At 39.2% G+C, this 51,549-nt stretch overlaps 2 protein-coding genes and 1 pseudogene across 2 annotated transcripts; all 3 read left to right on the top strand.

Moving 5' to 3' along the window:
• LOC106148729 lies at positions 1–674 on the top strand (the record flags this gene model as incomplete). The annotated part of the gene is given in 1 exon segment (XM_013515168.1): positions 1–674. A coding segment is annotated over 1 exon segment (614 nt), but the record flags the coding sequence as incomplete, so codon positions are not given.
• Positions 675–13,073: 12,399 nt separating this feature from the next.
• LOC102028370 lies at positions 13,074–27,268 on the top strand (annotated as a pseudogene).
• Positions 27,269–27,478: 210 nt separating this feature from the next.
• On the top strand, positions 27,479–46,251 carry Dusp19 (dual specificity phosphatase 19). Its single transcript, XM_005373344.2, has 4 exons — positions 27,479–27,897; positions 32,555–32,601; positions 37,714–37,866; positions 45,145–46,251. The coding sequence occupies exons 1-4, from the start codon at positions 27,672–27,674 to the stop codon at positions 45,409–45,411; spliced, it is 693 nt and encodes a 230-aa protein (XP_005373401.1). The 5' UTR covers positions 27,479–27,671; the 3' UTR covers positions 45,412–46,251.
• Positions 46,252–51,549: the final 5,298 nt, after the last annotated feature.

The following is a 51,549-nucleotide window of genomic DNA, read 5'->3' as shown; positions in this document are numbered from 1 at the left end:
CCCCGCCCCCCTCGCCCGCCTGCGGCTGCGGGTGCGCGTCCTACGACGGCCGCCGCGGCGCCGCGGTCAGCCAGTCCTCTTGGCCCCAAGTTTCCAAAAGTTGCGTCTCGGCCCCACCCCTAAAGGAGCCGGCAGAAACTCCGGCCGGGTCGGGATGTGTTTCAGGGAGTTCCGCCCGGGAGGGGCGACAGCGACACGCGGCGGGGGAGGGCGGGCGGAAGAGGGCAGCGCGCTCCGAGTCCGCGCGCCGGGCCGCGTCCAGGGCGCCGGGCCGCTGCGGAGCAGACGCTGGTCGCCGCGCGCGGGAGGCGGCAAGAGCTAAACGCCGGGCCGCGAGTGCGGGACGCTCCGGTTTGTTCAACCTCCACCCTAGTCGCACTGCTTTCCTTGGGCGCTTTCTACGCTTCAGCTGCTCTCGCTCCCCCGATGAGTCCTCGCGGCCACTCCCAGCCCGCGCGCTGTGGGCGCAGACCTCGGACGAGGCCCCCCGAGAGCACGTTCACCGAGTTCACCAGGGCGAAAACATTCCTGCGCAGAGCGCGCAGACCCACTTGGTATTTGGGGCTTTGCCGTCTTTTTTCCTGCGTGTGCATCTTTTATATTATGAGCACTAAACTGTAAGGCAGTAAAGACAGTGTTCTGCCACCTTCAATAAAAGTCTAAGAGTAAATAAACTATCATTGAATGGATCAGAGCGTTTTCTTAAAAGGAAAACTTAATAATAGCTTTTTGAACCTTTTTTAAGCTATTGTGGGGTGTGGGGCTGGGGATTTAGCTCAGCGGCACAGAGCCTGCCTGGCAAGCGCGAGGTCGATTATCTCATTTTCTGCTTTTTTAAAAAGTGCTATGTAGACGGAATAACAACAAAAACATCATTTACTAAATTTGAACACAACTCTGAGTCCATATGAAAAGCTACTATCATATTTCCATCCTGAGTTCACAGTATCCAATAGAAGGAAAACCCTATAGACACTAACCTTATTTAATTTTATTATAACTATTTTTAGACATCTAGCTTTACACTGTAATAGACTATATCAACTTGATGATGGTCTACATTCTGAATTTTTACGTTTATCTACATTTTTGTTGTGGTGGTACCGGTACTGAGGATTGAGCTCAAATCCCAGGGTCTCACACATGCTAGGCAAGGACTGCACTGCTGAGCTACATCTCCGGCTCTTTTTTTTATTTTTGAGACAGGGTTGCCCAGGCTGGCTTTGAACTTGTCATTTCCTGCCTCACCCTTCTGAGTGGTAGTGATTACACACATATATCCCCCACTTCCCCGGTGCATTTCTCTATATTTTACATCAAAAAGAATTTTGTTATTAAGATCGTGTGTGTGTGTGTGTGTGTGTGTGTGTGTGTGTGTGTGTGTGTGTATTTTCTTTCTTCCTTAAAAATAAAGACTACATCTCCCAACCTCCCTTGTAAGTTGGTACGTCCTCTGACTAACATTCTGGCCAATAGAATATAAGCTTACAAAACCTTCCATAAGAGACGGCCCCTTCCTTTCGCCAGTTCTTTCCCATTTCCTTTATTCTGCGTCTTGTAGCAAGGATGTAGCAAACAGTATTTTGGACTGTAAGAAAACAGCCACTCACTTAGGATAGCAGAACAGAGAGGTAAAAAGTATATGTGGACTTCTTAGATCAGAGCTGCTAAATCGAACCTGGCCCGTGTGGATCTGGGTTTTATGTGAAAAAGAAATAAACTTTGATTTCAGCTCCTTTTTCTTTGGGGAGGGGGTTATTCTATTACAGCGAAATTCCGTTCTAAGTGCAAACAGTTTCCGTGGCCAACATTTTAGTAAATATAAGGGATAGTTATTAATAGTTATTAAGTGCTTTACACTGTGTTGCGTGCTAATATAACAGTTATATTTTCTCACCTACCTTTCTCAAGAATTTTGTGAGATACTTTATCTTCCATTTTGTACATAGGGAAACCGAAGTACAGATCAGTTTGTTACACTGTTGAAGGTCACGCCCATACAAAGTGGTAAGGGTGGCATTGGATCTCTGGGCAGTCTGACTGCAAAGTTCGTGGATGCCCTTTCATCATGACAGCACTGAGGACCATTAGGATGACACTACACTTTTCCTACATCCGGTGAACATGATTCTACAGTTTCCTCTAGAGTCCCTTATCTCTGCCCAAACCTTTAAATAGTGCTTTCAAGTAACTCTTCAATTCACAGCTAAAGTCTACTGTATTTTTCCCTGACTGGTATAGCAGCTCTTTGAGGTAGCTTTCTTTAGCTTTGCTTTCTCCATTCTAAATTATTGTTGTAATGCTTTTTGCTAACCATGAAGAACGTTTTAGTTTGCTTTTTACAATTCTCTCAGCTGCCCCACCCCTCTCTCACTTACCTATGTAAGACAAAGAAAAGAAAATTGAAGAGAAGTTCCATGGCTTCTTAGGCTAAAGCCCTTATCGTTCCCCTCAGTTTAAAGACATGAAACGTTTTCCCCCATCAGACTTCAAAGCAGGTATTGCTGTCTTGCTATGAATAGAAATACACGAACAAATTTCTCTTCAAAACAGTGGAATGGGGTGGCAGACATATATTAGTTTCGTATGTCCTCCATCTCTTCCTGTGGCAAATTGCAGCATTCGGACAAAATTGAATGCAGAGAAGAAATAGAATGTCAATCTGTAGGAAAGCTCAGGCATAATATCAAATTAATGCAGGTTTTCAATTTTTTAAGACGTTGCAAATTTTTAATGTATTTATTTGTTTTGCTTTTGCATTTTTGTCTTTTTGAGTCAGGGTTTCACTATGCAATTTGGGCTGGTCTTGAATTCACCTTGTAGCCCAGGCTGGCCTCGAACTCACATCCATCCTCCTGCCTCAGCCTCCTGAGTGCTGGGATTAAATGGTTTTAAAGACTGTGTATAGTCAGACTATGGTGTAAATAGAGAAATTAACTCTGGATAAAGACCTGTGAAAAAGGACCATAGATCTCACTGTGGCTTAAAGGTCGTCATAGGGAGGATAAACGGAAAGACACATGCTAAGTCAGAATTTCGTTATGTTTTCCAACATGGCAGCGCCCATAAGGCGTCAAATTCACTCCACCACTAACAAATGCTGGCGAGGCTGTGGAGAAATAGGAAGTCTTCTCCACTGCTGGTGAGAACGCAGACTGGCGAAACCACTGTGGAAATCAGTCTGGAGATTCTTCAGCAAAATAGGTCTAGAGGTCCCATTCAACCCAGCTATTCCCCTTCTGGGTATTTTCCCAGAAGACCTGAAAACATTATATGACAGGGATATATGTGCACCCATGTTTACAGCAGTGCAATTTGTAATTGCTAAATTGTGGAAGCAACCCAAACGTCCATCCACTGAGGATTGGATAAAAAGATTGTGGTACTTTTATATAATGGAATATTACTCAGCTATAAAGAAAGATAAACTCGAGGCTTTTACAGGTAAATGGTCACAACTACAGACCATACTCATAAGTGAAATAAACCAGACCTCCATGTGTAAGCAACGTGTTGTCTCACTAGTGTAAGAACCTGAAAGAGTGAATAAAAATTAGGAGGTATGACAGACATTGTGAAATGAAAGTGTTCAAAAGTAAAGAGCAACCGGGGTGAGGGAAAAGAGAAAAGAAAGAAGGGGAAATTACGTATGTATGTATGTATATACAGGATAGCTAACAGTTGTACTACTGACTTCTATCGCTTTAGTGAAAGGAACAGTTACTGATTACTTATTTGATCGATCTTGCACGTCTCTATTTGTTTTCCTGAGAAACCACTTTGAAGATATCAATACATAACATTGTTAATTTCCTACCACTTTGTCTATAACTCTGTATTGCTTGTATTGTTCTTATGCTATTTTGTAAATGGATGTCTGTTAATATGTTTTCCTTCTTTTATTTTTAAAATAAAATAAAAATGATTGAGAAAGAGAAGGAGAAAAGATAGAGCAACAGTATCCCAGTATCTGTGGTAAATGGAGCAAGGGGTTAAGACTTAGCCACAGATTGCAACTTGGTATTGGCGGAAGTGTAACCAAGGCAGGGCTAAATGAAACACAAGATTCCTCCTGTATTCAGCAGAACAGATGGCAGAAATAGAACTGATTCGAAAAGTTCAAAAAGGAAACAAAGAAAAATTAATTACAGCCTTGATCTTGACCATTCACATCCAATTAGATTCATCTTGTAGCCTGCCTAATCTTTGGTAATACAGCTCAAACGTGTTTATTTGCTTCTGTTCTACAAAACTAACAATAGACTGAGCTTTCCTTCTAAAATTGTTCAAAGAACTTCAGTTTTCTGTATGGAAAAATTCTAATGTAATGAACAGTTTACATGAATACTTTTCATTTTTTCTCAGTTATTTTCACAGTGGAAAGAACTCATGAGTTTTTTTGTTTTATACATATGAAGTAGCATATAATGGAATCTAAGTACATACACTATGAGTTTTTTTTTTTTATATTAGAATTTGGAGCTGGAAATGTAGCTCAGTTGTTCAACACCTACCCAGCATGTGTGAGGCCCAGAGTTGGATCTGCAGCAGCATACACACACACACACACACACACACACACACACACACGAATGTGACATGGAATTTTGGCAGTATTAATGGCAAAATAAGATTCAAGTTAGACTATAGATTCAACTTACGATAATGCCAACTTCCACCTAAATACAAATGATCTATTAACATTTTTTACATTTGGGCTACTCCACATGTAACATTGAACATTTTATACATGTAAAAATGAATTTTTGTTTTTAATTGGGAAGGCAGGGCCAGGGACACAGCTCAGCGGCACAGTGCCTGCCTGGCAAGTGCAAGGTTCTGAGTTTGATTTCTGATACCAAAAAAAAAGTTTATATTAAAAATTGGGAAGGATATTGAGTATACTGAGTGTGTCCATCATGCAAGGAAAAGCCTAGATGAGAGATACAAATTTGGAACTGTCAGAATATGATTTAAACCATAGGAATAAAAGAGATCAGTTTTTTGAGAGTAGCTTTTTAAAAGTTTATTTACTTTTTTTGAGACAGGGCCTCCCTATCTAGTTCAGGCTGGCCTCGAACACACAGCACTCATCCTGCTTCAGCTTCCTAAATGCTGGAGTTACAGGCATGTGCCACCATGCCAGGCAACAATAGTTTTAAAAAGGAAAATAAGATCTTGTCCACAGACTTGAAGCGCTTCAACTTTTATGTATAAAACAGAGGAACTAGAGCCAGCAAAGGAAACTGAACAGAGGTGACCCATGAGATAGAACCAAATTGTAAGCAAGTGGAATTTGGGAGCCTGGAGAAGAGGGTATTTCAAAGAGATGTGGTCAGTCAACGGGACTACTGCTAAGAAGCTGGATAAAGCTGAGCAGAGAAGCTGAGAAAACTCATTGAACTTGGTAACCTGTAAGGGTTTTGTTTGTTTGTTTGTTTGTTTGTACCTTGAGAAGAGCAATTTCAGCAGTGTCAGAGATTAGTTAAAGTTAGAAGGAGAAATAAAGATGTGAAAATATCGTCTTTTGAGACTTTTGACTATGAAGGCATCCAGAGCAAGCGACAGTACCTACAGGATTAAGGCAGAGGCTTTATTTATTTTTTCTCAACAGAAGGTGCAAGATTATCCTGTAGAAAGAGAAAAGTTTATGATTCCATAGAGAAGTGAGGACCAATCAAAGGAACAGCAAGCGGCCATAGTAGAACATGAGGGAAAGAGAGGAAGAGGAAGCAGGTGATATAAGCCAGATTAATGTTTTCCTGGGGTTAGGGTTGCGGGGGTAGGCACACACATGATAATGGTATTAGCTCATTTTACTGAGCACTTATAACCTGCCACGCTGTGTCCCGACTGGCTTACATGTTTTAATGTGCCTCAACACTTTATCATTCCTGTAAAGCTGATGAGAAATTTGTACCTAAGGTCACAGCTGGGAAAGGACAGTGTCCCTCCCTTAACCACTAGCTGTGTGCAATGCTATGGGTCAGCACAATTGGCTTGGGGAAGGTGAACAAGTTTTCTCGCATCTTCTGACTTCTCAGTGAAGTAGAAATATTTCATCACCCTAAAAGTGATGACATGGGTATGAACATGTGTCTTGGTTGCTTTTCTCTCATTGCTGAGACAAAATACCTGATGCCCAAAAATTAAGGAAGGAAAGGTTTATTTCGCTTACAGTTTGTGGAGGTTTCAGTCCATACTTGACAGGTTACAAGGCAGAGTGGCACATGGCAGAAGGCTACAGCTCATGGGGGCAGAACACAGCAAAGCAACAAGCACACACACAAGGGAGAAAATGGCCAGAAGCAGCCTCTTCCTCTCTCTTACATATGCAAACTATTCACCCCAGGGGGGCTGTAGCTATCCTAATCAATCAAACTCTAAAAGCCTGCCCCATGGCCACATGAGGCTTTGGGGGGACACCCAGACACAAACCATAACAACATGTTAAATGTTCATTTCACCTTTGTGTCATATATTAAAATGGTTAGCAGAGGAAAAGTCTAAACACTGGAAGCTCTGGAGTTGAACACACAGAGCTGGAATCCTGGCTGTGCTTGTTTCTTTCTTTCTTTTTGTCCTTTTTTTTGTGGTGAAAGTTCTTCCTATGTAGTTCAGACTGGCCTTGAACTCTCTAAGTAGCCCAGGCTAGTCTCAAACTTGTGGTGATCCAACTGCCTCTGTGTGCTGGCACTGCAGATGTGAACCACCATGCCCAACTCAGGCTTCGCTTCTTACAACCTCGGACCTATGGATAAAGCCCTTTAGGTCTCAGTTTTTTTTTTTTTTACTGAATGGAGATAACATACCTATCTTACTAGATTGTTACAAGGAACATCTGAGATCATTTTTAGCCATTGTATCTTATACAGTTACATAAGCTTGTTTTTACTATTCTTACAGTTATTCTTATTGTTGCTATTATTGCTCCTGTCTGCCTATTTTTGTGACTTCCATTGATACATTGCCTTATAGAGGTTGTTGGGTTCTTTTTAGGTGAGTGGGATGGAGGAAAAGGGGATAAAGGAAGTAATGCCTATGGAAGAATAGCCTACCTTGAGTAGCTAACTCATTGTGTTTTACCATTCAACCACGACAGTTAAAAAGCTACTATATTAAACTGCTTTACTGACAAACCCCTATTGAAGTAATAATTTCTGAAAATGACATTTTCACTGTTTCATGTTAGCCACATACCATAATCATTCTGCTTCGAAGTGTTGATGATGTGCAGATATTAAGGACATTACATTTTTATTATAAGATATGGATTATGCTAAAATATTAGGAGCTCACTATAAGATGATTTTGCCCCTTAAAACATTATTGGAGGGCTGGGGATTTAGCTCAGTGGCACAGCGCCTGCCTGGCAAGCGCAAGGTCGTGAGTTCGATTCCTAGTACTGGAAAAAAAAATTATTGGAGTCTAAATGTTTACAATATGTCAAGTTCACTGGTGCTTAAATTTGACTTTATGCTCAGTTCAACTCAACTTTGTATTCTCGTGTAGATTCAAATCCAGTTACTAAAGTACTATCGTACAAAGTAAGCTGCTACTATAAAATACTATTTTTCTGCTTTAAACCATGAACAGATACTGTCCCACATAGATTGTTGCATATAAGTTTTACCATTTCTTACATTATTTTTAACTACTTACTTGTTGCTCTTTTATATATGTTTTTAAAATCAGAATTTAGTCACATTCCCACATTACTTTTTGCATTTCTCTCATTCTGTGATCTTAATTTGTGCTATATATGAAATGAAAGGAAAAACACAGTCTAGCTTACATTCTTGTTTTAGAAGAGAGTGAGATAGATTTAAAGTCCATGAATTAAGTCAGAAGAAAGGAATGAAGTGAACAACTCCTCTTTACTCATTTCCCCCAAGGAGTCAAAGCAGAGACAAGAACACAGCTGTAATCAATTTTTTTTTTAACCTGCTGGTGGAGTATTTATTTGTCAAATTAACTCTTGGTTTTAACTAAGATTCCTAATTAACTTTGGGTCATGGACTTTTGCTATAAAAGTCCAAAGAAGCTATGCCTTCCAGCCACAAAAATGCACACAATTAGGGGTGTAGCTCAGTGATAGAGAGCTTGCCTAGCATGAGTAAGGCCCTGTATTCAATACCCAGGACGACAATCTCTCTCACACACACACACACACATACACACACACACAAACTCACTCATGCACACACACACACACACACACGCATGCACATACACACAAAGTACAAAGTTTTAGAGTTCATGGTTTCTCTATATCTATACAATGCTTTCAAGACTCTAGATTGCAAATCAGGCATATAGGAGCAGTTGTATATCTGCCTGCTACTCTAAGTGTCTAAGTTTAACCTGACATAAATGACAGAAAGCAAACTGTTTTTAACATCATCCAGAGCTGTACAAAGCACAGTTTTCCCAATCAGTTCAGTGCGTTAGCTTAGGGTAATAGGCTAGCCTCTGTAACCAACACTTTATCTAAAGATCCCACTGTACCTAGATGGCTGAAGTTCTCTCTGTATCTGCCTCTCTCTGGCTGCAGACCTTTGGCACTCCTACCAGGAGGTGGAAGAACTGAAAACATGAACTCAGGTTGCTTTGTTTTGCTTTCAGCCAAACACCTGGGCTGAACATTTTAGTGGAAAGTAAGAAATGGAGACTGCAGTGAGCACGAAGTGTTGAATGGTCTACAAATTCTCATTTGTCTACAAATCCCTTTCTCTTATTGCTACAGGTAGCACAAGGTTCGCTGCTTCCTTAATGAAATACACAGTGTTTCAAAGATAGCATGTGAGCCGAGTGTGGTGGTGCACGCCTGTAATCCCAGCACCCGGGTGGTTGAGGCAGAAAGATTTCTGTGAGTTTGAGGCCAGCCTGAGCTACAGAGTGAGTTCAAGTCCAGTCTGAACTGCACAGAGAAACCCTGTCTCAAAACAAACAAAAAACAAAGACAGTATGTGACTTCTGAGCATTACATAAGCCGCAGTCAGTGTGCCTCAGAATGATTGCAGAAATACTGGAAATTTAGTCTCAGAAACCTGCTGCTGAAGTAGAGCCAGCCAGCTTTTCGGCTGTCAAAGCTGCTCAGTGTAAAGCAGCGCATTTGGAAATCTGTCGCTGGTACACCCTGTTCACAGCCTATTCCTAAGAAATAAAACTCAGCACAAAGAAGAGAGAAACGTAAGACATGTGAAAGGACCCCAAAAATGGAAGAAGCAGAAGCCATTCTGAGAAAATGCACTATTGGATATGTTTTGAAATACCTAAATATGTCGTTAAGTGTTGAGGATATTCTCTTGTAAGTGAAACATTTCCTCTCTTGACTTGTATGCCAGGTGGCAAACTCCCACTCCACCAATACACAATTAGCTCTTTGTTTCATTCTGCTATTGCTCCTTTGGGAAGTGAAAAAGTAAATATATAGTGAATATCATCACCACCGCCAACATTTAACATTAAATAACAATTTGACGCAAAATTGTGAACTTGACTACCATTATCCAGGTAAGTAGGTATTAGATAAATTGCCTCAAATCCTTTGTGAAACAAGCTTAATTCATTTGAAAGATTTCTTTATTGCTTATGTAAGTTTCGTTTCATGCAGTACTCTTGCCTTTAGTGGGAGCATTGTGGGTTTTTAAAGTTAAAAGAGTTATATAATTTGTAGGTTTTTAAGAAAACTTTTCATTATAAAATTTTTCAAACAAAAAAGAAAAGAGGGAACATAAGGACCTTCCATACACCCATCACCTGGTTAGACTCTTAATGATATTTTTCCACACGAGGCATTTAGTTTGTCAATAATCTAAGCCAGAACTCATTTATTTCCACTATAATAATTAAATACAAAATAATAATCAGATGCTCTTGAAAGTGACACCTGAATTATTTTTTCAAAGATGACTATTTTGAGTTCCCTCAGAAAGGCACTGGAATTGCAAGCAATATTTTCAACATGGAGCTAAGTTTATTTTCACATTTCTTAATGGTAATTTTTAGCAATGATACTTTTTAAAGAAGAGACTATAAGAATAAATATCAAGCTGGGTGTGGTGGCACATACCTGTAATCCCAGCACTTGGGAGGCTGAGGCAGGAGGATTGTTACGGGTTCGAGACCAGCCTGGGCTACAAAGTAAGCTCAAGGCCAGCCTGAGCGAGACCCTGTCTGCATAGTGAGACCCTGTCTCAAATAGACACACAAAAAAAGATATCAAAGTGATATTCTTGGAAATAGCCAAACCAAGGGGTGAAACTTACTAATATCAGTTAAATACATATCTCTACCAAACGGAACCTAAACTAACAGCATGTGATATCACGGTGCTATGAGCAGTGCTTCCTAAATCTTGATTTCTTCCAGAGCAGATGAAGCATCGTTGTGCTGACTCACTGGCTGAAAGAAAGATAAACTATTGCTCAAATAATCACATTTTTTTCCCTCTAGGTAATTCATTTTTCTTTAAAAGCTGCAGGCATGAAGCCACTACGTCTTGTCCTGCCTACCTGTAGTAATCCTCATCCATTGTTTTCTTGTTCAGTATATTTTGATGTCAGACAACTATACGATGAGCAGGAAATTTGATTATGTAAAGAACTCTCTTACTGCTCTGTAAATCTAAGCATAACAATTTTAGAAAATGAGATAATATTCAGAATCATAATGAAGTATTTCACTGACTAAAATGTTTTCTCAGTTAGTATTAAGCATTTGCTAGATATTTATACCAACTGACAAGAAAAACTACAGTCATTTTATTTGATCCAGTGTAGTAGTCTCTCTCTCTCTCTCTCTCTCTCTCTCTCTTTCACTCTCTCTGTCTCTCATCTTGTAGAAGCATTTCTGCTGCTAATTATGGTGGTTGCCTTGGGAAAGTTAACTTATTTTATTGACAAGGTTGATTCATATACTATTCATTTAATTTTTATTTAGTAAATTTTAAGTTAAGCCTAAAACCCATTAGAGAAAAAAAGTCTAATAACATAAAGAAATACTAACCTTGATGATTTTGTATTGTTCGTGAAATCAAAAGCCTGTTATTTTCTATAACACATAAAGATATCAAAACTATTTTCTTCATTTGTTTGCAATATGAGAAAAAAGGTCTTCAAAAATTAGAACAGCGAGACTCTATACTTTAGAAAACCAAAAAATTAAGTTCCTCAACGAATTGCCTTTGGGTAAACAGGATGCTTCCATACAGTGCTGTAGTTCATACAGATCAGCTCAGATATAGCTATCAAGAGCATTCAAATTATTCATGAGGGGCTGGGGATTTAGCTCAGCGGCAAAGTGCCTGCCTGGCAAGCGCAAGGTTGTGAGTTCGGTTCCCAGTACCGGAGAAAAACCAAAAAAAAAAAAAAAAAAATTATTCATGACTTCTAAGTATGGAAATACACTTGTTTCAATAATTCCACTCTTGGAAATTGTCCCTAAGGGAAAATACATACGTACATACATATATAAATGCACTATTTATAATAACAGGTTAGACACAATCTAAATTTTTATAGTAGGGAGCAATTACAAGAGTTATGGTATCACCCACACCTAGACAGTTCTAAGCAAGTCCATGTTAATGAAAGAAAACATGGATACCACATTTTACGAAAATCAACATACACCTGCCTCTTTGAAGATACTAAGGTTATAAGCAATGATTGAATAGCTCAGGCCAGTGGGCTTTCTGAGAGGGGCACCTGTTCCAGGTGCCTTTGCAAGGGCTGAGGACAGGCAGGTACAGTTTAGTTCTGCTCCACTGGACCTATAACAACCAGAGGAGCCTCACAATGTACAGCATGAGAGCAGAAGGGGAGGGCTTCTTAGCACTGGGGGATGCTGTGAGCAATGCGGCACTCCCATGCCCAGAAATCATTTAAAAGACATTTACTCAGAGTTGGCCTGGAAGTAAGGATTGTTTTCAAAGGAAACATGATGGAGTTAAAATCCTGCAGAAGGCTGCTCTAAATAAAAGTTAACCTTTATGTAAGTAAAAGATCTATCTCCTCCCTAGCTCTAAATTGTGGAGTACAGATAATTTAACGGCCCTGGAAAGTTGTGGAGTGAAAGAGAATAACAGAGTCCTCAAAAGCCAAGAAGCCATCTCTATGCTTGTCAGGCGCTAAAACGGGTTGGGTAGAATCAGCCCTATTTTTCCCACACTCTCCAGTGTTTTTATCTGGGTGTGCCATTTCAGAGTTACAAAGGTCCTCCTGCTCCTCGGAGGAGCCTGACACTGACACCTCAGTGATGGGTCCAGGTTGCGCTGAGTGTGAACTCACACCATCTGTATAGGTGTGTACAGAATGGGTATCTTTAGAACTACACAAATGGGTTTGACCCAGTGTGAGAGTCCTCATTTTAGAAAATTAAGACATCCTAAACTTTAAAGAAAATGTAATCATTGTTCACAGGAAAGAAAAAAGTACTTGGAGTTTATAAGAATACTGTTCAGTTGTTATGGTGGTTTTAAAGCTCTCCTTTTTTAATGTAGCAAAGGGAAAAGATTATTAAAGTTTCAATTTTTTAATTTCTCCTGCTCACCTTCTCATAATGGTTCCAAAGAATGGAGAAATCCTAAAACTATATAGTTTTAGAGCTAAAAGAGGCCAGGGGGATTGTTTCTTCTCTTTCATTTTGTAGATAAGAAATCTCAGGAAGGATAAATAAGTAAAGGTACGAAGTAAAAAAGCTTCAGGAGACGTATAGATGATCTATAAAATAAAAATCAGACCCTCATGGCATATTGAGTTTATTGAGGAAACTGTCATTACCCTTAACCATATTTTCTCTGCAGGTTTGGATGTGTTTGTTGCCTCTATCTTTGTTGGTTAAGGGATAGATCAAGGTTTTTCAAAAAAAATTTTTTTTGCTACCACAGTGGAAATGTACAAAAATGTGTAATAGACTATTTTGGGATTATTGTTCACGAGTGCATTTATCTTAGAAATTGTTACCATGGAGATGAACACACGTTGTGTGATTTTACAGCCAACAAATTAGAATCATCTACGGTACTAAGACATAAATAGCTAATTATACACACAGAAACACAAGAGCCCATGCACACGTGCACATTGCCGTCAAAGGTAGAGTTTCCCCTACCTTTCTTTTCCTAAATAATAGTATTACAGTTCATGCCGTGCTGACCTCTGGTTGTAGAAAAGCCGGCAAACTCTGGGCATTTTTAAAAAGTAATATTGTACAATGATATCAAAACCACTTTTTGAAACCATCATAAAATAGGCTGAGTCCAGTTAGATGGCTAATAATATACTTAACATGTAAAATAAATAATGGAATTCACTGCTTACACATCACTGCTATTTAAAGTACAAGTATAAAAATGAGAAGGTAAAAAACCCTCAAAACATGGCAAAAAATTCGTGAGTTATTTTTTTCTCAAAGCACTAAGTAATATTAAGCATAGCCACTTAGTATGATCGGCCCATTTCCCTTTATCTAACTAGTTAGGTAATTCCTTTTAAAATTTTTTTAAATAATGTTTTCTTTCCTCATATTGTTTGTACTTTCCCTTTGAGAAGTATCTTTTTTAAAATGCTTAAATTCCCAAGAAACTAGCCACTTTCAGGAGATCACCAAGTCAGATATTCTGATAAATATTAATATGTATCAATGTATTTTTACTCTCTGTGATGATCATTTTAAATTTTTCAAGCAAAAGCAGAAAGATTAGTAAAATTAATTCCCTTCCCATGTATCCGTCACTTCAATCTTGTCCACATATAGCCAATTCTGTTTGATTTATAAACCTCTTTCTCTCATCATTTTAGATCAAATGTAAAATATCATGATAAATATTCATTGAATAATTACTTTTGCCAATATGAAACCATTTTTATCCATAATTTGGAGTTTTCCCTACTTTTCTTTGAAACTTCAAAGGTTTCATTGCACACAGAGTTGCAGTATGAAGTTGTAAATTCAGTAGAGTCAGTAATTATGACTAGAACTAGAATAGTAATACTTTCTCCAGCATGAAAGCAATTTAATACGCTAATGAGTTTTGAAGACTAATTAGTGCATATATATTTTAAAATATACTTAAAGGAAGTCACACACCTTGACTTGTTTTTATAAAAACATAAGAAATATACATCAAATAAACATAACAAATATGTTTTCGCTTTTTTTCAAGAGTTATTTTATCATATTTGATTAGTAACTGCTAAAAAAAATACAAAAAATGCTACTATAAATCAGTACCTCAGCACATGGGCTATTCGGGCCCCTTGCAGGGCAATATGTTTTGCTGCTTATTCTAACCGCTAGGAAAAATTGAATGGTGTATTTGATCCTGATTCTGGCCAGGTTCACACAATTTCACTGCAACAGAAGACATTCATTGTACATTTCTCCCAAGAACAGAGTGAGATCGTGTCATCTCATGCTCCCCATCCGCAGGTCACTTCCTGTAGAAATGTGGACTAACTCAAGTGTGGTTTCACTGCAATCACTGCAACCAACCCCATTTGGCTTATAAAGACTCGGTTACAGCTTGATGCAAGGAATTGTGGGACAAAGCAAATAGGTACTTTTAAATGTGTCTGTAAAGTGCATCAGACAGATGGATTTAAAGGACTTTACAGCGGCATGTCTGCTTCCTAGGCTAGCATGTCAGAGACGGTTATCCATGTTGCTATTTATGAGAGTGTAAAGCAAAACCTACTGGAATGTAAGACTGTTTCTACGGTGGAAAGTGGGAAAGAGTCTATAAAAGTAACATAAGATATTGTGGGAATGATGCTTGCTACCGCCACCTCAAAAACTTGTGCCACAACTGTAGCACATCCACATGAAGTTGTAAGAACAAGATTACGTGAAGAAGGAACAAAATACAGGCCCCTTTTTCAGACACTGTCTTTGGTGGTTCAAGAAGAAGGTTATGGGTCCCTCGGTGGTGGTCTAACAACTCATGATGTTGCGCTTGCCAGGCAGGCGCTGTGCCACTGAGCTAAATCCTCAGCCCCTTGGACTACCTGGTAGGATGGGTCTGAGCTCTGGGGCCTCTGCTTCAGAGGGCAGACAGATCTCCAGTGGTCACCTTTGCATTCAGGGCATGTCCCATGGGGCCTCTTAGGGCAGTTCCAGCGATCTTCATTGACTTTTGTAAATGAACAAGCTGGTTTTGAGAAAGAAATTTATCCTGACCTAGTTTCTTGATTAGTATATCATAGAAAGACTCAGATTCATTTGGTTAAATGTACTAAAAACATACAGTCTTTAAATTTTACTGTTGAGTCATCAGTACCTTTTAACACTGCAAATGTATCATATGTATGGCCCTTATGAAGATGTTTGCTATCATACTGTTAAGAGACTTTGCCTATAGGGGCTGGGGACTTAGCTCAGCGGCAAAAGCACCTGCCTGGCAAGTGTAAGGTCGTGAGTTCGGTTCCCGGTACCGGAGAAAAACCCCCCCCCCAAAAAAAAAAAAAAAAAGAGACTTTGCCTATAGATTTGGTGTCCTGGTGTATGACACTTCTATAGTTATATATGTGTGATATATATGTGTAATACACATGTCAGTATACTTTAACTTTACATTTTGTGCAATGGCTTTATCTTAAGGCTTTTTGTGAATGCACTTTGTTGCTCTTTTGAGAGTAAGAGAGTTAGGAAAGAATTTCATGTTAAGACTTTCAAAAATATTGGTCATGTATTAGGCAGAAACAGTATATTCATAACATTTAGGGTTCTGGTTGTGTATTTTAGTGAAGAACTTAAAATGTGTTTTTTGTGTATGACATGACCCAGAATACCATGACATTATAGAAAAGCACCAAATCACTGCAAGCTCTCTCTGCTGACAGCAATGAACATAGTACCCTCTTAAATTCCCCCACATTGACTTCCTTATAATCAACAATAACTGGATGTTTTTGAGGTGCTCAGTTGGAATTTAAAATATTCTAATCTATTTGGAAACCAAAGACAAGTTTTATCTTTGGAATTATTAATATCTTCTATGATAAGTTTCAACTTTAAATTTATTGTGAGAACATACCAAAAAAAAAAAAAATCCCTCCCAAAACAGGGGTTTCTAAGTTCAGTCTGTAGAGAAGGTCTCAATCTGTAATATTTGCCTTTTCAGGTGCCATTTTTACTGCCTAGTACAGTGCCATTTGCCTTGTGAAGATCCAAAAATACTAATTATGTTGAACTTAGGACATACTTTCCCTAGTGTTTCTGATCTTGGTGCCCCCCCCAAAAATGGTACAAAAACTAGCAGCTAAAGAACATCTTATTTAGTTATAGCAAATTCATGACAAAGTGTCCTTCTGTTTGAATTTAGTGAGTAAAGCTTACATTGAACTTAGTGCATTGTATTTGGTTTTTTAAAGTATTATATATGTTCTGGAAGGAAAAGGGGTTTTAGAGTTTCAGATTTTATTCGTGCAACAACTGGAAAGGAGCAGTGAAGTTTGTTTTATTGTTTTTCCCCCTGAACACAATCTGTCATAGTTTACAAATAACAGAGACAATTCCAAAAAGAAAAGTATATGCAAAGATTACATACAAAGTTTGTCTCTCAAATATTTCTCTGAAGAGTTAAAAAAATTGATTCTGTTTAAGAAGAAAAATGCATACTCAGAAGTATTGGATTTTTTAAAAAAAACTATGGGTTGTATTCATTTGTTTGCCATCAGATAACTACAATTTTCTAACACAGAGGTAGTCAACACTTCAGATTGGTATGAATTTTAATTACAGAATTTTCTCAGAAAATTGAACTGAGCTCACTCAGGTTCCAGCAGTAGATACTGAATGCACACCCTCAGAGCAGATAGAACTCCTCTCATAGGAATGATTCCAAACCTGGGGATTGCCAACCCAGTGGCTGTGCTATACAATGCTTTTAATTCCAGAGGAAAAAAACTGCCACTGAACCCCTGTCACGATTTCCACTGTGTAACTTTGCAGAACCAGCTCTACTATGTGAGGCCCAAATGGATTTGTCACTCTGAAACCATGATACAGCCTCTTGTCTCCTAAAATCCAGCACTCACTGTGGATGTTAGGACCAGCCGAGTTTGTGTTGTTCAAAATACAATAATGAGTGTTTACTCTTTCACTGGAGTAGAAATATTTTGGTGTTTTTAGAGCTGTTTTAAGAGACAAAAATGTACTGATTTGAATTTGAAGGTGTTAAGTGCTGGAAATCAGTCTATCCTTTCCTCTTCTAAGAAGTTTTCATGCTTGTCTTTTGTTGTTTACGCACTCTTCTGCCCAAACTTAGTATTTTAGGGACCACTTCGGGCTGATAAATAAGTCAGCCTTTTCCTCCTGTAGTATTGACCGTGATACTTTAACGTCCTTAAGAATATACACATTTCTGAATGATTTAAACTGAAACAATTTTAATATATAAAATACAATGTGCTTTTTGTCCTTTCAAATATCTTCTCCGTCAAGTGTTTATATTTTCCATTAATCTGTATGCTGATTTTTTTTGCCACTCTTAAAATCTGAAAATTCTAGTTCTTTTTTTTGTTAATAAACCTTTTGAATGTGTACCCCAGTGCGTGTGAACAATTATGACACATAAGTCATAGCTAAATACTGAACTTCAAAAGAGTTGATAACTTTTGCCCATTCATATGAGTTTTGCTATTGCACTTATGTACATGGCTATAAATTATGTGCATTTTTATTTTGTATTTATGTTAATCAGCTGACTTTTACTTCAATTGTTAAAGTTCAAAAAATTAAAATAAGCTTATAGAAAACAGTATCTCATCTTTAATAGTCTTTTCATCTAAAAATGTCTGAGGAAGTTTCTTAATATTTGCTTTTCAAACTGAAGCATCATGTAGCTGCTATAAACTCTTCAGTTGAAAAAAATCAATAAAATACTAAATGTCAGCCTCAAAAAAGCCAGTAATATAACTGTCTTAGTTACTTTCTTCGTTGCTAAGACAAAATACTCAACATCCAAAGTTCAAGGAGGAAAGGTTAGCTCACAGTTTGTAGAGGGTTTAGTCTATAATTGGTTGTCTTCTAGGCAGGGTGGCACGGTAGACAGGCATTGAAGAATAAAAACAGTTTATGGTGGCCAGCAGGCAGCAAAGCAACAAGAGGGAGGACCACAGCTCTTTTTATCTCTTATATTTTATCTAGGTCTTTTCAGGTGGGTACCACTCACACCCTTAATCCTAGTGCCCTTTATTTTAGCACCGTACCATAAATCAATTCCAGGGTCACACACTCTAGATTCAGACACTTCTAAAAAAGTCCCACCAATGACCGCATGAGGTTTTGGAGCGACATCTACACACAAACCATAATGATAACTTTTATTCTCTCTCACTTCAGTACCACTGCCACACTGCTTTCTAGAATTTTAGCTCTGAAAAATTTGTGAAATTTGTACTTTTCCCCAGATTCATCAGTTTCTAATATGGTTTTCTATCTTTATATTAAGTACTTATTTATCAATGTATTGATAATTTGGTATGGTTTTTAAGTCTTAGCCTCAGAAATAAAAGACTTTATCATAGAATGAGAGATGTCTCAGCAATCAGGGTAGAAAGACTTGTACTTTACATAGCCTTATTCTAAATTAAATGATATGGTTTTAACAACAATTGCTTGAAAATAGTGCTTTCACCTATGTTTATAGCTCTGGTGATTCTAGGATTACTATTAACCCATATATAATATCTACAGTGAAGTTTCCAGAAAAATACACAGTTATTTAGGAGTATTCTCAAGGGGAAAAAATTAATAGAAACTCAATTTAAAAAAGAGGATTAAAGATGAAATAGAAATAGCATTGGACCTGTTGGTTATCCAGCTTAATATGGGCAACCAAAATACATTTTGAGGGAGCGTACTGCAGCTTTCTAATTCAACCATTAAGAACATAGAAATATGAGTGGTTTCCTTATTGAGCTGGGTCAGTTCATGATAATTCAAACATTTTTAAAAGCTCTTTGAATATTATTTTATTTTTTGCCTATACAGATAAGACACTGTAGACAGTCTTACTACCCCCATGTCCTTTTAATAGACATAAAATTACTTTTAAAATTCAAGCTGCATTCTCCAGTTGTTTTGTTGCAGAATCCAAGAGATCACAGAGACCAGTGGGCAAAAGGAGAATTTATTTTCAGGATTTTAGGTACACACCAACTCAGCTGAATGCATTTCCAAAGTGCTGGGAGTTAGGACAAAGAAAGGTTCTAGTTTTATACATTTGGCTGAGTGGGTTGGTCTTTAGAAATTGGGGGGAGGCAAGCAAGGGTACAGAAGCAAGACAAAGCAATTAATAACTTAGTCTTGAAAGAAGACAGAGCCTTATCAATCCTGCAAGAACAAGATGACATGAACTCTATTTATGGAACATAGTTGCCAATCTTATCTGCACCTGAACAAGAAGTTATAGCTAAAGGAGAAGAGGGGGGGGAGTTTATGAGGGATTTCTCTTTAAGTCCTGCTTCACTACCCCCCTTTGATGCTTTCTATAATAAATTTAATAGAGAGCATAAATATCATTAAAACTTACCTTGTTATGGGGGAGTTGGCTCCCTATTGGCTAGAGGGAGAATTATAATGAAAAAGGAAAAGAAATTTATATTGTCATTGCATCCTGATGTTGATCTTCAAGCTTTGGCCATGTGTGGACTAGTCAGCTTCTGGGGTGACTAGAGCAGAGCTATTGTCTTTGGTGGCAGCCTAATCTCATTGCAAGATCATCTGGTTTGGGCAGTCTGGATCCTGCTGGTTAATCCATCTGTCTTGGGCCATTGGCTTTTGCTAACTGTGGCAGATCTAAGGCACTATTTCTGAAACTTTAACAGCAGTAAAGGTAGATAAGATTATAGCATGAGGCCCACACCATATGAGCTCCAGAGTTGTTGGTTTTTAATTTTATTTTTAACCAAAACAAAGCTGAGAATTTAGCTTAGTGGCACAGTGCCTGCCCGATAAGTGTGAAGTCGTGAGTTCAATTCCAGGTACCAAAAAACAAAAACAAAACAATAACTAAAACAAAGTCCCCAGGTTTGAATGGAGTATTGGGTCTGTCAGGCTGTGGTGTATTGACAACTGGTGGTCAATATGTAACACCCAGCTGAACTGAAACAGCATGGCACTGGGTATGGGTGGCCCACCTGAGGATTGTTGCTGGCAGCATGAGAGGCAAAACTGAGAAGAAGTTTAGAGGCTATAGGGAGCTATTGGAAGCTGTTGGTTCTCTTGGAGGAGCTTATTATGCTGGTTTTCCTGTTGAACTTGACTATTCTTATCTTCAAATGAGCTCAGAACCTTACTATTGCTGAGAATGTCTATGGTTCACTTTGGGGGAGCTCTGATCCTCACTTTGAGCATCGCATCTTGGCTCTAGAGGGGAAAATGGTTCACTGTTCAGTCTCCTAGAGAAGCTTGTCCTGTTAGCTTCCCTGATGGGAACTCAACTTTGCTCCTCATCATAAGACCTCACTGTTGCTGAGGATGGCTGTGGCATTTTTCAGGGGAGCTCTGGTTCTTACTTTAAGTGTTTTTTCCCGGCTCCAATTCAGATCCCTCAGCCTGTTAGCACAGATCCTCCATCCCACTAGCACAGACTTTCTAGCTTCCACCACTGACCTTTGGGCCTTCTCAGCACAGATTCATGAAATGGGCCTGCATGAGACATTGTTGTGGGCTCTAGGCTCCAGTTGGACTCCTGGGAGGCACTGTGATGGGCTCTAGGTCTTTAGCTGGACTCATACAGGTCATTGCCATGCAGGGCCTCAGCTGGATTCTTTGGTCTTTAGTGTGTGGACAGATTTCCTGCACTCTTTTTGTACATGACTCTTTGGGTGACTATTATAAAATAATCTTATAATTAAGTATCCTGTATTGTATTGTTTTCCCTTGCAAACCCCCAAACTACAGCAAAGGCTTATGGACATTTTTCTTGTACCCAATTATATATACTCTGTATGGCTATTTCCAAACCTTGTACTTGTCTCTTCAGAGGCAATTTCCCTAGCTCACAGAGATCTCCTTTAATTTGACCTATGATTGGGGGCAACCAGCCAAATAGAATTTTGTAAAGGGAGTACCTCACTTGTTTAGCAGGGGTGCAGCAGACACAGAGAACCATGGGCAGAACTTGGTCCCATCTCACATGGATTTCTTAGCAATATTTTCCAGCAACTGATTGAGAATCTGGTTCATGGGTTTCATTTTTTCTGAGCTTTTTGGTTGGTAAGTTGTGTGAAGCTTTCATTTTATTTTTGACTTATATGCAACTTCCTGGATTCTCAGCTACAAATATGGGCCCATTGTCTGACCCTAAGGTCAGGCATAGTTTATTTTATTTTATTTTATTTATTTATTTTGGGTTTTTTTTTTCCCCTAGTAACAGGGATCAAACTCACGACCTTGCGCTTGCCAGGCAGGCGCTGTGCCACTGAGCTAAATCCCCAGCCCCGATCAGGCGTAGTTTAAATCTTGGGATGATGTCTTTTAATAGCACCTTGGTCGCTTCTTGTGTCTTTTTTGCTCAGGTGGGGAAAGCCTCAACCCATTCTGAGAAGATGCAGACAAGCACTAACATCTGTCAATCGCCACCAGCTTGAGGCAGTTTAGTAAAATCCATAAGCAAGATTTTACATGCAGTTCCTATTTCCAAGGGTCAGTTGACCTCTTGCCTCGGTTTATTTTGTGTATAGGTCAAGCAATGTCTACAAACAGCCTGAGTGATTGCAGTGAGTAGTGGCACATAGAAACGGTGGCCTAGGGGCTGGGGATTTAGCTCAGTGGCAAAGTGCCTGCCTGGCAAGCACAAGGTCGTGAGTTCGGTTCCCGGTACCGGAGAAAAACCAAAAAAACAAAACAAAACAAACAAACAAAAAAGAAACAGTAGCCTAGGGATATTTTTAATGCTGTTTTCCATGTGAGACCCCTGATGGAACTGTTTTATGAACCTGGAGCCTAGCACTATGGGGATGGCTAGCCTCCCATCAGTAAATATTTATTATCCCCCCTTTATATATTCTTCTACTTCTTGGACAAACCAGGATTTTTTACTTGGAGAGTAATTTAGTGTCTCTGGGAGGGGTAGCTCTGGGATGAGGGGTACAGCTAGGGGCCCCCTTTCTGGGGCTGTCATAGCAGCCCACTTTTTCCCCCTGTCTTTTGGTTTTCTCTGGTTTCTTTTGTTCCAGCCCTTTGGTATTCCCTGTAGTATATGATGGCCACTTTCCTCGGGGCCCGTACAGCCTGTAGCAGCTGTAAAATTTTTTTCTATGTTATCTCTTTTCTCCCAATTGTCAAAAGCCCTCTTTTTTATATTTGGAGTCAGTATAGGTGTTAATCTTTTTGTCCTTTGCCAGTAAAAGACAACTTGTCAGTGCCATTAGTTTTTCCTGCTGGGCTGAGGTTCCAGTAGAGAGAAGCTGGAACTTTATCCTAGAGTCTAGAGTTACCATTGCATATCCTGTTTGTTGGACCCTTTTTAGTATAACCGCACAGGCATGGGTGGAGTGTGCTGGTTCCACTGGGAGCAAGGTAGTTCAGTTAAGGGTGTTTATTTTCTCCGGAGTTATGTGAGGATTTCTGCATAAAAGCCCCAGATACTGGATCATTATAGAGAGCCGTTCCCAGTCCTCATCATGGCCCAGGAAGTTTATATTTGCAATCCCATGAAAAGTAATTGTTATCTTAGTGGGTTAATTCCAATCTACCACTTTCAGTGCAACCCATGGCGAGAATAAAGACTAAGGCATATTTGTAGTTATGGGGAGCCAAGGGGTCCTAAGTCCAGCCATAATGATGGAACAAAGGCTTCAACCCGAGGCTTAACCTGGGTTTTATTTGTTCATGAAGAAGGGAGTGGCTTGAGGAAGAGTGACTGTGAGAACCATGGGAAATAGGTGAATGCCATGAGCTGGGCAAGGTAGGAGGCCTGAAATCACCTCTCTAAATGAAGAGAAGGATATGCGCAACACAATTGAGGTAGTATCTCATGTTTTGGGATCAGTGCTTCAGCTCTGATGTGTAATCTTTCAAGCCCCAAGAAATCATAGCCTCTATCCAAGGCTTGAACCCCATCAAGAACGAGGAGCATTGGCTCACATATCCTGCCTCGTCCTGGCTCACTAGTGGGAACAACAGGGGTCCAGGGAAACACACCTGCCATCTCCAAAAGTTATCATCAGCACCTTGACCAGGCTAATATGCATTGCTGAAAGCCAACTGAAGGGATAAAGAAAGGGTTCTAGTCAGCTCTGTACATATCACTACATGGAAATAGGGTCAGGCTCTGCCAAAAGGGAGTCAATTGCTCCTCTTTCAAGGAGAGTCACTTAGGTGGTCCTCCACAGGTCATCCTCGGATTTGACCTCCAATGGTGTCCTCTCTGGTCCATTAAGGTTATAACTGAGTGTGGTACTCCAGGGGTCAGTTGTTGTCTCAAAGTCAACTTATCAGCCTCCTTTATCAGCAAGGCAGTGGTAGCAAGCATTCTAAAGCATGGAGGTCATCTGAGGACTATAGAGTCTCACACACACACACACACACACACACACACACACACACACACCTTTCCTCTCTCAGTTGTTTTCATCTTGGTGTGGGATTTTCTAGCCCCTCCTGTTGTGTGCCCCTCCCACAGCTCTGACACTCTCCATGAGCTCTTCTCTCTGTGGGACACTCCAGTCTTCCACTTGGCACTGTCTTTGCAGGCCCATCACATGAGCTGTTTAAGAGTCGCCTGTGAGGTGCTCTTGGTGCAGGCCTGTCCCGCACTCCACTTGGGGTTGTAGGTTTCATCTGACCTAATCACCATCAGATTACTATGTATCCCCCAGGTGATCAGGCTCCTCTTACATTCAACCGGGACTGGTTTTCCCCCTTGGGCCCCAAAACCTTACTGGGTTCTGTAGTGCACTGCTGTTCCAGAATCTTCTTGAATCTCCTTAGGTTCATTTGCAGTGACAGGAGAGGTCTCCAGGCTGCGGGAGCACCAATATCCTCTCTGAGCTGAAGTCTAATGGTGGCACCAAAGGTCTCAGGACTCCCACAGCTCGGGCCCTCTGGGGCCTGCAGGGAAAGGAGAGAGCAAATCTCTTGTCTCCAGTCCCTTTGTGGTTGCCAGAAATTTTGTACAACCCAGGAGATCAGAGAGACCAATGGGAAAAAAGGAGGATTTATGGTCAGGAGTTTAGATGCACATCAATCCAGCCAAATTCATCTTGAAAGCGCTGGGCCTTAGAACAAGGGAAAAGTTCTCGTTTTGTACATTTGGCTGAGAGGGTTGGTCTTTAGAAACTCGGAGGCGGGGGCAAGCGAGGGTGCAGAAGCAAGACAAAGCAATTAATAACAGCACTGAAAGAAGACAGAGCCTTATGAATCCTGCAAGAACAAGATGACATGAACTCTGTTTACAGGACACGGTTGCCAATCTTATCTGCGCCAGAACAAGAAGTTATAGCCACAGGGGAGGAGGGGGGAGTTTGAGGGGGTTGCTCTTTAAGTCTTTATGTCTGTAAAGTTTTTAAGTCTTTAAGTTCTTTAAATCCTGCTTCCGTTTTAATAGTCCAGGATTTTATTAAGTTAGTTCATATTATCCAAACAATGCCACATTATTCATATTCTTTACAGCACTTTTATCATAGTTTCTTTTATTATTTCAAATTAAAATGTCACATAGAGGTTATATAAAAACTGTAACATTTAATAGAATTAAAGATGTTCACAAGAAGATAAATTCCAGGAGGAAGGCAGGGAAGGCAACATTCTTTAAGGATAAAACTATGTCATTGACAATCTAGCAATTTGTGAATGTCGCCTATATCTGCCTCTACTTCTGGTTCAACAGTTCCCTTGAGCCTCTCTAATTAACACTCTCCTTACCACGTGAACGGTCTAAAGCTATTTAATAAAATATAACCAGTTGATCTCATTTTACATTATCAAGTCGTCTTTCTGCTGGTTCTCTGTATCAATGATCTCTCTGTAATTTTTTTTTACCTCACTGGACAACTGTTGTTGGATTTTTTTGTTTGTTTTTTGACACTCTATATCCTTCGGTTCCACAGTCCAGGTTTTCAGTTGGTTCCTCTAACTTCTCCATATCTCCATGTTCCTTACTTTCAGATCTCTAAAGTTTGTCCTTCAAGACATTATCTGTTGCTGGGTTTTCCCCAGACCAGCTCCTCTCAGAAGTTCATGTCTTTTCATTCACCCATGAATCACCTCTATAGAAATGACTTTAACTCAACTCAGGTGTCCTGGTTTCTTTCACACTTTCATCCCATAAAGTGTTTATTGAAGTTTACAATGTATCAGGTACTAAATAAATAAGCGGGCTCCTTCCTAGAAGAATACAATGCTTAACACTTGTAACCTTAGTGTCCAAGTTTCCCTAACTAGATAATGTCATTTTTTTTTTTTTTTTTTTTTTTTTTTTTTTGGTTTTTCTCCGGTACCAGGAACTGAACTCACGACCTTGCGCTTGCCAGGCAGGCGCTTTGCCGCTGAGCTAAATCCCCAGCCCCGATAATGTCATTTTTGATGGACGTTTTTCTTCAATACTATATTGATTGTTTCAATAGCTTTATTAACTTATTTTGTGGTAGTGGGAATTGAACTCAGGACCTTGCATTTGCCAGGCAGGTGCTGTGCCACTGAGCCATATCCCTGGCTTTATTAACTTTTCAAAGTGACTTTTGAATCATGAGTTTTTTATGAGCTTTGACATAATTCAATTTGCTTTGGCTCTTACACCTGGTAGACTTTATACCCTGTGAGGTCTTTATACCTTAGCTTCCTAACAAGTCATCAGACTTATTTTCTTCAGTATTTAATATTTGATCACACCACTTCAATGGTCATAAATTCTATAAGCCCAAACACTTCCAGCTGCTTTTTGAGATCTACACAATTTAGACCCATCATGTCCCACAGTATGTATATAATAGACTTGTGGTGAAGTCAAATGGGATAACATGTCTAAAACACTTTTAGGTGCCTAATGGATACACACTAAGAATCTAAACATTGCTTATAAGCACAATGCCTAGCATGTAGTAAATGCTCAGTGGTTGATAATTATTTTTGATCATTGTTATGACAAATATATGGATTGATTTGTGCTTATAGTTGTTTTTGGTGAATGTATGATTGTTTAGATGATGCAAATCATCTCTCCAGTTGTTCATTTTAGAATGCCTTGTTGATAACCTGGGCTAGTAATTCTCTTTTTGAGAGGAAAACTTTTGGTTTATATCTCAGTCTGTTCATGCTGCCATAACAAAATCCCATAAACTATGTGGCTATAGAAATGTATTTCTGATGGTCTGGAGGCTACTAAGCCCAACACCAAGCACTGGCCTATTCAAAGTTCCTGGTGAGGGCTCTCTTCCTGCTTGCAGACAGGTGCTTGCCTCCGTGTCCTCACATGGCCTTTCCCTGGTGCATGCAGAGCTGGGGAAAGATGTCTTCCTGTTCTCTAGAAGCTACTAATTCCATCGAGAGTACCCGTACTTTATGGCCTAATCTAACCAGAATTACCTCCCAAAAGGACCCAAACACTGTAATATTGGGAGTTCTACTCTCAACACACACATCTTGATGGGCCACAAACAGCCTAAAGCAGTTTAACTTTGTGCCAGGAAGTTTCAACGACAATGGAAAATTCCACTATGTGGTGTTAGAGAAAAAGTGTTCATAAATGCAACGTCTTCACTTTATACCGGATTCATTCGTGTATCTAAATCCATTTTTATTTTAATAAAGGTTAGGGAAACTCAAAGGATCGTGTGGTTTCTTTTGCAAAGCAAAGAATCCTTTTGCAATCTGAATCATCATTCTACTGTTTTGTTAATTTGGATATTTTTACACTTAATTTTTATCAACTCTGTGGATGGACTTGCTGCGGTGCTTTCAGTAAAAAGCGCGCAGGTTTACCGCGCTAACTTTTCTGCATGATCCTTCAGCAGGCCAAAATATGGGCGGAAAGAAAATTCTAATTGCTAATCTACACAGGAAAACAAATTTGAAAAATCGAATGTCATTTTCAGATTTTATTTAAATCGTTGTCTCACAAATATGCATACGTTTCATCTTCTAGATGTCCCTGCTGGCAGTGATAGGAGAGAGTAAGACAGACACAGGCAATGAGAAAAAACTCTGCCCATCAGCTGCCAGGCCCCAGCTCAGGCGGAGGCGCTGTGCACGCTCCACCTCGCGGCGGCTCCAAAGCCGGAGGATACGCAGGATCCCAGATCACTACCATGATTGACAGCAATCATGGCCTTCAAAGGGCCAGGAGACATCGGCCCTTCTCCAATTCTTCTTAAAATTTACCATTCTATGTGTATAACTAAGATGGATTGAAAGAGCAACAACATGAAAACTCCCCAGCAGAAGACAGATTGCATGGAAAACGGAGATTTCCGCCAACAGGAAGAAGAACCGGCAGCCAATCGACGCCGGCGTCTCAGCGACCAATCAAAGCTCGCCTTACAGTGCGGCGCCGGGAAAGCGCAGCTGGGTCTCGGGTCCCGCCAGGTGGCCTCGTTTGTCACCTGCACGGCCGAGCGCGCGAGAGGCTACCTTGTTCCCTGAACCACAAGGCACCAGCAGTTCAGCACCGCCCAGCTATCTGGGTTTGCCTGTGTTTGTTCCCAGCCACTGCTCATGTAATGCACTCCCTGAACCAGGAGATCAGAGCGTTCTCCCGGAGTAACCTCAGGAAGCAATGCACCAGGGTGACCACGCTGAGTGGAAGGAAAATCCTGGAGACGTGGAAAGAGGCCGGCATGCATGTGGTGGAAGAAGTAGAGCCGAGCGGCGGGGGTGGCTGTGGTTATGTGCAGGACCTTAGCGCAGACCTGCAGGTTGGCGTGGTCAAGCCTTGGTTGCTCCTGGGTGAGTACCTCGCCTGGCCGGTCACCCCCCTGCCTGCCCGTGTCGCCTCCTGCCTGCCCGTAGCCCCGCCTGGGCCCGCCAGGCTGCCGCCTTCTGGAGGCGGAACTTTCTCTAAGCAGAGAGCAACGTTTTTGCTCCCACGCTAAATCCATAGCAGCGTGGCTTCTAGTGGCCCTCAACACCTGGTATTTGGATTTTTTTTTTTTTTTTTTTCTTTCTGAGACAGGGTCTCGCCCTGCAGCTCAGGCCGGCCTTGAGCTCACTTTGTAGCCCAGGCTGGTCTCGAACTCGCAACGATCCTCCTGCCTCAGCCTCCTGAGTGCTGGGATGACAGGCGTGCGCCATTACTCCCGACGGTATTTGGATTTTAGCAAAGCTTTCTTTCCCTCCTTTTTTAACATCTCTGGAGGATGACAGGTGGCTCTTGTGTTTTCTTGCATTATAAAGGCCCATGGCTTTTTCTTTTCTTTTAATTACGAATGCTTTTGTCAGGCAACACGACAAACAAAGGCAAAACTGTAGAAAGGCTGATGTTTGCAGCTGGGAGCTTGTTCGCCTGCGCAGCTGTGGGGAACCATGTAGAATACCGTACCGGCCTGCCGTGGCCAAATCTGCACTTGGTGTCTGTGTTTGGAGTGTTTTGAAGGAAGACTTTTCTTTTATATCTGAGTGTGATGTTTTACGATTTTTTGTTGTCTGGAAATACTGAATCCCTGCCCTGTACAAGCACAGCCAGCACAAAGCACAAAGAAGCAAAGTTGTGAAAGTCCTAACTTGTTAACTTGTCAAGAATGGGTTTGAAAAAAAAAAAAAAAAAAAAAAAAAAGAATGGGTTTGACTGATTTTTCCTTTATGAATGGAGAACTTAAGAACTGGGGAGGTTAAGTGGCTTGCCACTATTTATGCACCCAAGGTCTCCCTGAGTAGAAAGAACAGTGAACTGGGGTCATAAATACCCTGGTACTCCATGAAAAGCGCAAAAGGAGGTCATCAGCTCCATTCGCAAATGGGAACTGGGATGTAAGCCTGGGGAAGTAATTTACCCAAGGCCGCACACCTGGTAAATAATAGAGCTGGGCCTCAAGCCCATGGACCCCTGCTGTTTGTCACACTAAACTGTTTCAGATTGGACCAAATTTTCCACTGCACTCTCCCTCTAACCCCCTAGATTAGCACGTGCAAATCATTTGTCCTCTCTGGCCATTTAAAAAGACTGTACTTGTGGGGTTGTGTTGACACTGATGTAAAAGTTGTTTTCATTTACAGAAATCAATCACAGCATCTATATAAACTATTGTATTAAGCATCTTATGAATTGTTACTTACTAGGCCAGATGTGCTGGTGCACATCTGTAATCCCAGCTACTCAGGAGGCTGAGGCAGGAGGATCACAAATTCAATTGAGGCCAGCCTGGACAATTTAGCTAGATTTTGTTTCAAAATAAAAAATAAAAAGGTATGGGGATGTATCTTAGTGCTCCCTGGATTCAATCCCTAGTACTGAAAAAAAAGATCACTGAATAAAGGTCTCCAACTAGTTTTTGCAGCCCAGGGAAAAAGGAGAGAAAATATGTCTAGGTACATTTTTTCCCAGTTATTTGGCTTCCATTGTAGTTATAATGGTTTAAAATAATTATGGTAAAATTGGTATGTATTATTCACTAATTCAGAGTACTCAGAAACTTTGTTATTTCCTTCTGTCAATTTATCCAAAGTGAACTGATCAAGGTAATGTTCTCAGATTGGAAGAGTCCTTGGGGTACTTTCATCTGGCAAAACCTTCCTTCTTCTGAAAGAAGATGGACTTTTTTCTGCCTAATTACAAACATTCTTCCTAAAGTTCTTTCTCGTGAATGATGCAGGGGTTGTTTGTGTACAGATTTGTTTCTGTCTGGAAAACTTAGGATGTTTCAAGGTTAATTCTAAGAGCACCTTCCTCCCATGCCAAAGCGTCTGGGCTATTTCCCAGTACTGTACACCAAACAACTTTTATTTTTGGTGGAGTATAAAGAAAATAGAGCTATGAAATGTACTTGCTTGTTTGCAGTTAGTTTATAATCTCTAGTGAGCTAGGAACACAAGTTTGAGCCTAGCCTGAGGTACTTAATGATTTGGTAAGACCCTGTCTCAAAATAAAAAATGTTAAAAAGGGAATTGGGTGGGGATGTTGCTCAGCGCAAGAGGTCCTGGGTTGAAGTCCTAGTGCCACTTTAAAAATCTGGGCATATGATCAAAATACATTGTACACATTAACACCACCACCCCCCCCCTCCCAACATGTGAAACTAGGGAGGGGGAGGTGGTGGGGACATAGACTAAAGTAGGTCATGTGCGTGCAGCAGTCTGCTAAAATGAAACTCACTACTGTGTACAACAAGTAAGCACTAATAAAAAAAGGGAGAAAGAAAGTGTGGAAATAAAAGAAAGTGGAACATAAAAATTTCTAAAAAATCCTACCATTAAATTATCCTTCTCAATTCATTATTTTTGTGTAACAAATTATTATTTCACTGGAAAAATAAAGTGAGTATAAGCACAAAGAAAAAAACCTTACATATGGCTTTGAACCATAAGTAGAAATTTTCATTTTTTTTCTGGATTGTTAAGAGGTGAGCTTTTTAATTACTACACCTATTCAATTAAGAAGTCCTCCTGGGCGTGGTAGTGCATGCCTGGCTGAGGCAGGAGGATGGACATGAGTTTGAGGTCAGTTTGGGCTACAGAGTGAGTTCAAGGCCAGCCAGAACTACATAGCAAGACCCTATCTTAAAAACAAAACAAAACAAAAACAGTCTAACATGAGCTAGACTTGGTGGCAAAATGGCTGTAATCCCAGCTACTGAGGAGGCTGAGGCAGGAGAATTGTAAAGCCAGCTGGGCAATTTAGCAAGGCCCCGACTCAATAAAAAGGGGTGTAGATGGCTAATGGTAGAGTTCCCCTGATTTCAGTCCCCAGAAACATCAAAAAACAAAAGAGTCTAAAATGGTAACATTTTGAACTCGCCAATTCCTGGTGAAATGTTTGAGATACTTCTTAACATTTATATTTTTGAGATCTAAAAACCCAGTATTCATGGGAGGCAAATAATACTTTAAATTCCTATACCTCTTTATTATGTAAGTCTTTCAGGAATGTTATTAATTCTCAGAGTAATTAATACTCCTATTTTCATCCATTGATGAATGTTCAGTATTAAAATTTTTTTCACATAAAACATTTCTTTAAAAGGTCATTTATTTTCCTTGGCAGTAATGTAATAACTTTTCTTGATTTCTTTTTATGATTATGAAAATAGTGACTTGTACATTAAGTGAGAAATTTTTTTTGGTTATGAAGTATTTCAGATGTTTAGAAAATTACAGAGAATATCATAGTTTTAAAAAATGCTAAGATTTTGATAGACTGAAAAACATTTTCTTTTTAGACAAGGTCTCACTGTGTAGCCCAGGCTGGCCTCGAACTTGTAGAGATCAAACTTAAGGCCTGGAACTCTTGCCTCGGTGTCCTGAGAGGTGGGATTATAGGCGTGCACCACTACGCCTGGTTTAGACCAAATTTTAAATAGAATAAAGCTGAGTGTGGGCTCAGTCAGAAGCCTGTGAGCTTGGTATTAAGAATAACGATCAAGTTGTTCTGCTGCACCCACAGCTACCTAAAATCAGATAATAAAAACTGGCTGATTTGCCTGATAAGGAAGGTGAGAAAAGCACTGCGCATGCAAATGTAAAGTAATTCAGGGATATAAAATGCTTGCAATCTTTAAATACAAGTGCCCCATTTTTTCAAAAGTGAAACTTCCTTTATCTGAATTAGTTGTTCTCCCAAGTGAATTTGCTCATTCACTCGAACTAATTTCCAAGTGCGGGAGAAAGCGGAAAGAGACTGAACCGGCACAGCTGCAGTGGGACCTGGAGCGTGGGTGCGTCCTCCAGACCTTGCGCTACTAGGTGTTCCCAAACCAGCTGGTGCTAAGTGCTTTCTGTGGGTGTCTGATTTTCTTAATACCGTTCTATAATAAAGAGAAAAGGTGTCTATTGTAAAAAATTCACTTGAATACAAAGAAGGAAAAAAATTAGCTGTAACTGCACTAACATTTTGTTCTGTACACTCTCTGCTGCTTTGAAACTTATACATGTACTTGATTTTTATAAAAATGTCTGATAGTGTTTTGTAACCTACCTTTGCTACCTAATATTCTGAGAATATGTATCAATGCCATAAATAGTCTTCACTTCTTATTTCTAATGGTGCTTATGGCTGTATGTATTTCAGTACACAATCATACCATCTTTCATTTAATCCAGCCCCTATTATTAGTTTTTTACAGTTTTTTGTTTAGTTGGTTGGCTTTTGTTTGTTTTTATTTAGTATCATGAATAATACTATAATGAACATCCTTGTAGGAACCACTGCAACATCTATAAACTTTAGGACAAATTCTTAGAAGTGGAAAAGTCAAAGAATATGTATTGTGGAAGGTAAATATTTTATAGTGAATATTACCAAATGGGCCTTCAGAAAATTGATCTGAAGTCCTTCCATGTTTTTTTTTCTTTTTTCTTTTAAAGAGTAGCTAACAGAGTTGTTGCTCAAATTTATGTAAAAAGTCAGGATGATTATATTTATGTTCAAGGCGATATGATTTATTTCTCATAGGGTCACAAGATGCCGCTCATGATCTGGATGTACTGAAAAAGCACAAGGTAAAAAAAAACAACTTCAAGTCAGGTACCACATACAGAAAGTATTTTAATTGTTATATTTATTTAGGAAAAATTGTATTGGTCTATGTTTGGTATATTTCAGTTTAATTCGAAACATTTTGGCTATCATTTGAATAAAGCTGAAAAACGAATCTCACTCAAAGATGTGGGTCTATAAGCTCTCTTTTGAGTTCTGTATTCTTCTCTACTCTCTTTCCCATAACCTCATAAACCTGAACTTGGAGGTTCCTCTTTGTGGGTTAAACATTCTTGCCTCTCTCCTTGTCAAAGAGTGTTGCGGTTTAGATCTAAAGTGTCCCCCAAAGTCACATGTGTTCAGAGGTGGGCTTTTAGAAGGTGACTGGATCATTGGGGCACAGTATTCATCACTGTATCAAACCATTTCTGTTGGTGAGTTCATGGATGAGTGTTCGCTGGGAGAATTTTTATTTGAATTGAGGCTAAAAAATTTAGGTGATCAATACTTGGAGTTATTTCTCTAAGGAAAATGCTATTAATTCGTTAACTAGTTTGATACTTTTTACTTTTCACCTTACTGACATGTTTAAACTGGATCCTTCTTTGTTTGTTTTACTTACTACCACCTGACAATGAGAAATAATGGCTTAAATTACACAAGAGTATAAGAATCTCTGTCCATCCTAACAGGAACATTTGTATGTCAGTATTTCAAAAAACAGAACAAATGTCCATATCTTGCTTTCACCAGCAAATTAGTATTCCTTAGGGTGAAATGACAAATAGAATGTGACAAACTTTTGCCTTGGCAAGTGTTTTTACCATCTCTGCCTCTTACGATACTCGTTCAGATTTTGCTTCATCCTGGTGACATGGAATAAAATGCAGTTTGAAAGACTGTGCTGCCTCTGCACACAGTGACTGTTAATAATGCCTCGAGGGAGTGGATAGAGACTTTCTAGAACAATCTATGGATGACTCAGACAAAATTATTCATTTAAATCTATGCCACAATTCCAAGTGCTGTTTTAGGCTTTAAGTAAAGTGCTACAAATAGTAGAAGTGCTCTTGTGGAGGACCACTTCAGAAATTCCTTTCATAAAAAATTTTAATTTGTATGTGTTTGCAGTATATAATAATTACATTCATCATGCGGAGTTGGTACATGTGCATAACACATTTTAATTCTTTTTCCTTCCCTCCTCCTTCCGTCCCTACGTCCCCTCAGAAATTTCTGTGGGAATTTAATTTTAGTGTTTAGAGATGATAGCAATGGTTGCATTATTAATAAGGTTCTCCTTGAATACCTGGTAGGTACCTAGGAAAGAACTTGGAAGATGGAAAACTAAGGGTAACGTATAATATGTTCCAAATTAAAATGGCAGCATTGTTCATAATGGCAAATTATTGAAAACAACCCTCCTATCTATCAATAGGCAACTGGTTAAATAGTCAACCCATACTGTAGCATACTATCTAGCTATAAAGGTTGTCTATAAACTAACATGAATAGATCTTCAGCACATATTTTAAAATTTTTTTTTTTTGTCTTTTCTTGAGACAGTGAGACAGGGTCTCACCATGCAGTTCAGGCTGGCCTTGAGCTCACTTTGTAGCCCAGGCTGGTCTTGAACTCGGAATGATCCTCTTGCTTCAGCCTCCCAAGTGCTGGGATTACAGGTATGTGCTACCACGCCAGCGCATATTTAAATGGGGGTGTCTAGTGTCCTTTGTGTAAGAAAGTCAATAAATAAGGTAGACACACACCTATAATCTCAACATTGTGGGAGACTAAACAGGAGCATTGCAAGTTTGAGCCTAACCTGGGCAAGTCAGCAATGTAGCAAGACTGTGTCTCAAAAGAAAAAACAAAGGACTGAGGGTGTACAAAGTGTAAGTGAAAAATACGATGTGTGTTTACATTTTTAAAAGTTTTTTACAATAAGACATTGTCATTAATCTCACTCAAAAATATTCCGGCCCGCTTTGAATATATTTATCCCATTGTTCTTGGCACTTTTTGAAGCAGTTCTAAAAATCCTTTTACATCGATGTCTTTAGTTGCACTGTTGTGGCTGCCTTGATGTCCTTAATCAGTTCAAAACATTTACTTTTCATGGTCATTTGGACTTTGGGGGAGAGCCAGAAGTTGCACAGTGCCAGATCCAGTGAGTGCAAGCTTGCCTTTCCATTGGACAGTACTTAGCAGCAGCGTTAACTGTATTTTTTTTATCCACATCACAAAGAGACTCACAAAAGATGACTTCCAGAGCTATATCAAAAGGGGCGAAAATAATGAAAAAAGTGTGTTTTAAGGAAGTAGGGGAGTATTTTGAGGGGATTCATAATAATGTGTCTTTGACTGTAATAAACTTTTAAAATTCAAACATTTTTGTAGTTTTTTGATCACCCTTGTAGATTAGCACAGAGGCCCTGGGTTCAATCCTCTGTCACGAGTTAAGTTAAACTCGGAGGTATGATAGACACTGTGAAATGATAGGAAACCACCGAAGAGTAAAGGGCTTCTGGGATGTGGGAAAAGAGAAGGGAAAGAAGGAAAAATTTTGTATGTATGTATATACAGGATAGATAACATGGTTGTTCTTCTATCTGCTGTTTCTATGCTGAAAGAAACTGTCAATGAGTCTTTGGTTGACCAGTATTGCATGTCTATATCTGTTTTCATGAGAAGCCACTTTGAAGATATCAATATGTAATACAACCACCATTGTTAATTCCCTACCACTTTGTTTGTAACTCTGTATTGTCTGTATTGTGCTTGTGATATGTTGTAAAATGTTGTATGTCTGTTAATGTTTCCCTCCTTTTATCCTTAAAATAAAAAAAAAAAAAAAATCCTCTGTCACAAAAAAGTTAACACATAAAATATTTACATAAATAAGCACCAAAGGAATATGCAAACAACCTCAAAGGCACTTACCCTTAGGGTGGGAGAAGTAGAGACAAGGTGAGAACAAGACTTCTTAATGTCTCTTCTTTTGCAACATTTTGAGTTTTGAACCAGTTAGAATATTTTATTAAAGTGGATATAATGATGCCTAGATGTGGACATTAAGTGAGGTAACCTATATGCCTGGTATATAATAAATACCCAATAAAGGGATGATTTATTCTTCCTGTCCTTTCTGAGAAGTGCATCCCAACCTAAGGACAAGCATTGTTGGGAGGTCTGCAGTTAAGCTTTAGAAGTGAGTTTTATTAACAGAAAGGTTTAGCTTGTGTCCCTCATTACCACTACCGCCTGTGACTCCGTGCAGTTCTTGTTAGGTAGGACCCTTCAGCCAGCACACGTATAAACTGCCTCCAAACGGTGGAACCACCTAGGCATTGGTAGTTTAAAAAAATCTATAGTATTCGCAACATAGTCTTACCTTTCAGTGTGTTTCCCCAAGGCTCTTGTCTCCACAGTCCTGTAATTTATAGGGAAGGTATACAGGGCAGTAATAAACTCTTCAAATAGTATGGCCTCATTTCTGACCTTTTTTGCACTACAGATATGCTTGTGAAGGCAAAGCAAACACAGAAGTATTATAGAGGATAGGAAGATGGTATAAATAAGATGTCTAAGTAAAGGCAGAATCACATCATCAGAGTCGAGTACACTGAAGAGGAGCAAGAGATAGTGTAGATAAAACTTCACTGGGGAAAGCAGAAAGGTATTTCAGCCTTTATTTTCTAAAGATACAAATATTCTCCTTCCTTCCAAGTTTCTCCAAACAGTTCTTTTCAAAGAGCCTTTCTCAAGCAGATTTTTTTCATACCGGGAATCGAACTCAGGGCCTTACCCTTGCCAGGCAGGCTCTGTACCGCTGAGCTACATCCCTGGACCTCATATAGACATTTGAAGTGGTTTTTTGGTTGTTATTATTGTTTTTCTCCCACAGGTCAGTTAAGCTAGTAAGTGGCTGATAGCTCCCTGTCTACGAGTGCCTTAGTCACTCATCTTTTGGTTATGAGCCACAGTAACCAATGTGAGCAGACTGAGCAAGGAGAGAGAAAGTGTGTAACTACGCAGGGAGCTTGCTGGGCCCCAGGGCAGGGAGTGGCCTTGGCCCCTTAGAGGCTGGAGCCAGACCCTGAGAGGTCTTCTAAGATGCCTGCTGTGCCCCAGCCTGCCGCTCGCATGCTCCACGCATCCTACTGGGTAGCAGAACTTGTTCCGTTTCCCTGAGCATGCTGTGGGAAATAGATGTCAAGTTTGTGGATCATGCTATCTGCGTCTCAAACCTGTTTTTAAAATTTCTAGGGTTGATCAGAGCAATGTTGCTCTAGCTGTCTACCCAAATCCAGTCAGCTCTGCAGGAGGCAGGGATGGGACACAGCCAGCGCCATACCTGGAAGGGTGGCAGGGCTGGATGGACACTGAGATACGTGGAAATGCATGGAAATTCTGGGATCAGGCAAAACACAAGACCTATGCTAAGAAAAGAGAATAAACACAGTGAGAAGTATTGTGGTGACGAGAAAGAACGATCTGGTTTTCAGCTCCATTGAGCCTTTGGATTCTCTGAATGGCCTTTCCATTGGGAAAGGGCCCCAAACACATGGAGTATAGCACTGGGAAGAAAATCTTTCATGACCCCACTCCCGCTTTTCAGCCAGACTAATTCATTAGGCTCTCTGGGACTGAGGCCCTGTGGCATTGGTAGTTTTTTAAAGCTCACCAGGGTAACTGTAAGCTACATTTGAGAGCCATTTCACTGGTAAGAAATACAAAGGAAAATAGGGAAGTAATTACTGAAAGGCGAGTTGTGCCCTACTGACATACTTTCCCTGCTTAAGATTTTATGTGGCTATTCACTGATGAACGTGACAGATACTTTAAGTATTGACTGCTACACTCATCGTTCACTCAGGGGTTTACTTATAATGGCAAGTTCAGCAAGGTCCCTGCCCTGATGGATTTCCAGTGCGCAAACTCCGGGTGGGCGGAGCAAGGAGAGTGTCCACAAGGAGCACTGCTGAGGGATGAGGCAGGAAGGCTCCCCGGAAGTATTCGAGTGACTCACACCGACATTTTTCATTGCGTCGTAGATGTAACATCACATTCGGTTTTAGAGAATCTAATTCATGCGACTTTTAAGAAGTCATTGTTTTTTCTTCCTGTTTAAGGTGACTCACATTCTCAGTGTTGCTTATGGAGTTGAAAATGCTTTCCCCAACGAGTTTACATATAAGAGTATTTCTATATTGGATCTGCCCGAGACCAGTATCCTGTCTTACTTTCCAGAATGTTTTGAATTTATTGAACAAGCAAAAATGAAGGTAAGTGTATTTTGTTCTACAGTTTTTGAAAAACAGAAATTTGAAAGTATGGGTCCTGTCCTCCATCTTTATCTTTTTTTGTACTGAACCTTTGGTTTTTCTTTTTTTTTTTTTTTTTTTTTCCCCCTGGTCCCGGGAATCGAACTCATAACCTTGCACTTGTGAGGCAGGCGCTGTGCCACTGAGCTAAATCCCCAGCCCCTGCACTGAATCTTTCAAGAGATATTATGGAGGCAAGTTTCCTTCCAACGTAATCTATTAATTCTTTGGTTTTAAATTGCTTTTTTCAAAAGGATATTTACTTTTCATCTTAATTTAATTTCTTATTCTGTGGATTATAGAGAAATGTTAGGAGATAAAATTCTCTGCTCTCCTGTGTAGCTGTGGGTATAGCTCAGTGGCACACTGCCAGCCTGGCAAGCATGAGGTCATGAGTGCAATTTCCAGTACCAAAAAAAAAAAAACTTTGAATTTTCCTCTGTAAAAATGTAGTTAGATTTCATTTAAGGTCTTATAACAATCTGGTGTCTGAGTAATATGCATAGTAATCTGGTGGACTACATGGTAGAGACTACTCTGGTCATGTTAGTGTATTTATTTATTTATTTATTTATTTTTGGTTTTGGTTTTTCTCCGGTACCAGGAACCGAACTCACGACCTTGCACTTTCCAGGCAGGTGCTTTGCCGCTGAGCTAAATCCCCAGCCCCCATTTTAGTGTATTTATGATGATTAATATGCATTCATTTTATTGGCTGAGGTGGGGATTATGTACATATGCATTTTTAACAGAATTTTAAGGCTTTCTAAGGAGTAAGTGTGCTTTGCTTTACTGAGATTATATGAAAAGGTTAATGAGGAATTATCCCTTAGTTTTGTGACTTTACTAAAATGGTATGAAAATGCTAATCAGAAACGATTGCTTTTGAGATTTTAGAAGATCAATAGGAGCTGAGCGTGGTGATGCACGAATATAATCCCAGTGCTTAGGAAGATGAGGCAGGAGGATTGTTGTAAGTTAGAGGCCAGGCTGGGCTACATAGTGAGTTCAAGGCCACCCTGCACTACACAGAAAGACCCTGTCTCCAAAAAAAAAAAAAGAAAAAAAAAGAAAAGAAAAGAAAAGAAAAAGAAGAAGACCAATAGATAATATAATTTTTTTTTTTTGACACAGAGTCTTGTTATGTAGTGTAGGCTGGCCTTAAACTCATGGTGATCCTCCTGCCTCAGCCTCCTGATTATATTTTCTTTCTTTTTTTTTTTTTTTTTTCTGGTACCAGGGATCGAACTCATGACCTTGTGCTTGCCAGGCAGGCACTGTGCCACTGAGCTAAATCCCCAGCCCTCCTGATATTATTTTTGATGTAAGATCCAGCTCACCCTTCTGATAGCCAGGGCTTCTAGGTTCAGTATTATCAAAGATTATACCTGGAAATGACAGCATTTTGGGTCAGCAAATAATTATTACAGATACTGTTTTAGATAAATGAATAGGTAAGGAGAAGCATTAAGGAGAAATAACTCCTCTGGGACACCAATGATAGGATTAGAAATTTAAGTCAGTTGTGATCCAGTGGTTTCCTTTTAAACTTTCTCTCCTTTCTCCTCCCCCTTTCCTTTCTCTCTTATTTATTTTCCTCTAATAACATCGAATTAGTGTTCTACATGCATAGCATAGCTCTGAGTCCCTTCTCAGTAGACTATGCAGAAAATAATAAAGCTAATCAATTCTCCTGTTCTTAATCCTTACTTAAAAGCAGATATTTGGATGGAAGCAAAAGAAGAGGTTTTCTAATTCAAAGTCAGAATCTGGCCATTCTGTTCTCTTCTAAACAATTTTATAGGCATAAATTGTAACATTCCATTGTGCCGGCTAATAGTGTTAAAAATGAAAATGACATGTTTCTGTTAGCTGCTTCTCAAAGGAGGTGAAGACTACGCCTTAGATGGTAAAGTGTATGTATCATCCATATTCATATTAAAATCAGAAGGGATGTATGTGTTGTAAAAATTGGACAGGGAAATAATATATACAAAGAAAAGCAAGAAATTGAGTATTTTAATAAGCTTTGGGCTGGGGGTGGTGGCACACGCCTGTAATCCCAGCACTCAGGAGGCTGAGGCAGGAGGATCATTGCGAGTTTGAGACTAGCCTGGGCTACAAAGTGAGCTCAAGGCCAGCGTGAGCTACATAGCGAGACCCTGTCTCAAAAAGACCCCCCCGCCAAAAAAGAAAACCCACAAAAAATGAGCTTTGGAATTAAAAAAATCTTTAAATAAAAAGTGCCTTAATTTGGACCAGTAAATAATTAGAATGATTCTTAGTTTGCTCTGTTTTTTCTTGCTTGCTTGCTTGCTTGCTTTCCTAGGCAAATGCTCTGACACTGAGCTATATTCCAAGCCTTTAGTTTAAATTTCTTAAAAAATGGCTTGAGGCAAGGATTATGAGGTGGTGCTTAATTTGAGAGGTAAAATCCCTAAGCAGTGAGTGTGAGAAGAAAGGAAAATGATTCACTGTAGGATGAGAAACAATGCAAGATGATGTGTTTACCTTGCTGAGTATAGTTTGACAATGAACTAACAAGGAAATAACTGGGTGGGAAGCTATCTCTGACAGGTAATACAAAGCACAAGTACCTTATCCACCTGGCTCTAACAGCACATTTCTTATAGGAAGCCCTTCTGGACCTTGTGGTCTGGAGGAGTCCACATTTGTAATCCCAGGAAAAGTTATTGGAACTCTAGCAAATTAATTCCAATCTACCACTTCCAGTGCAACCCATGGTGCGAATAAAGACACAAATATGTATCTATAATGGTGGGAGCCAAGAGGGTCCTAAGTCCAGGTAGAATAATGGCTAACTGGAATAAAGGCCCCACCCAGACTGAACCTGGGTTTTATTCAGTCGTGAGGAGGGGAGTGGTTCAGGGATGAGTGACTGAGAGAAAGGCGGGAAGTACTTGAGTGCCAGGGGCGGGCTGATAGCACCTCTGTAATATGCAGAGAGAAAGAGAGACACGAAGAAAGAGTAGTCTGCATATCACAGATTGAGTAAACATCTCATGTTTAGGGGTCAATGCTTCGATGTTGACGTCTAGTCTTCATGCCCGGAGATGTCATGGCTTCTTTTTTTTTTTTGGTTTTTCTCCGGTACCGGGAACCGAACTCACGACCTTGCGCTTGCCAGGCAGGCACTTTGCCGCTGAGCTAAATCCTCTTAGCCTCAGTCTCAGCCGACAGTGTCTCTCCCCTAGCTCACACATACTACTTGGGAGCTACAGCCGGGGCATCACTGACCTGTCCTTTGCTTTAAGGACTACACATCAGTACCTTGCTAGACCCATTTGCGTTGCTTAAAGCCAGTGGAGCAGATAAGGAAATGCCCTAGCCATATCAGTACACGGAAATAGGGCCAGGTTTAGCCAAAATGGAGACAGATGCTCTTCTTGCAAGGGAGCTGTCCTGGCTGTCCTCCACAGTTTCTCACTGATCACAGTTTGCCAACTTGGAGGCAACTCACCCCTCGGTTCCGGGTTATAACATTCCACTCCATGAGCAGCAGCTTCACAGTTTCAGGTGGAGGGCTCTCTGGTGTGAGATTTCATCCAAAAGGTCAGAAGGAGCAAGAGAATCTACAGATCAGGCTATGCCTTTCTATGCTGTGTGGAGCCCACAGAGTAAGGATCAGGCCTTAGACTAACCACACTGAATGGACTGAAAGGAAGGAGTTGGCCATGGAGGTGGTAGACAAGATGGCACAAACCAAGCATCCATTAGATGATGGTGCCAGAACATCCAAAGAGTCTCCTAGGATACAGGATGTATTGGAATTCTACAGTATGTTCTGAAGGCTGGGGATATAGCTCAGTGGCATAAGCACCTGCCTGGCAAGCACAAGGTCCTGAGTTCAATTCCTGGTACCAAAAAAAAAAAAGCATAGTATACAATATGCTCTGACTTCTCCAGCTCTGTGTTTTATACTGTCATTCTAACCTCAGCCATTATTTCCTTGGCCTGAAAAGTTTTTATTCCTTAGATTAATATATATTTAATTTTAGCAATAGCATTCTTGAATTTTTTCTTTTTTTTCTAGAAGAAATCTCATCATAGTTTTATCATATTTGAATATATTATTAAATCTACTTAGTGAATTACATATGTCAAAACCACTTTTCTAGGCCCAAGTTTCTTATTTTTTTCTTTTGACACACAGTTATGAAATGATGTATCTTCCCTTTTTCCTGTGTGTTTTCTCATTTTCCCCGCACTTGTTCGGTCTCTCTGTCCTCTCACTGTCTCCATGTCATGCAGAATTTGTAGAGTATGCCTTAAGGGACAGAAATATAAGAGGGAGAAGCAGTGATTATAATCTGTACAGAGAACATTTTAAACCTATATGGCCCCTCTTTTTATATGCAAAAGATTTTACTTATTGCCAGGCATGGTGTCTCATACCTGCAATCCAGCACTTGGGAGGCTGAGGCAGGAGGATCACTGTGAGTTCAAGGCCAGCCTGGGCTACAAAATGAGTTCAAGGCCAGCCTGAACTGCATAGTGAGACCCTGTCTCAAAAGGACAAAAAAAAAAAAAAAGATTTTACCTATTAAGATTAAAACATATATTTAACATTTTCAGATTGTATATTTACTTTTTATTTTATGTAATGTTATATTTGAAATTATTGTATAAATAATCTATCTTCATTATAGAAAAAAATGGAAAATACAAATAAAAGTTAAGATTAACTTAGTCTATGGGGGGAGGGATTCCTATAACTTAATTCTCTGTGAGGCTGAGGCAAGGGGATTGCAAGTTTGAGCTCAGCCTGGGAAATTTAGTGACTTAGGGAGACCCTGTCTCAAAAAACAAAAATAAAAAGAAACTGGGGGTATAACACAGTGTAAAGACCCTAGATTCAATCCATACTAGTAGAAAAAAATTACACTTAGATATAAATACTGTTATATTTTGAAATAGACTTTTATCATTGTTAATTTATTCATATTATATAGAATGTCATATATATGTTTTAAATAGCACTATGTGATTCCTCTTCTTTAGTTCTACTCTTTACACTTAATCATATCAAACTATTCTGATTTCTGCATAGTATTTCTATGACTTATTTACCTAATTTTCCTCTATGAGACATAGAAGCTATATCCAGTTTTTTTGTTCAATGTAAGTCAAGCTTCATTAGAGAAACAGTTTAAGTGTAAATAGATACCTGAATTCATCAAGTTTTGATTTTGCTATGCGTATTAATCCATTTTCTAATGTAACACTTAAGGTTTGGCTATTTGTAAAGAAAAGAGGGCTTCGGTGAGGGCTTCGGTGGTGCTTGATGTCAGGATGGCGGGGGAAGAGATCACATCATCAAAAGGAAGCCAGAGCCCAAAGAAGCGCCTTTGTGTAATCTGCTCTCAGGAAAATTCCATTAACCCCTGCCAAAGGCATAACCTTGACCACAGAACACCTCCCGCAAGGCCCTCCCTCTTAGAGGTCAAAGACGTTCCAGAATTGTCACAGTGAGGCCAAGCTTCTAACACATAAACCTTTAGGTGACACATTCAAGTCATATCCAAACCACGGTACCATGTTTACATTGCTCTGTGCTCTTGTGGATAGTGTGGGTAACCAGAAGTGCCATCAGAGTGACCGGTGCTACTAAAAGTATAGTCTACTTTGTTCCAAACGCCAGCAAGGTAAGAAAGTTGCGTCTGAGCTTTACTTCATTCATTGAGAGATTCCAGCTACCAAAATTTAGAAATAAATAGCCAAGAAATATTTAAAATAACCTTGAAAGGTATCCCTTCCTTATTAAGCTCACTATTGCAAGCTTTTTTAGAATACCTGTTTACTTTGTTTTGATCTAAGTGATGTTCACTGATAATTTTTGAGTTACTATTATATAATTTTTAAACATTTTAGGTCATAAAACTGAGCTCTTGCTACAAAGTGAGAAACATTCTGGGTTGATATAATGACTGTGTTTTGCTTTCTTTGTGCAGAAACAGTTAAAGTTTGAAAATGAATCACACATAGTCCATGAAAAAAGAATTGAACTTGTCTTTTTTGTATAAGGATTTTCAAAATATCTAATTTTGTTGTTAATCATTCTTGAAAAAAGATGCAAAAGTGTTACAACATTAAGGGATTTTGCAACAGATACACGAATGTGAGAAAATTGCCGTGCAAAAGTAAAACAGTATCGCTATAAGAGTGTTGACAATAGTATTGCTATAATAGTGTTAATAATAGTATTGCTAGTTTTATGTCCTTTGGGTAGAGGATGTTCACTAATTTTTTTTTCCTTCCCCTGTTCCGAGCTTTCCTTCTTGCACCAAATGAAGAATCAGGAAATGAAGTGACTAAAATGTCTAGCTCTGTGGGGTGTACTCAGAGTTCACTACATTTCATTTAGATCATTAACTTTTAAAGCCTGAGATAGGCCAAGGTGTATCAGTGCTCTTGCATCAGATCTATCACATTTATTTTTAATGCAGTATTACCCCTACCACTATTGGCTTTGCCCTGTGTCTCTTTTTACTTGAAAAGAAAGTATCATTTGCAAGTTACCTGAAACGTTTTTATTTATTGACCTCATAGTGGTGTCTGATTATGTTTTCCACTTCACATTGTAATAAGCTATTTGTGTCACCATTTTATTTTCCCATAAGTTGAAATGTTCTCAGGTACTTCCTTCTTTCAAGAATAAAATAATGTCCAACAGTAGAAAATTTTATTCTTTGCCGATCATTTTACATACAGATATATAAGGCAGTGACATTTTTTTTTGTTGTTGTTAATGGGAATACCGTGTGTACTGCGATGTCCCAGGGGCCAGGGATATAGCTCAGTGGCGCAAGCGCCTGCCTGCAATGTCCCAGGCTTTATGTTTAGTTTTTGTTTATTTTCTACATGTTTCCATATATAGTCTCTATGGTTTTTCTCTTATTTATACACATACGGTTACTAAATTACTAGGCTTTTGTACTTTACCAGATTAGTTTAATAAAAGATAATGTTTCAGAATTCTAAACACATCATCATAGCATTTCAGTCCTGGGCATTGGGCAGAGAAGTAGATATTCATTAACGGATTAACTGATTGATTTTCCACTCATTGCTTGCAACGCGTTACATTTTGATAAATGAGATCACGTAAGTTGACAAGATAGAATGTTTGCTTAATAATTTTATGTAATATAAGAATGTGTAATCAATTGAATAACCTTGCCGATGAATAATGCAGACTTTCGTTTGGTTTTATTGCAGGGTGGTGTGGTTCTTGTTCATTGTAATGCAGGAGTTTCCAGGGCTCCTGCAATTGTAATAGGCTTCCTGATGAATTCAGAAGAAATCTCATTTAGCAGTGCTTTTACTTTGGTGAAAAATGCAAGGCCTTCCATATGTCCAAATTCTGGCTTCATGGAACAGCTTCGTACATATCAAGAGCTCAAAGAAAGCAATAAGTGGGACAAACTACCGGAATTGGAAAAGGACAATTCACAAGCTGCAGAGGATGGACAAATGTCATTTTGAATTGGTCTCTGTAGCTGTCTTTCCTGTTTTTAATTCCTTTTCTTTTGTTTTTCACCAGTGAAAATGGAGGTCAATTTGATTGTTCTGAACTAGTATATTAAATAAATCTTTAAATTATATGACTTTTTCTTTGTTGTTATAATGTTTGTTTCTTTGAGTTGCTAAGGAAAAAGAACAATGTATTACTGATTGTTGATTTCTGTAGAAGAAAAAGGTTTACATTTAAAATCTATGGAAAGACTAAATCAGTGAAGTGTCTTAAGTATTTTTCTTTCAGTACTTCTCTATTCCAGCGTGTTTTCACACAGGAAAAAACTTGAAGTACTATTTGATGTACTATTTCAGAGAGAGGTAACTTTTTTTTGTAAAGAATATATTTAAAATTAAAATGGATACCTTCAAACTCCCAAATGAGCACCAGCATCTAAAGGTTTATATAATATTTACATAATGGTAACAGTATTCACAAAAATTTTTAATCCGCTTATGAAAACATGCCTACTTTCCATTATTAAAGATTTAATTCTATTGCCTGCATTTGTTTTTATTTTAAAAATATTTGTATACATGCTCTTTCTTACATTATTATGAGCTTCTTGTTCTTTAATAAGGTGTTATTTTTCTTCTCTTACATGTTGTATTTTTTATGTTGGATGCCTAGTATTCTGTCATAATTTTTTGGTCCCTTTGGATCTGTGGGAAAATGTTTTATTCTGAAAGGTCATTTCCTAGATGTAATTTGTTCAGTGACCTGTTTTATAGTTCAGCATTTCACTGGGCAACATATTTTTAAGGCAAGAAAACTTATAGTTTTGAAATAAACTTTAAATACATTCTTGGCATATTTCTTTTTCTTTAATGTTTCCATATTAGCATGATTGATTGAACTCTGTACATTGTAAATTCAATATTTTAAATTTTTTTCTTCAGTATAAATTATCCTGTTTTAGTAATTAAGACAGAATTTAGTTTTCAAGAAATCTTTGATGTCTTACAAAATGTGATTACCAGATAGATTTTAGTTTTAAAAGTTCTGACTCTCCTTAAGTACTGAATGCCTAAGTTGGAAAGTGTACATATCTGTGCATTTAGGAAAGTAGGCTTTCTTAGACTGTTATGTGCAAAAACTAGAAGTGATAGATACAAGCTATGTCTGGAGATGGCTCACAGTCTGACAGGATGCCATCGCCTGTAATGCTGTTAGCTCTTCACTTCCCTGAAGAAGCAGCCCAGAGGTAATTAACCAATAGTAAGCTGATAGAAGCCAACGAAGCTAGGCAGAACCCCTTAAATAAGAGACTCATATATGGTATCTTCACAATCAGTATTGCTGAGGGTCTCTGGTTGAGCCTTCTCCATTCGCACGAAAGCATTGATTTAAGTGTATTTTCTTTCACTGAATGCTATTTACTTTTCACCTAAATGTCACATGAACCTTTGATACAATTTGTTCATAGTCTATAGTTTGTATGCTTAGTTGTTGTATGTAGTGATCTGGTTACTGTTTGAAGGTGTTTCTTGGGTATCATCTCCAAAAATGCTTTGAGCATTAATTTTGTCAATGTGAAATGATAGTTTGCTGTATCTAAAAATAGATCAGGGTTGGAGTGTAGTCTTTTAAATTAGGGGTAGGATGTGAGATGATGTGTCTCAGATACAGTATGTTCACTGCACTTTCCTGCAGAGATGAGTAAGTCACTCTGTCATACCTCATTATTTTTAAGAAGGAATTTCATCATTTTGATCCTCTATCTGGTGTAGTATAAATTTTTAAAATATCATATATATCAAAATGAGTCTGTTTTGTGGGAGGTGAAAAAATATTTCATGGAGTTTTTTTTACTGTTGTTTTAAAATAGATTTTCCTACCATTTTTAAAGGGGAAATAAAAATGAAAGTATTATTGCTTTTTAAACATTGAAAAGAAATGAAGGGCCTTCCTATAAACTTGCAAAAGGTGAGTAGAGCAAAAACACTGGAACATATGCAATTCTATTTATTGGAGTTAAAAATTTTAAAATGTTGCCCAGGCATGGTGGCACATGCCTATAATCCCAAAACTTGGGAGGGTGAGGTGGGAAGATCACCGTGAGTTTAAGGCCAGCCTGGGCTACACAGTGAGTCCAAGGCAAACCAGAGCTAAATGAGACCCTGTCTCAGAAAATTTTTTTCTTTAAATGTCTTGCTAACTTTATGCTTTAATATTGTTAGTAATTACATTTAATGGTAATTGAATACCCATGAAGTATTTATATATGTATATTTTTTAAAGTCCAAAAAATTTTTTTGGACAAAATTTACACCAATATACTATCTCAAAGACAATAATTTCAGAGGAAATGGCATATAGTTTTTAACATTTTAATTGCAGTTTAACTTTTTCTTCCCTTATTCCGTTTCCTTGATTGAAGTATATGATACAGTGTGTGTGTATGTGTGTGTGTGTGTGTGTACACCTTTAAGAAATTTACTCTGCTTTTTTTTATTTTAAAGAGTAAAAGAAGGATAACATTGTAATAGGGGGATTTACCAAATTACAGACAAAGTCGTAGGACATTATCAATGGTTGTTATTTTACCTATTGGTATCTTCAAGATAGTTTCTCAGGAAAACAATTAGACAAGTAATAGTGAGTTACAGACAAAAATGGTAGGAAATTATCAATGGTTGTTGTACTATACTTTGGTTTCTTCAAAGTGGTTTCTAGAGAAAACAGAGCTATACATGAGTGATCAATTAAATAATCATTGACTATTCTCAATGGTTGTTGTTGGAAACACATAGTAATAAACATACATCCATTTACAAAATAGCATAGGAACAATAGAAATATTACAGAGTTATGAAAATTACCGATGGCTGCTGTAATACATGTTGGTATCTTCAAAGTGGTTTCTCAGGAAAACAAAGATATGCAAGAAAGATCCAACAAGTAGTTACAGCCTAAGGGGTGTGAAAAATAGTGGATTACCTCCTCATCAGTGACTCCTTTCACTGAGTTGTGATGGCTGGAAGGAAGGCCAGGATTGAAAAGAGGGACCAAGAGACTAGCATCAGTGTCCAGCAATAGGCTGTTTACTTTTTCTTCTATAGTCATGATTACATGAGGCTCCTCCTTAGAGATAATGGTCTGACCAGAGGGAGAAGGCAGAGTATTCCTTGGGCCCCTTCATTCCTGTTGGACCAGCTGGTAGGAGGGGTCTGAACTCCTGGGCCTTTGCTTCAGAGGGCAGTCCAGCCTCCAGTGGTCACCTTTACAGTCAGGGCATGGCCCAGGGGGCTTCTTAGGGCAGTCCCTCTTGAGGTGGCCTGGCTTTTGACAGCGGCAGCGGATGAATGTAGTTGATGAGTTCTTCTTGGGGCCCCGGGAATCAGACTTAGGGTCTGTTTCTCTTAGTGCTGCAACAAAGGCAGCTGTTTTTTCTTGGTCTCTTTGTTTTCTCTCCTTGGCCTCCTCCTCCTCACGGCTATAAAATACCGAGGAGGCAATTCTTACTAACATCTTGAGCTATCTGGGGTGAAAGCCATTTTTTGTAGCTTTTTTCTACTATTTGGGGCTGACTGAGTAATAAACTTATCTTTAAGAATAGTTTGTCCCTCTACTGAACTGGGATCCAGGGAAGTAAGCTTTATCAATGCCTCTTGTCTAAGAAAGCAGAGGGGTGTTCTCTCCAACCTCCCTGTGCATTGGGATCCCACAACCACTTAGTGTCCTCTCCCCAACCATCAACACAGGCGGCAGGAACATGTGGATGAAGTCCTCAGCCTGCTAGTCAGTCTCAGCACCATCAGGTGCAAAGTGTCCCAGGCAGGTAACCTGAACATGTACCTTCTCCATGAAGGTGGTTCGTCAGAATCTGAATATTGGGCACCCATGTAATCCATGAAGTCTCAGTGCAGACCTCTCAGGATCTCCACACACTCCTCCACCCCAGCCTGTACAGTTAGGGGAAGAATGGCCTCCAGGGGGTCTCCCCAGGTATTGCGCAAGGTCCTCCTGGTTTCCAGCTCCCGAATGGTTCTCATGTCCCCAGTCAGCTTGACCTCTCAGTCACTGGGTGTCAGTACTCTCGTGTTCTCTGAGTCCTTGTTCAGCAGCTGCTCCTCTGCTGACTCCAGACCTTTCTGGCTCTCAAGGGCAGGGCCAAGAGTGACCCACCATGTGGCATGTTTTCCCAGAGATTTCTCCATGTCGGGATGGTTCACCCACATCTCCAGGCAGGTCTATTGTGTTGGTGCTTCTCTGTGGCATGGTGGTTCTCAAATGTGTGGCGTCGGCTGGACTGAGGGCCAGTGTGTGTTTCCATGCCACTTCCTGGGCACCTGCTGCCTGCCTTTCCAGGTGCCTGCGCGGCTGGGGGCTGGTCCCGAAAAGGCTGGCGCACCCCAGCCGTACAGCCTCCTGGGTGGAAGAAATTTACTTTGATTCTGATTGATACTTATAGAAGTGGTGAAGAAACCTTCTGAATTTGTCAGTGTGATTATTAGTAACTCACATTGTTCAACTGTTAATAGAAAGTCCTGCTGAAAAGTTTTTTTGTAAATATTCTTGAAAGTCCCAAGTACAAATCAGAGTATTACAGCATCAACTACTGTATTAACTCAATGAATTACTACCTTTATAACGGAAACAACAATGTACTTAACAGAAATCTGGCATGATGATTTATTTCAAGGTGACTAGTTGGTTTTCCTGTCTGAAGGATTAATTAATCACCTCATAGTTATTTAGCATTGTAAACCAGGAGATTTTGAAGATTTATAGTTTTGCAATATATATACTAACATTTATAGTCAGCAGATTTCTGGCTTATTTCTATTGGTATACTTTTTAAAAATTACTTATAGTTATACTTTTCTATTTCATCTAAAACTTATTTTACTTATTTTGTATACATACTTATATTCCTTATTGTTCTAGGTGCTGATATATTTTAATAAAATAACAAATGTAATAATTTCTCCAATTGCTATCTTTATTTCTTTAAGAGGGTAAGATAAAGATGGAAAAAGTCTTGGTTTTAGACACATGGATGTCATAATTGAACTTAGAAAGATATGTCTAGATTAATGGAGAAATAAGCCAAATTAGTTTATTAAATGATATGTAATATGATGAATGAAAGATAAGACTGTTAGGCTAAAAGTGAATAAGTCAGTATATTATAATGAGGTTTATGCTGTTCTTTCCATAATTCAGATGAAAACAATGTCTTAGAGTTGTTAGTATCACATTACTATTAGGTATTTGTTTGCTTGTTTATTTATATATTTTGGAGATAGGTCTTGCTCTGTCGAACTCTGAACTCACTATGTAGCCCAAGCTAACCTTGAATTTGTGGCAATCCTCCTGCCTCAACCTTCTGAGTGCTGGGATTACAGATGTGCACCATACCTGGCTAGTATTAGGAATTTAAAGTCAAGATTTTTACCTGTCTTCAGCAAAATACTAGTTCTCTCTCTCTCTTTTTTTTTTTTGAGAGAGGGTCTTGCTATGCAGTTCAGGCTGGCCTTGAACTCACTTTGTAGCCCAGGCTGGTCTTGAACTCACAGTGATCCTCCTGCCTCAGCCTCCCGAGTGCTGGGATTACAGGCATGTGCCACCATGCCCGGCTAAAAATACTAGTTCTCTAAATGAAGATATTTATCAAGCAATGAATGGTTTTTCATTGATTTTTGTGTCATAAGTGAACACAGAATATGACCTTTGAATGTCCTAGAATTTAAGCTCATTTTTAAAAAAAGATTGAAGGAAAATATCAAATATACAGAATTATAGACAATATCATAATTATTTGGCACCATTTATTAACTTACGGAGAGTAGATGAGGGAGGGTAAGCAATGTAAGCCAGTATCCTTCTACCCTTTCTGCCTTTCCTCCTTAGATTATTTCAAGGCAAATTCCAGGCAACTCTAAAATTAATCCCCTCCATTTGTCTATTTTGTTTATTCTAAGCTTTCTCCAGACTTTCAAATATTAAATAACCCTACCTGATAGTGCAAATAGAAGACAGAAAATAAAATTACACATGAATGTTGTGTAAGTTTTGAGGGTATATTTTTTACTAAAGTGTGTTTGTTTTTTCTTCCAATACCAGGAATCAAACCCACGACCTTGTGCTTGCCAGGCAGGTAC

This window comes from Chinchilla lanigera, unplaced genomic scaffold (assembly GCF_000276665.1).
Source record: "Chinchilla lanigera isolate Chin_1 unplaced genomic scaffold, ChiLan1.0 scaffold00002, whole genome shotgun sequence".
In the NCBI taxonomy this organism is placed as follows: Eukaryota; Metazoa; Chordata; class Mammalia; order Rodentia; family Chinchillidae; genus Chinchilla; species Chinchilla lanigera.
Note: the sequence above shows the minus strand (reverse complement) of the source record. Positions and strands in the feature narration are given on the sequence as shown.

What these genes read in the sequence shown, in the direction of transcription:
- Dusp19 (XM_005373344.2), top strand. Translation starts at nt 27,672, where the DNA reads ATGCACTCCCTGAACCAGGAGATCAGAGCGTTCTCCCGGAGTAACCTC. An exon ending in CAAGCCTTGGTTGCTCCTGG is followed by an intron (nt 27,898 to 32,554) that starts GTGAGTACCTCG and finishes TATTTCTCATAG; the next exon opens with GGTCACAAGATGCCGCTCAT. An exon ending in ATGTACTGAAAAAGCACAAG is followed by an intron (nt 32,602 to 37,713) that starts GTAAAAAAAAAC and finishes TTCCTGTTTAAG; the next exon opens with GTGACTCACATTCTCAGTGT.